Source organism: Ammospiza caudacuta, chromosome 11 (assembly GCF_027887145.1).
Source record: "Ammospiza caudacuta isolate bAmmCau1 chromosome 11, bAmmCau1.pri, whole genome shotgun sequence".
Classification (NCBI taxonomy): Eukaryota; Metazoa; Chordata; class Aves; order Passeriformes; family Passerellidae; genus Ammospiza; species Ammospiza caudacuta.
In genome coordinates, this window is record NC_080603.1 from 4,907,655 (window position 1) to 4,976,304 (window position 68,650).

At 40.5% G+C, this 68,650-nt stretch overlaps 1 protein-coding gene across 6 annotated transcripts; it reads right to left on the bottom strand.

Moving 5' to 3' along the window:
- Nucleotides 1-4,372: 4,372 nt before the first annotated feature.
- PER2 (period circadian regulator 2) lies at nucleotides 4,373-53,708 on the bottom strand. Of its 6 annotated transcripts, XM_058811840.1 has the most exons (27): nucleotides 53,302-53,365; nucleotides 44,573-44,628; nucleotides 43,660-43,723; nucleotides 41,538-41,698; nucleotides 38,615-38,744; nucleotides 33,416-33,905; nucleotides 32,556-32,624; nucleotides 29,341-29,495; nucleotides 28,702-28,823; nucleotides 26,982-27,183; nucleotides 25,434-25,485; nucleotides 24,003-24,145; nucleotides 23,735-23,813; nucleotides 19,335-19,441; nucleotides 18,548-18,701; nucleotides 18,263-18,371; nucleotides 17,661-17,792; nucleotides 16,413-16,509; nucleotides 15,722-15,878; nucleotides 15,512-15,639; nucleotides 13,877-14,050; nucleotides 13,358-13,618; nucleotides 11,773-12,614; nucleotides 10,080-10,266; nucleotides 9,397-9,589; nucleotides 7,697-7,847; nucleotides 4,373-6,820 (listed from the first exon to the last, which is right to left on the bottom strand). In XM_058811840.1, the coding sequence occupies exons 6-27, from the start codon at nucleotides 33,685-33,687 to the stop codon at nucleotides 6,671-6,673; spliced, it is 3,936 nt and encodes a 1,311-aa protein (XP_058667823.1). In that variant the 5' UTR covers nucleotides 33,688-33,905; nucleotides 38,615-38,744; nucleotides 41,538-41,698; nucleotides 43,660-43,723; nucleotides 44,573-44,628; nucleotides 53,302-53,365; the 3' UTR covers nucleotides 4,373-6,670. The 6 variants fall into 6 exon arrangements, with proteins under 6 accessions (XP_058667823.1, XP_058667822.1, XP_058667821.1 ...); XM_058811839.1 differs by lacking the exons at nucleotides 38,615-38,744; nucleotides 53,302-53,365 and adding an exon at nucleotides 53,611-53,708; XM_058811838.1 differs by lacking the exon at nucleotides 38,615-38,744.
- Between the last annotated feature and the right edge of the window lie 14,942 nt (nucleotides 53,709-68,650).

Here is a 68,650-nt window from a genome sequence, read left to right on the forward strand (position 1 = left end):
ATAAAGATAAGTGACCGCCCGGGGGCTCGCAGTGTGCCCATGGCTGGCTTGCTGTGCAGACCTCTGTCAGGCTGAAAGAAAATCTTTTAGATAAACAATTAATAAACACCGAGACCGAGACAAGATCAGAAGTCTCTCCTCGTCCTTTGAAGCGCCGGCTCTTCAAGGCCATCCCTGGGCCTTTCCAGGCCACCTAGACAGCACAGAAAACTTACAAGTGGCGTCCCTGAGCTATCTCAGGACATAAATCAGCAAAGAGAAACATGAAATCTACACTGCCTTAGGGATGCAGGGTTTGGGAAGAGGCAGAAAATCAGAAAATCAGAAATCAGGTCTGAGCAGAAGGCGCTGCCCACCTGCCCTCCCTGCCCCGAGCAGCTGGGACAAGGTCTGCCCTATTCACAGGCAGCTCTTAGAGCACAAAAAAGGAGGAGGCTTGTAAAGACAACTGCATATAGGCACTGGAAATAGCCCCCGATGGCCACATTCCTGCCATTGTCACTGCTGCCCGCGCTGGGACGCGCCAGATGCTTCTGAAATGCACAAATTGCAACAGCGGAGATGCTGGGTCTGGGAGCTCTGCACAGGCACAAGCTGGGGGCACAGGCAGAGCCACCCCAAACATCCTCCTGCAGCCAGAGCCATTCCTGGCTTTTCCATGCCCTGAAACAGACCTGAGTCTTTTTTCAACTCCATTATTTCCTGGAGTTGGTTTTTTGTTTGTTTTGGGGTTTTATTTTATTGTTTTTTGGAGTTTTGTTTGTTTGTTTGTTTTGATGATTTTTTTTTTTTTTTGTTGGGGGAGGGTTATTTTGGGTTTTTTGGGTTTTTTTGGCTTGGTTTTTTGGTTTTGTTTTCTTGCCTTTTTTTTTTCTTTTTGTGTTTTTTTTTTTTTTTGTTTGTTTGTTTTCTTTAAGTAAATTGAAAAAGTAAATTTAGCCTTAACAGGAAGAAAGAGAAACTGCACTAGAAGATAGCTATTACATTGAACAATGAAAACTACAAAATGGTTCACTTACATACCATTTGATACTGAAATACAGTGGTTGGTATAGTAAATGACATGTGTTCTCTCACTGCAAGAGAAAAATAACATGATTTTATGTCTTAAAATCGTGTATTGCTGCAGAAACAAACTCTGTATTTCAGGACTCCAGGAGAAACAGTAGCTCTGCTCAGCACAAAGTTGTTGCTCTGCAACCTAATGAACCATTTTCATCAGAAACCCCTGGTTTGCACTAAATTTAGAAACAAAGGTGAACCACAAAATAATAGTTTCCCAAAATATGTGAGGACAGATCTGCCAGTATTCAAAATTGAGTGTTGAAGGAGGTGGGAGAAGTTTATTAGCAGAGAATAAAGGAAGTGCTGAGCCCGGCGCATTTCCAGCCTGGGTTTGTGCGCGCTCCCAAAAACCTGCAAACACTCACGGGCTCCGAGAGGCATCAGGAGGAGCAGAAGTGACAGAGAGCACAAAGGGCAGAGGGCTCAGGTGAAATCCTCATGGAAATCCCGTGTGCCACCCCCAGCACTGGAACTGGAAGCGTTCAGATCTGCTCCTGCAAACCTGGCTGCGCACACCCACCCAGCCTCCTCCTGCTTCCTACAGCCGAGCAAATCCAACATTACAGCCAGAGAAGCACATTGCTGAATTCATCCAGCACCCTGTGCAAAAAGGCCACAGATTTCTAAGGGAGCAGCTGCTGGCAGCAGAGGGGAAAGCAGCAGACTTTGCCTTAGACAAGTAATAGTCAGGGTTTTTAAAAAAGAAGAACACAGCCAGTAAGTTCTTGGACAGAAGTAGAATTCAGTAAGTTCTTGGACAGAAGTAGAATTTTTGAAGCAGGCAGTGCAACAGCAACACGAGCAGTTTACTTTTAGACCACTGTAACAATTTAAAGAGAGCAATGAATTCACTCTATCCTGTTTTGCTACAGAGTGAGGAGTGAGAAGTACACCTTGACAAATCCTGGGATACCAGGAAATTTGAATCCACCCAAAACAAAGGAAAACAAATGAGGTGCAAAGCAGCAGATCCCTGTGGGGCTGAGGGTGCAGTGCTGCCCCAGCAAAGCTTTCGGGGCAGCTGCAGCAGGTGCTGCTCTCCAAACCCTCCTGCACCTCACAGACACAGCATTGTCCCCACCCTGCCCATCCCTGCACCTGCCCCGCACACGGGGCCTCTTTCACAGTGAAAAGCAATTTCTCTCCAAGGGAGAGGCACTATTTCCACACTGTGCATTATCCACTGAGGTTAAGCACTATTCATGTCAGCCGCAGAGCCAGAGCCCTGGGAAATGGTGCCACCACACACACGGCAGCCTGCTGCAGCTCACATTTTATCAGCAGACACCAACAGAAATACCCGTGATTCAGAGTTGCCTCAGTTTCTACCCAGTGTTATGTTACTTTTCCACTTGGACAGCCTGGAGAAGATTGGGGTTTGTTGTTTGTTTGGTATTTTGTTTCAGTGAAGCAGAGACTCAGCTGTTACACACCTCGTGTAGCACCCCTGAAAACAAAGGAGTTCCTGAGCTGTTGGTTACCTTGCTCAATACACTGAATAAATTTCTGAAGCTCCTAAGCACTTATGATCAGTTGAACAGTGGGATTTCTGGAAGTTACACCTACAAACCTTATCCTTCTTCAAGTCATCTGTTTGTTGCTTTGCCAGAAACATGACATTTGTTTCACCAGGCTCTTCTTTGGGTCAGAGGCTCCTCAATTCCTTGGGTTCTTTCCACCCTTCTTGGAGACAAAATAACCATCAAGGATCTCAGAAGAGACAGAAGGGACAGCATCTTTTTTTCACCTCTATATTCATGACAGCTGTTAAATGGACTAAAATTTGGTGCTTTCAGCATTCTGTTTCCCTTTTCCAAGCAGAGCTGATGTTTGCATTCACTGTCGTTGGGCCAACAGCTCTTCAGTATGAATTTCTCATTATCTTATTTGAAATTCAAGCCTCAGAGCTTTCACTTCACCTCAAACAATGTCATGGCAAACTCCACAGTGTACAGGAAGCTGAATAAAGACAAACGGGTGGAAATGCTGCCAAGGATAATCCCAGGACACCAGTGACATCTAGGGGCTGCTGAGGTGGGAAAACCCGGACCAAGGAAAAACCCAACAGCTCTGCAGAGCAAGCCTTGGCTCTGGGGGCTGGCAGAAGACACCAAGGAGGAGTCTGAGAATACCCGAAACCACGTTTAACTCATACTCTCATTACATTTACAACTGGAAAAAAAATTACCAAAAGCAGAAATGAGTGTGAACCATTACCTGGTGGTTTATCCCACCAGCAGCACCTCAGTGCTCCCAAGGTTCTTATTACCAGTTACCAGAGCTTGCCTCCCAGCAAGTTCTCACAATGCCAGCACCTCTGGAGTGGCACAGATGGGTGACACTGTGGTTCAGGTGGGTGACACTCAGATCTGGAGCTCTCTCAGAGCTCCACCAACCCATCTCTGCTCTCTGACCTGAGCAAGGAACGAGGGTGCTTTAGGACAGAAGTGTTTTCAGACAGACACAGAACTGCACACAAATTTAGGCTTAATTCAGAGGATTGCAAAGAGCCTTGGGTAATGTGTTCAAGAGGCATGTTTTAAAATGCAGCTCCTGGCAATTCAGGGCACAACACCACCACTGTACCCTTGGTGTGAAGGCAATTCCTGTGTGCTGAGCTGTTCTGTGGTACAAACACCCTGGCTGTGCAGCTTGCAGAAGGATCTGGGGCCTTTATGACCAAACTAGCTTGTTCCATTTAAAGAATTCCCCAAACCTCTCACAACACAGCCATGGAGAAGAAGAATTAATGAAGGTCTCAAACCTGAGTCCCTGCTGAGCAGGAGTCCCAGCCCTGAGCTCAGCACTGCTCACTCAGCGCTGAAGGGAACATGGACAGGGCAGCGCTGCAGCTTGGGAAGTTCAGCAGCCTTCAAAGAGAACCCCTCACACCTTGAGAGAAGACAGAAAATCACTGCACAGAGCAAATCCCAGGGGCATGACTGGAGTTCTCTGTGCCTGGAAAAGCTCAGGGGCTGCAGCTGACACTCAACAAAGCAAAAAGCACCAGAGGGGTCTTGTGGCAGATCTGAACAACACAGAGCCCAGCTGCACGTGCTCTTCCAGGACACTGGCACATGATCTCAGAACAACTCCTCAAGATAAAGATTCAATCTTCCATGTGACCACTAAACTCAGAAAAGGTGGCAGAAGTTTTACTCGAGGACAGGAAGGCAGAGCTAACATCACAGCAAGCTCTGCAGTCTGAAATACCATCACACACCATCAGTAAAGCACATATTCTGACTTCTTAGTTGGAGTAGAAGCCTCAAGGAACAAAAAGGCAACTAAAAATATATCTGTTTTATTTACCAGTTTTCTAAAAAGCAAAGTCATAAAAATTAGTCACAAGTGGCAAAACCAAAATATATTGCACAGTGTACAGAAAACATTGTTGACATGTTGACAAAATGTCATCACAAATAAATCATCTTACAACAGTTTGGAAAAATTACAGCTTCAGAATCTTATCTATAAATGGAGGCATGTAGATTTAAAGTTACAGGAAAATATTTTAATACCACCCTGTAAATGCAAACACTTTAAGGATGCAAGATTAAGTCCATAAGTAAGCACATCCACAAAATGCTCTAAATATACTTTTCTCTTCCTTTCACTAAGTTATGGTTACAAGATGGTCATTGAAAAAAAATAATAAAAGAAATGAGGACAAATAAAAAAGACGTGGGGAAAAAAGAAACCATGCTAAAGCAAAGAAGTTCAAAGTGGTTGAGAAGTCTTTGAAAATTATTTGTATAATGATGATGCACTCCTTTTATATAAAGCTTTCATTTTTCCCAAACCCTGGTCCATGTTTGTGTCTCCATGTAAAAATGAAATATATTTACTATGCTGGTATAGCTGCACTGTTCCATTGATGATTAAAACATTAATACAGCGGACGTGAACATCAACACTGGAAAATTTCTCATTCACTTTGTATTTACAAATATTTACGTTTGACCTTGCTGAGCTGTTAAAGACAGGCATCAGATCCTGCTGGGCAGTGTTTCACACTACATTTAAATACTTACTCATTCTTTAAAATTGTGATTCTGCTTGTTTCACAAGCTGACACACTTTGCTACCTGCAGAACCTGTCTCCAGTGCAAATTTTCCAATTAATAACTAATTACTTGAAACAAATTATTTCTTATGCTAAGCCAATACCAGTCACTTTTGCATGTTTTTGGTGCCAGATGTAACTTCACATCCTCCCTGTATAGAAAGAGAAGTATTTGTATAGAATGCAAATAACCTTACATTTCAGTGAATAGAAATGTTATCCTACTAAAAAAGGAAATGCTTCCCATGAAAAGTATTTTAAGACAAACATATTGAAGTTAATTGAATTAACTTTCGTCATTTTCCACCCCAAGACTTACAGCTGACATCTGGCAATGTAGCAACTAAACTGCTTTAAAGGACTAAATCAGTCCTTTAACTAACCAACACATTAACAGTTTTCTCTCATGTTCTCTTCCCACATCCAACAGACATAAAGAGCACAGGAACATAAAGAACACACATTCAAGTCAATACAATCTCAGAGGCATTAAAATGAAATTTTCGACAGCAAAGGATTCCAGCCACGCTAAATTTGAGATTCTGGAAATCAAATAGAGTCGGTCAACACTATTCTCAAAATCACTTCTTTTTTATAAGAACTATCTTCAAATGACAAGACACATCTAATTCTGTCTTGCCACATAGAAATTTGATGTTTGTTTAGCCACATTGGAAGAACTGATGGCCAACCTCCTGACAGAACAAGTAGCAGTCAGGTGAGAGTTACCCCAAGGTCTGTCTAACAGCCACTGGAGCATGGCCACTCATCCTCTGTGGTCTTAAGTTTTTTAAATCTTTAAGCATAAGGATTTCTTGAGTAAAAATTTCTCAGAAATTATGCTTCAAGGTAATAACAGTTCATAGTTTTGCAGTGTCCATTTACATAAAAGGCTACAAAGTTGTCTGCAGTCCTCTGTACTTAGACATCAACATAAACTTTAATACCAGACCATCATAGAAAATCAGCTCAACATTCCTCTTAGACAAAAGAAGTTCCTACATTCAAAACTAGAGGAGACAAACAAAGAGGATGGGATCAACTGCTATGAGAAGGGCAAGTGTGAATTGATTTCCTTGAAGGTTATTTCTTCTACTATGCTGGACCACTTCAAATATTAAGAACAACGCTAAAGAGCCACTAAGCAGAACTGCTCAACAACTGATAATGCTGAACCATCACCAAAAGGAGATTTTTCAAGAACCGTATGTACGTGAGGAGATTTGCAGCACTTCTTAACCCACTCTACAAAAACAGTAGGCATCAATGAAAGTTTCTATAGTTTATAAAGAAATACTTGAGGCATGTAAGTGCAAAATGAGTCTTTTAAAGAAAAGCTATACCATCTTCAACAATGTCCTTACTGGGAAGAGATTGCCACCATTTAAAAAGAGATTCATTCACAAATGACTCTTCTAGAGCAAGAAAAACACATTTGCTTTTTTGAACTGCATTCATCCAGCTGGATAAAAAGATTAAAACCTCTGTGGATCCTTCACTGTCGTTTTGAAGCAATTTTCAAAACAACAGGCTCAAAGGCTATGTTTGTTCTTCACTGACTTGATTCAGGGAAACCAAGTTGTTGTCTCCACTATCTTCAATCATTTCATTAAGGTCCATTTCATGGATTTCTTCATCATATGATGTATAAAAATTGCTCTGTATATTGTCCTCACAAAAAATACATTCCTAAAAAGAAAAAAGAATAGAAGCATTCATAAGTAAAACTAAAAAAGCTTTTCCAAGCACCAGTTCACCTGCATGCAATCCTTGATTCCAAGAGAACCTTTCCACCTGTGCTGTAGCTACCAGATGTATTTTACTCCACAACTTTTCCACACACCATGGTTTTATAAAGTGCAATAAATCAATGCAAGAACTTGAGAACACAACTGGAAGCAGCTGTGCCACAAGGTGGGTGCTGCAGTGACATTAGCACCTCCTCAATTAGGATTCCACTGCAATTCCTTCACAATGACTTTTGAAACACTCACGTGCAAACAGAGCCTCTCTGTTTGACAGCTTTCGTGCAAAAAAGGCCACAAATGATAGAAAGCTTAGGGAAAAGAAAATGCAAAAGGTATTTGTGCATGAATAAGCAAAATACACAGATAACAAATAAAACTGCATGGATGCTTTGTTCTGTTGGGGTTTTCTTTTCCCTTTCAAGCCATTAAAGTACTTAAAGGAATCATACTCCTGATTGAGAAGTCTGATAGAAAAAAGGATCAGTATACTGCCATTCATTCTGCACATAGAGATTTTTATGTAGTGAAGTTTCTGCTGTGTTGCTAAAGCATTTCAAACACAGACAAGGAAATTCAGAAAGAGGAAGGAAATTTCTTGTACTGTATTCACCAGTACTTTAATTTCCTCCAGCGGAAAGGAGATTTATGCTAAATTAAATCAAGCTAGAAACCACTGCATGGAAGTTTAAATTTCTTTTTTTCCCCTATGCATAATTGACCAAGCTTTCATAGCAACAGGAAAGGAAGAGTCTAACATAGGCAGCTAATAATTTAAGCACTATTATACATGCAAAAGTAATTAACCCACTAAACTTACAGAATTAGCAACAGTTTTTGGCAGTCCACCTTGCTGGATCCATGGATGAACTTCAATAAGCTCTCTTTTTTGTTCTTCTGTAAATTTTGGCTGTAGTTTCTGCATTTGCTTTAATTTCTGCTTATCTTCCTTTAAAACTGTTTCCAAATCCCTAAAATAAAACATATTTAGAAATTGAGCTTCATCAGTTTCTGGGCTTCATGCCTACGTGAGGTCACACAGTCAAATACTAACATTTTTAAAGACTATTTTTGTTCCAGAACGTTATGCTTAGAAATGTTATATGGGAAGAAAATGAAATGTGATAACTCCAGCTGCTCACTGCATTTGCAGACATCTCTGCTGCCTCACTGTCTTTTCAAATCCCATCAGTGGGAACAGTTTTCTTAGAGCAATTCAGACAGCAGCACCAGTGAAACCAGCACAGCTCCAGTTTCCCTCGGTGCTGCTGCAGGGCCAAGCCCCTCCAGTGGGAGGAGAGCCCAGAGCAGACCCTCAATGCACAGGAGATAAAGCAGAAGGGGTAAGATGTGTTAAAGAAGGTCACCAAGAATGAATAAACTTTAGGAAACAGCTCTGTTTCAGCAGCCAAAATTCCCTCTCCCTCCAAATGCCCTACCACCCATCCAAACCTACAAAAACCCATCCCACAGCAAATTTACAAGCTGTATCCCTCTATAAAAGAAAACCATAGAAAGCAAGCTCCAAGAAACCCAAAATGATTTCTTTTCTTTACAGGATAGCTAAGAGCAGGTTGGATTTACACTTCACTTCTTGGGCACCACGCTCTGACAATAAGCTTCACTCTTCTTACCAAATTTCCTGCTCTCTGGCAGGCTTTGCTGCTTTTATAGGCTACTGGAATTCCCACCTGTGGCTGGCAACACTTCAGACTATAAAAACTGAGAAATGTCAAAGTATTTTTAAAACTAGGAAAAAAAAACCCACTAAAGTTCTTACAATGTATTCTTTACTTTCCCCATCATGCCTGTGCTTCTGTATTTTGAAAGCTTGTTTACCTGCCCTTTCAAAGGCTTGTCTTTACTGAAACTTCTCAGAACACTTCACTGCTCCCAAGAAATATAAACAAGTAGGTTGAAAAAAGCAATCCAGACTTGTCACCCCTTCTTCCCCTATAACTGCCCTTTGCTACTGAAGTAGTGAGTTTTTTATTTTTTAAAATAAGTTTAATTGATGAGAAGCCTTGTGATTTTTACCTTCTACTTCCTTGTCCTAATTTATGGAGCAGAATGAACACATGAAGTTAACAACCCAGAAAAAAATCCATAAATCCAAGAGCAGCATTCCAGTGAATGTGGCACCTCAAGGACAAGAGCCAAGGACTGGAGATCTTCCAGCCAGACCATGTCCAGATCTCAGCACATTCACCAGGGGCTTCTGGGCAAGCAGGAACAAATCACTAACCATGGAACAGCTTCCAAAAAATACACACAGCTCATTTCAACTCAGGAAATTGACCTAAAAATACAGCTAAACCTAATTAAACAATTTCTCCTTCTGGAGAAGTTCTTGTGTGGTGTACAAAACACATAAAGGAAGCAAGAATTTTTCCTGGCACTGAGCTAAACATGAAAACCAGTTTATTTCTGCAGAGATAGAGATTCTTATACATCTTTCCTCCTGAACATTCTGCTTCCCCTGAACCCAGGATGTGTGAGGGGCTGTGCCAGTGGCATTACCTGGAGGGGATCTGGTAAGTCATCATCACTGTGTCATCTGTGTTGGCCATCAGCAGCCAGATGGGATCCTGGAGCACATACTTGATGAAGTGCTCACTTTCCTCCATTTCTGTCTTCATTTTGGTTTTATGGTGATTCTCTGAGGAATCAATGCTGCCAAAGTATTTGCTGGTGTGACTAGTTTCACTGCTACCTGTAAACAGAGATTTAACATTTCATTATAAATTGGCCAATACATGGATTATCTGAATGTTTTTTACTGTAGAGAAGATTAAAGAGAACTAAATGTGTAAATACAACCACTATTCTAGTTATTTTTTTAAACAAAGAGTATTTCCACCCTTGAGTAACTGCATTAATCTTCTAAAAACTCAAATTCTTAAATAAAATCTCTAGTAATTTTCAACAGAATAATCAGCTAACTTTAATTTAAGAAGGAGTATGGTCTTTTTATTATTCCTTTATACCTGCATATCTTAATGCCTGTTTTACACACACTTAGAAAAGGTTTTATTCTGTAAATCAAACACAATTGAAAAACATTTGTACAATGCAGTAAGAAAGAAATCAAGACTAAACCATGCAACAGGAGTGAAGATAAAGCTTTTCACTTGCTGTTCACAGTGTTTGCAATACCTCAAACTGCTCAGCAATGCCAGTTGGGCTGGGGCTGCCTGAGTTACCTGTTCTGCTCCCTGACATGCCACAGCCATTGGACCCAGAGCCCAGGGACTCAGCAGCTGCAGACACACCACTCCCTGAGGAGGCTGAGCCAGTGCCTGAGCAGGCATCCTCCTGCAGCAAAATGTCAAGCAGGACACTGGACATGGAGAGCTCATCGCTGTTTTGAGCATCCATTGGAGATTCAGCCTAGTGATAAGGAGAAAAAATAAAATTAAAAAGCCCAAACACCAAAAATCGAAGCTATTTATTACTAAATGTAATAGCTTTGTTACTTTAAATTAGTATATTCTCAGAAATTATGCTTCAAGGTAATAAACAGTTCATAGTTTTGCAGTGTCCATTTAAATAAAAGGTCACAAAGTTGTGAGCACTTCTCTATACTTACACATCACCATGTATTTTAACCCAAGACCATCTTACAAAATTAGCTCAACATTTCTCTTAGGAAAAAAAAATCCTACATTCAAAACTAGAGGAGACAAACAAAGAGGATGGGATCAACTGCTATGAGAAGGGCATATGAGACAGGCTTCATTTATTAATCCATTTATTACTAAATGTAATAGCTGTATTACTAACCACGTGAATGATTAGTAATAAATCCATTTCACTTCATATTCCAATGTTGACACGATTATTCAAAGACCAATAACATATGTGAAGGAATAATGAATGGAGTGACAGGCAGACGGGGGTCCTTCAGTGAGACCAATTGAATTTCTCTTCAAAAAATTAATAATAAAGTTTCATAAGAATGTAAGAAATGTATTTCCTGTTCACTTGCATTAATTTTTAACTGAATCAAAACTTGTCTGCAAAGTAGTTTCAATATTGAATATGAGCAATTAAAGCTGAGAGAACTTAGCAAAACATGTAATAATGGAAAGAACTGACTTTACCCTGAACACATTCCTGAATAATGGAAGGAGGCAGCCAAGAAAAATATAGGCTGCTGCTCCATCCCATCAGCATTTATAATGATATTCTTATGGTGCCTTTAGAAAGCACAAATAATAGTTTACATATTTCTACCATGGAAACCTTTACAGACATATCACTCCAGCTCAATTTGTTTGTTAGACTGATTTATCAAACTGAAATGAGCCACAAAATAAAAAGCCCCTTGAAGTTACCAAATAGCTCAGCACAGTTTCAGTGCAACAAACAAAACAAAAATGAAGTTACGGTCTGCAAGAAATGATGAATTCTTCATTTACTTTGGTTAGTTGTTTGTAAACACAGATGTGGTTTTAATTTAAATCAGCTTCTTTCAGACCACTTACAGATTGTTTTTCCCATGCACACAAATTCACTAGCACAAACATTTTTGCTAAAAATAAAGTGCTAGTTTATTTCAGTGGTTTTCAATGGGCTTATCCATATTCTTATTTTCTTCAATGAAATGGAACAAAACTCTTTCAGGGTACATTTCAAAGCTTCCTAGTGTAAGTTTAGAAGAATGATGAGGTAGATTTAATTTTTCAAGGTTGAGGATATTCTAATGTTTGGACTTAACGTTTTGTTCGGTTTGCTCAAGTTTGAATTTACCAACTACAACTGTGAATTTACCATAACAATTGTAATGCTCCAAGCATTATATAACTTCTGTCTATTATTACCAAGTTGCCCTGGAAGGGAAAGGACTGGAAATGATGCAGCAGAGGCAGGAGAAGGAGTGTGACCCAGACTCACAGGTAAGGATTCCTTCCCGCTGCCGTTGTCTGCTGTGCTGATGTTGCCCATGGCTCCCTCCTCAGCCAGAGCTCCGTGTAACCCTGCTGCAGCCCCGCTCTCTGCAGTCTTTGTGGTTTCCTCCAGCTGCAGGAGGTTCAGGGGAGAGCTGCACCTGGACTGGAAGAGTGGGGGTGAAGCCTGGTCCTGAGGAGGAGGCGACTGCGGAGTGCAGGAACGGGAGAGGTCCTGGCGGGGCTCAGGAGCCCTCTCGGGCTCTGCTGGGGGGTTGTACTGGAATGGCTGTGCTGGGAAAAACGCCTGCTGTGGGAAGGGGCTGCCTGTGGCAAAGGGGGGCTGTGCTGGGAACACTGGCTGCGAGGAGAAGGTGGCATGGCCAGGGAAGTTGGGCTGGCCGGGGTAAAGCGTTTGAGGTAAGTTATTGTTCATCTCCGGGTACATGTAGTTGGGGAGCACCAGAGCCACCACAGGGGTCATGAAGGGTGCAGAGAACTGGGATGGCCCCACAGGACAAGTGTTTGCAGAGTCTGGCAAGTGATTGAAACCAGAGAGTGACGTTTCAGGAGCCGGTGGCACCGTCCCTGCTGCTGGGAAAACGGGAAGGGAATAGGCAGGCATGACAGTGGGGAAGGACACTGCTGAGTAGCTGGCCTGGGACGTCTCTGATGGTGACCAGGCTGTGGCATTTAACCCTTGCAGGGGGAAGCGGTGGGGGAATTTAGCCCCAGAAGTTGTGCTGTCTGAGGATTCCTGCGGTTTGATGCGCTTGGATTTCCTGTTCTTCCCACTCTTCTTCCACGGCTGATCCGTTCCTGACGTGGCGTTTCTCTGTCCACGGCCACCTGCAAAAGGAGAAGGTGTAAGAAAGGTTGTAAGAATGCAGCTATACAGCAGCTTTATAACTATTTAAATTAAAAAATTAAGATAAAAATCTGAAAAAAATGCTTAGCAGTGTCTGATTTCTGTTCCAAGTCAAGTCACTACCCAAATGAGAACAAAGATCATATCAAGCACTTCTGAAAATGCCATCCAGAGCTCCCAGGCCTAATAAACAAAACAATCTCACCACTACTGCTAGTCTCTGCCATTTCCATCCTGCTGATCACAGTATTACCTTAAAGGCAACAATTATCAGATTGTCTCACCAATTACACAACAGTGGAATGGGGAAAACTGGGAAACAAAGGAGCTGAAAACAAAACAAAACCACAAATCTGAACAAAACACAGATGGCAAGACAGAAGGAAAAGAAAAGCAAGGGAATACAAGCACAGATACAGTAAAGCAAACATTCTAAAGAAGGTTTTTTTGTCCCCTGAGAGTAGATGCATGACAGTAATCGTATAGAGAACAGACAAAAATCAAAATATGAGTTACTAAAATGTCCATTGTGACACTAAAAGCAATATTCCACTTTAATCTTTGAGCAAGATTTGTCAGAACATTTTTCTGCCAGTTTTGAAAATAGCATGCAACTGTCACTGTACACACTGGCCCCACAAAACCACTAAAAATAGAAATGCTCTCCCAACAGGATTTATTTTCTATATAAATACAAGTTTTATGGTGAAAACTACTGCCATACCACGTTCAGCAGGCCGTCCTTTTGGCTTATCTTGTAAGTAGTAATTGCAGTGTGATTGAAAAATATTAAATCTCTTTATTTCTTTGAATTTGTTCAAGAAGCTCTGCTCCTCTTTTTGTGTATGCACTGCAAGCACTTCCTTTGTAAGTCCCAGTTTTTTAAATGGCTCCTTCTCTTGATTTATGTGTGCTGAGCTGGATGGAGGAGCAAGAAGTTGGCCATCTATGATTTCTGCTCCACTTGGACCATCTTCTATCATTTCTACAGGAACAGAAGGCAAAACACTCAAGATGAAGCAAAGAAAACCCTGGTTTATGCATTTTTAAGGTATTACAATTCTGTAATAATTTTGCTGCAAGTTTAAGATTACACATTCCATCCCTATTTATTCTATTTCCTAAGGCCACCTTGGCTAGAAGAAAATCTAAATCATGAGCAGACATCAGTTGTTCACATGTCTGAAATTTGAACTTGCTAGCACTTGTCATCTTGAAGAAAAAAATATTAGCAAAATCCTACCTAATTCAGGTTGTGTTTTTTTGTCTCCAACATGAACAATGGTGCTGCTGTAGCTGCACTGACTGGTGAGGGACACAACACTTTCAGGCTTGCCAGGTAAAGCCAAAGATGTTAAGTGAGCACCAACCACTGGGGGACCACTCGATTTACCAGATGCCTTCAACACAGCAGGATCTGTTAAAAGAAATAAAGCTGCAGCTTACTGAACATAAACAAGAGCAAATTCAAGTTACATGCTGCTAGGGCTGCAAAGCAGTAAAGGCCAAAGTGTGCTTGACAAGACAAAAAAGTGAACTTTTTACTTTATACATTCCAGGAATAGAATGACTGTGGAGCAACAAATACAATCCTCTAAGCCTATACATACAGCCAAACCAAACCTTTTCAATAAGGGATATTTTGCTCTTTCTCTGGTCTTTCATGGCACAATTTTGGAAGAAAATGTCTACCCTCTTTCAGCCTGAGTAAGTTGGGCTCCCACAGGGTTGTACACTGATTTCTTTCATTAGCTGGTTACTGTAAGAGCTTTGTTTTGAGCATGCAGCTACTTAAAATTCTCTCCCCTGAAAGCTACACGCAGTAATCCAGCAGAGGTCAGAGCAGTGCCTCACAAAACAGCATTAAAACATTCCTGCTCTCATAGGAATACTTCCATAACACATATTTAAGATCTAAAGTTTGCCTTTTTCCTGACTAGTGACTTCATCTGTCTCAGCAAAGAGCTGGTGACCCACCTCATCCCCTGCCCACCAGAACCACAGAGACTCCAAATTACAGCATTTCAATCCCTGCTGGAGGACTCTGCTCCTGGTCTACTGATACCTTCTAATTTGATTCTAAAAGCTGCATTAGAACTTCTTTTTGAAGCTCATCAAATAGCCAAGATCATTCCCACAACCAATTTTTGAGAAATTCCACTGGACACTATGCCTTCAGCCTCATATAATGACAAGGTAGAATGAGCCAATCTCTCATTTGCATGCAGTTCTTTACCAATCTCACAGTCCTTGGATTAACCAGTTACAAATCTTCACTCAGTTCCCCATCCAGACAAGGGACTATGTAAATACTACATCTAAGGCCTAAAAAATGAACTGAATGTTTCTGTCTGCAGCAGACTTTTCAGACAGCTTGCCTCAGTAATCCCCAGCTTTTTGTCTTAATGGATGAACACTGGGTTCTAGTATCTTACAAAACACAGAACACTCCAATTCTGCATTTGACCTTCTCTTGTTCCTCTTTTTTAAGCAGAAAACTAAGATGAGTATTTTTGTTGCAATTAATTAGCTGCTAGGTTCTTCATCTGATTGCTCTTACAAGTCCTAACTGTGAAATAAACTTCCTACATTTCATAATGATTCAAGTCCTGAACCTCAAGATCCTACTGTATTTTGCACAGTACACATTAAGTTTATTGCATCTACAATTCAGATATGCATATGATATGCATCAACTACTCAGTATTTTAATTGTAAGGAAGGTATTAATGCTAAAAGTTAAATCACCAACATCAAACCCTGAGAAAGAAGCTATGAGGTCATGCCTAAGATACACTTGTCATTATTCTGCAAAGAAGTAGCATCCAACTGCCTGCCAGCACAACTCAGCTATGAGAAAGCTGTGATGTAGAGTTACCTCCCAAAGGCTGGATAGAATTATCAGCTGCTTTTGGTTCATGAACTCCAGAACTCAGTGATGCAACACTAGTTGAAGGCTCACATTTTCTTTTTGCTGTACCAGGCACATTACAACTCTCCAAGTACCTAAAATACAAAGATTTAGCAATATTAGACATACTAGTCCTGTGTGCAGAGGTCAAGAGTAATTTACTCACAGGTTACTCACCTGATGACACTGTCCAAACAGCTGATCTGCTGATAGGAATACACAGGTTGTTCTTTCCAAGCCAACTCTTCAGTAGTCACATTTTTTGGAGCAACTGCTCCTGCAGTATCCTTTCCCCCTGCACCTTTCACCTGGCCACCAACAGTATTCTGTTTTTCTGTGGAAAGAGATACTGCTACTATGCAATTAAGACATTAAATCCTTACAAACTCCCCTAAAAGCAACAGCAGTAAAGGTTTTTCATTTCTACATGTTTGGCAGGTCACAAATTAACCACTGTAATGCATCAATAAATGAATATTAGGTAAACATTTTCCTGTCCTTATGGGTGCTTGGAGTTATAAAGTTTAATTAGATTGCATATGGATCCAAAGGGAATAGACACTATGGCTGTAAGAAAATATATACAATTAGGGTTGAAACACACTCAGGATGAGGACAACTCTAGTGCCCACTTAAATGATTTCAAGACAACAGCTTTAGGCCATGCCTTAACTGCGTTACACCACTATTGATTCAATACAGCCAAACACAGGATTTTCCTGGGCACAGTAGAGAGACACAGGACAATAAAATCTGAATTGATAAAATGCTGTCTTTATGCATTGAATAGAGCTCAACTATAAAAAAGTCCTGCTGCCATATTATCCAAGGTACCAGCACAGGAGACTAAGAACTGATCATATCTTACCTGCCAGAGACTCTTTCTTGTAGTCCAGTTTTGCTTTACTGTCAGTGAAAATATGCTGTCCTTTATTCTTGACCTTACGGGCATATTGACAAACCTCCTGAAAGAAGTTTGGGAAGAACAGTTATTTCCAAATTTTGACATAAAACATCATGCACAGTGATTCCTCAGTAGACTAAATCTAACCTCAGTTAATCTCTATCTTGCAATTACTTTGATCACAGGAGAAATATGTATATATACAATTTTATTGTGCAGCTGCAGAAATCTGGAGTTGGGAAGGGAAGAAATTTAAAGTATGTTTCCTGCAAACAATTACTCTGTGTTTCTTTTAATCTGCTTGAATAACTTGGACAGGAAAATATAAAATATCCATTACAAAGATGACTGCAGGAAAAAACTAAACCTATCACTTGGTAAAAAACCCTAGAAGTCAAACCAAGCACTGACAGGATGTTACAGAACTGAACTGTAACAGCCTTCACTGTCTGTGGAAATAGTGAAGGAATGCCAGGCATCCATTTCCCTGTTAAATAACAAATCCTGAGACTTCATCTGCTTACTCCACCAGTGTTTAAGAACTGAAAGCCAGGAAAGTGACCACCTTGGCAAGAGCAGGAGTCTGCAGAGTCTGATCACAGAAGCGCAAATCAGATTTGGGAGAATTAGCCTACAAGCAATACAACTTATCAAGGAAAATTTTTGGCTTTCAGAATTAAACGCGAAGTAAAGTTCTAAGCACAAACTAGAAAATTGTTTTATTCCATTCAATTTATTTCATTCTATATAAATGCTGTATTTTTGCAACATTAAAAGTGATCAGGGTTTAGCTATCCCTTAGTTCTGCAGGTATTGCTGCATTTAATCTTCTTACTTTCATTTGAGAAAACAGTAATTACAGACTTTCCCCTCCCAAAAGAAACTGCTTTCACATATCTGGCTGGTTTTCCAAGAAACACAGCATATAACATGTAACAGACATTAGATTAAGTGAACACACTGTACAGGTTTAAATTCTCTATTAAACTGACTTTCATGTCTATCACTGTTCTTCAGTACCCTGAGGCTTCATTTACATCAGAAATGCTTATTCCCTCAGACAAAAGGGTTTTTCTGTATTAAACAAAAAAAGAAAGATGGCATTTTCTTTATCCTTTCTCGTATTTCTAATTTGAAAACATTATTCTAAAAGGTAAAAATCCCCACTTTGTTTTGTGCCACATAGTTGAATGAGAAAAATCAGAAACCTACTGGTTTATCCTTATGAGTGTCTTCATTATTATTTCCTGTGCTGTCACTGGAGGATGCCACACTCATCAGGTGCTCATGTGAACCATTGCTACCCAGACTCCCATAGCCACTGGATCCACTGTTGTGTACAGGCTGTTAAAACAACATAAAAAAAAAAAAAATACATGTATGTATGTACTGTATACACACACCCACCTCAGGACACCAGTAATTCCATGTCAGGAAAAGCAATTTTATTTTATTTTATGCTGGGTTTTTTGTTGTTTGGGGTTTTTTTCTGTGGTTTTATTTTTTTGGTTTTTTTGGGGTTTTTTTGGGGTGGGGTTTTTTGGTGGGGTTTTTTGTTTTTTGGGATTTTTTTTTGGTCTTCTTTTGTTTGTTTGTCTGGAGGACTCCACAAGTACACGAAATTCTTAAGATATCAACTGGAGCTGTAACATACTTCAGTAAGTCTTGTGTGGTAATGATGAGTGCAAGGAATTCCCAGGATTGCAGCCAACAACTCCAGTAGATAGAAGCAGCTACAGCCAAGGTGACAGCAAGACAGAGGCTGTCCCAGCAGGATGTGAGCAGGGAAGGAAGGGGCAGAGCCCCTGCTGTACCTGCAGGAGCAGCCTGTAGATCTGCTCTGTGATCTCCTGGACACTGGGGTGCAGGATCCTGTCCTCTGTGTAGTTGGGAGCAGCAAAGACATCTTCATTTAAGGGACCCCTGCACAAACCAAACATACACCAGCTCATTGCAAATGCAAGTGTTTCAACCACAGAGACCACTTTCAATTTACCACCTCCATATCCTACTCAGAATTTAATGCTTATTCTGTTCCCTCATCTTAAGGATCTCTACGCAAACCTGAGTGAAGTAAAAACAAAAATATCCCGACTTACGTCCTAACTTTGTGTCTGCCAATAATAAATGAAACTTTTCGACTCCAAGGGTTGATGAAACTGGACCAGCTGGTGTCCATGGTGATATAATCTCCATTCCTAGTGCAAAACCTGATTGGTGAATAGTCAAAAGGCTGCCCTCCATACTGAAGAACTGCAATGAAGGAATCAAACAGAAATTTCAGATTAAAGTTTGCACAATTCCACGTAACAATTCAGGATTTTGCAATGAACTGTACATTCAATATACTTCCTCTTTATGGAGGAAGATGACACTTGAGGGAAGAAATACTGGGTACATTGATACATTTAGAAATTCTGAGCTACCAGAATAAGCAGATCTTCATAATTTACTGGACTATGGTCAAGAAAATCACCTTTAGAATACAACAAACTAAAGAAGGCTGAAGAAGTGGCTTTACAAACTCTTCTCCATGAAATAAGAAAGAGTAACATGTAAAATATGACAACTTCTATCACATCATTCTCATACTTTTCTTTATACTTTTTCATTCATTTCATACTTTTATGTATGAAATATTAATTTATAGTCCATTTGTTTACAATAGATATATATGCTTCTTAGAAAGTACAAAACTGAGTCATTTCTCATTTTCATGGATTTGCATTAAGAATCAAGTTGTGCAGTAAAAGATTCAGTATTTACTTCTGGAAAAAATCAAAGTCACAAAAAAGTTTCTCCGACTACTTGTTGAGGTGTTTGCAGTCATTATAATTAAATTCAAGAAAAAAATGTGTATTTCTGCCACAATAAGAGGGTACATACTTTTTTTGTGAATTGCTAGCATTAGGGGTCTGTCATTTGGGTGAAGATGCACCAAGACTGGCGTTCCTATTAAATCCTGAGGTAGATATCCCAACAGAGGTACTGCTCTGGAGAAAGAAAGACAAAGAAAACTTAATAAAAATCAAGCAGAATAAATGTACAGTTCATGTTTGAAATGTTTTAATTTTAAGCTTTCTTTGATGCTTTTCCTGTGAAGAGAATGAATAATTTTAAGTTTACATTTGGTGAAAAAGCAGTGCCAAGTTAACAACAGCCATACACTTAGGGCAAGGGAGGCTTTGTTTCTTTGTGGGGTGGTGGTTAGACCAAATCAAGGAGTCTGCTACAGCAGTTCTGTCTTTTCTCTGCTGCCTCACTTTAGAGGATAAATACTTACCCCAATTTTAAAAGAGCATTAATGAAGTCTAATCTTGTAAAACTCTCATGAAGGTAAATAGTAGCCCAATCCCTTGGCTGGGAGCCATGGCTAAGGATCACAGGATTACCACAGCTGAACTAGCACCAGGGGAGCTGACCAGCAAGACAACTTTCAAGACAACTTTCTCACAGGCAGGTGAAGAGTTCAGCTCAGAGGAGCTGCAAGGGAGCAGGCTTATTAACTAGAGAATTAAAAGCAATGGTTCTGAATTCCTGCACGTTATCCATGACCACTTCTAGTGACGTGAAAAACTAATTTATGCGACAGAACAATTTTTGTTGATCACTTCAAGCATTTGTATTAAGGATAAAGAGTGAAAGTTCCCAAATACGACTCTGAAGGTTAACCACTGAAAATGTGCTTTGGAAAAAAAATGTACTAAGTGAACACTACTCAGTGATGCTTAAGTTGCCAAATGGCAGCAAGTCCTCTTGTAAGCACAAAATGCTGTACATCTTCCCCAAAGGCCCAGGGGCAGGGAGATATGAGGTATCTGAACAGCTTTAATGAAGAACTCAGCCCCAGACAGGGGATCTGTGTCAGGCAGGAACTCAAAAGCATTATGCAGCAAATGCCTTCAACACTGCACTTCCAACAACCCACTGGAATTACATCAGTTCCCCAAAACATCAAACATCAAACAAGAGGCTGAGAGGGGAAAGTGGAGAGCAACTAACGCCTTATTATCAAAGCAATTAGTTTAATAATCAGTCTTAAAAGCCTGTAGATGAACTAAAGCAACAGAGCAGAAACTGGCATGGGACTCATAGCAAACCAGATCACTTTGACACATTGACATTTAGAAGTGCTGCCAAGTTCAAAGCACATGATAAAAGTTGTGCTGCTAGAGGACTTTAAAATCTCAGTCAACTCCAAACAACTTCAGCCAGGGCTTCATCAAATAACACCACAAGAAGGTTTTGTTCAGCACTGCTCCTGTTTGCCACTGCTTTATGGCAGTCAGGGATCTAGAATGTGAGACTGAGCTGGCCTTGCCTGCTCTGATGAAAAGGAAACTAAAAGACGATCCAGGACTTCCCACACTGCTGGAAAGAGGAGTTACAAAAATGGAGTTAAATTTTCTTGATGTTGCCAGACAATAAAATTACAGGCAATGGTCCCAGACTGGAGTCTGGAAAGCTGATGCTGCATGTTAGGAAAAGGTTTTTAACAGAGCAGTGCAACACAGGATGTTTCCCATACAGATTGTGTCATCTCTGTCTCTGAAAGTTTTCAGGCATTATTGAGACAAGGCCACAGCTGACCTTAGCCAGACTGGGCAAGGTTTCATTTCAAGCAAAAGGACAGAACTAAGACCTCCAGCAGTCCCTTCCAACCAGCCCTTCAGTGCTCACATAATGCTGTATTTGAGAATGACATCTTGGCATCATTATGCTTCCTCATAATGAATAACTCATAAAAATTCAGAGGTTTAGTTAATAAATTAATTTTATGAATGCAAATACACGTGTGGCATAAGAATGGCTGATGAGGAGATGCTGCCAAGTTTAGTTTGTGTTTCATAGAATGACATTTAAAGTATCAAAAAACATAAATAAGAAGTTTCTTTATATTATTATTGTAAGTTACACACGAAACTGCTTTAAATTAATTTACAAAGATCATTCCACTATGAACTTACACCCATTAAATGTGTGAAGTATCAAATATATTAAGGCAAATACATATAGGAATGATCCATTTAATTTAAAGAAAATATTTATTTTTACTTAACATACTCTGTGCAGAGATTGACCTGCAGAGTTCAGACAAATATGCATTTTTCCAACTCATCAACACGTACTGATTACAGAAATTAACTTTATGCAAGTCAAGCAATGGTTTCAGGGTTATGTTATGAACAACACTCAGTCAACAGCAGGTGCTAAGTTGCACATTTTCAAATATTAAGATTCTGCTTTCTTTAAGAATCTCTTGCTTTGTGTATTCCACCAAACCCTGGAGAGCTTAAGAGTAACAAACTGCATATGCATATCTTGGTAAACATTTATCAGGCTGCCAATGCTCTCAGGAGTTAAATAATTAAAAGTAAAGTCAACTACACAATCACAAGAACGGAAATAAATGACACAAAGTCCTAATTTCAATCAACCCTCACTGGAAGTGTTAGAAAACGGTATTTGAGAACAAGTGGTAACATCAAACTAGCAGGAAAGAAGCTTCCATAGGATTCACAAGGAAGGATTTACTGCTCCACTCAAGCCCAAGAATAAATAAGGGCAAGGCTCTCCACTCAGCAGTTTTGCCATTTCTGTTAAATGACTACTGGAGATCACTAAGCTGTGCATGCACAGAGGAACAGAAGCTCTGCACTGTGCCCTCAGCCTCTCTGTAAAGATAAACCCACTCTGCAGCTGCCTTGAAGCTTGGAAATGAAGGAGACAGAAAAATCCATGAAGAAGACAGAACTACAGTGGATTAAGTGCTTTTATCAACTGGAGCTGTTTAGAGGGACTGTATAAACCACAGCATGGAAAAACAGTGTGTCAGCATTTCACTGTCTGTCCTAGAGCAACTCAGCCACATCATCTGTATCTCTACAGGTAAAACTGTCTCAGAAGTCAAGCAGAGTTCTTTTCACCTTGACTCCATCTTAGTCAAACATCACAATAACCTCCTTTCTCCAATCCCTCTTTCTTCTGCTGCATTTAAGGATTTTGCCACGAATGAAATATTTTTTTAGAAACTAGATTTCCACTGAAAAAATACCACAGAATCTCAAGATTGTCAATTATGGTCCTACTCTGTCTGAAGACATCCCCCCATCTCAACCTCCAAAGAAAATTTTAGCGTTCTTAGACTGCTTAAAAACAAATAGGAGAATCTCAGCAGTCAGATATTACCACTGCAGCTTACTTGGGTTTTGCTAAGGAGAAAAAAAAAATCAAAACAAAGCGCCATATCCAGAGCAAATATCAGAAACCATCACAAAGAAAACATCAAGGAAAGTGGAAAAGGAAGGGGAAAGGCAGTATTTTCAACTCAGGAATAGGTGAATTCTCTTTTCAAGTCAAGTCCCCAGGGCTCAGGATTGTATTTAAGGTCTTTATCCATGATCTGGCCAAGGGAATGGAGAGCACACTCCATCAGTTTGCAGACAACAACAAACTGGGTGAGAGAATTGATTCTCCCAGGGAATAAGTGACAGGACAAGAGGAAACAGCCTCAGGGCAGGTTTAGATTGGCTATTAGGAAACATTTCTTCACGGAAAGGGTTGTCAAGGAACAGGCTGCCCAGAGGAGGGGTGCAGTCACCATCCCCAGAGGTATTTAAAAATGTGCAGATGAGGCATTTAGGGACAGGGCTTAGTGCTGGACTTGATGATCTTAGAGGTCTTTTGCAACCTAAACGATTCTATGAAAGCTTAGTTCCTAAATCTTTGTATATACATTAAGATCACAAGTGGCATTTTTGTTTTCTAATTTAGAATGTAAATACTTACTCTAACCAGCTTTTATGACTGCCAAAGCAATTTGAAGCCTTCAGCCAGTGTAATTTGAATCGTTTTTATACACATTTTTTTTTAGAAGATCTAATGTTGTATTCAAAAGCTGTACCTCTAGTTGTACCTGGGCCAGCAGAGAGCAATAGCAGCATATTTGCTGAATCAAACTTAAAAAACAAAAAAATCCACACTTAAATGTCTCATACAGGTAATAATTGGCAGCACAGGAATTCTTTTGAACATGGGTTCATTGACTGAATTTATGTCCAGAACTTCCCAAGAGGGAAGGAAAGTGGAAAAACAAGTTGTTAGCAGGCACTTAAATACCAGTGTAATGTGTTCTCATGCATAGTGAAAATGGGGGGATGTGCTTTTCTTAGGTTAAACACCCTTCAGTAGTTGCATAATTTTTAACCCCATACAGAAACCTTAAATCCTGCAAAGATATTGGATAGTTTGCTCATGAGCAAATTTAAAAAAAAATTTTAAGTTACCTTTCATCTACATCCTGAAACAAACAGGTCGGTGTGTGCGTAGTTGTAAAAATCCTTTTGTCAGGAGGAATTCTGGGTGCTGAAAGAAAAATAAAAGCATATTAGCAACTGGGGGTTTTGCATATATAGTACTTCAAGCTGCCAGTCCAAAATTCTGGCCAAGAGCAAAGAGGAAAGCAGCAAGGACAGAGAACAGAAAGAATTCTCTTTCATTTTAATAAAGCTTGAACACATCTTACTTTTAGGAAAGCAAGCACTCAAGGATTACCTTCATAACCAGAATGGACTTTTTCTGCAAGCAACACACAGCAGAGCTGGTCTTCTGCTATTTCTGGGTCTTGCACTTTGATCAGGTAGGGAGTCATCCGGAATGGGTGATAGCAAATCTCATTCTCCCGCTCCTTCCCCGCACTAATAATTAAAGAGAGTTAATTATTTCAACAGATTCATCTTACACTGAACACAATTTTAATTTATGCATTCTATTTCCCTCATGACACAAGAACTTCATGTTAGCTACTAAAATAGCACCCAGGGTCTTAGTTTATTTTTTTTTTTGTGGAAGAGAACCTAATTCTGATGGTATCCTTTGCATACCAACTTCCATAAAGATTCTGCAGCAGCATTACATGGGAGTCTGACAGAAAACCAGCTCACACAATACATTAAATTACTTTGTTCTCCTTCAGAGAGATGAGTTTACAGGGCTTTTTTATGAAGACTGCTATATCCCCTGAGTTAACACAAAGGTCATCTTTTAATCAATATTTATTCCAGTTTAGAAGCAGTGAAGACTCAATATCTAATAACAGATGTTTGCTTAACCAGAATGCAAACACAGTAATGAAAACAACAACCATTTACACAGTGAACAAAGAAGAATCAGTTGTAGTAAGTTTATAACAGCAGAGCTAAATAAAAGTAAAGCTTTTGAAACCAGTGTTTATTGGACAATAAATCTCCAGTAACACCAGCAGTACTTCTACAGCACATCCAGTGCAACACTCTGGAGCATTACCTCCAATTCATTTCAAGTATATTCATACCTCAATAATAAGTATTTTTTTACTCCAGAAGTAATTAAATAATTGGATCCACTATTTTTGCTTCAGAAATGCTGCCAGAGAGGCAGTAAGCATCAAGAAATCAAAGTGCACAAGAAAGACCATGAACTAAGTTGCCAGCTTTTCCTAAATAAATAAAAAACCCCCAAAACTAAAGAAGAGTGATTGGGGCAGGAAAAGAAGGAAGAAAAGCAAACCAAAGGATTGTGTCCTCTGTTAACCAGAGGCCAAAAGAGACAAGTCAAGTAACCCTGGGGTGTCTTCCTGGGGAAAGCTGATATAAATCTGAGCCATCGGTTTTTTAGAATGAAGGAGACTGAGGCAGGTGCTGAACAGTTCTATTTCCATGACCCAAAGGCTTTCCAGAGCAGGAGGAGATGCTGTACCACCTTCCTTTATGGCACAAAGGTCAATACTCACAGGGATTAACTCCCAAGATGGAACTTCCCGAAATCAATTCAGTTTTCTCTGTAGCTGCTACAGTTCATCAACTCAAGGATGTGCATATGTTTTGCTTTACAATCACATTATGAAAAGGCATGAAATGTTCAAACCATATGGTTCTTATAAAAGTCAAATACTTATGTAATGCTTGGTTTCATAACACAGCACTAAGCTTTACAATATTGTCTTACCTGATGCGACAGAAGAAAGATTTCTCTTCCATGCAATCCTGGGTGGAAGACTCTAGAAATATTAAACATATTTCATAACAAGTTACAAATTACTAGAAGATGATATTTAGTGTAAGAACTTTTTCTTAGATAATACATTTTTTTAAAGTTTAAGTTTTCCCTGAACTCTCCATATGTATTGGTTAAACAATGTACATCATAAGCAACTCAATCTGAACATCACTCAGATTCTGAGGCTGGCATGTGAATCACAGCTCTTTGTTTATCAAGTCTGTTTCTTAAACATATCTAAACAGCTCTCCAGTTTGAGCTGCTTACTCTTATCAATATTTACTTTATACCAATGACCAAAAATGTTTGGTTACCTAGGACCCAAAATCTGACCACCAAAAGCACTTCCTAGCACCCCTCTTCTCTCTTTTTCCTGAAGACTTCTTCTCATGTTTTTAGCTAATTTCCATCCTTTTCCAGAATAGCCACACTCTGATGCCCAAGGGAAGCTCTGGCATTTCAAAGGCCTCCAGTGCACAATATTTTGGATATTATATTGTTTGGCAACAACAAATACATGAGAGAGTGTGCACACTTCTACTTGCTGCATTTTTTAAATTTGAAGCTGTACACAAACATAATAAAGCTACAGAAAATGTATAAAACCTCCTGCCTAACTGAGTAATTAGGATTATATATAATTTACCACTGACCCTGTTTTGAGCCACAGGTTGCACTGGAGACCTCACAAGGTCCCTTTTGACCTGCTTTACGTTTGCATTGCTTAGCACATGTTTACTGCTGATTGTTTTTTCAGATTAAATATGGTTCACACCCTGGCTTTACTTCATAGATTTAGTATGCAACACATTGGAATTTCAAACATTTAGAGCAGACCTTGAATTTCAAGTATTTAGTTGAAACAGTTGGCAGATATTTCTCAATTACTAACAGCTGCAGGTACATGAGTAAAACAATCATACCACAAACAAATATCAAGTGCCCAGAGACATGTGATCCTTCACCATTAATTATCCTAATATAATTTTTCTAAGGCTAGAAGAAGAGAGCTGTGATTACACTTGGTGAGTGTCAGTGATGACGGCTGAAATACCTTTTTCTACACAATAATCAAGGTGCCCAGTATTCAAATCATAACTTTTTTAAAAGGAAAGAGACAGAGTATTGTCCCCTTTACACTCAAGGAAGAGAAAATGTGAAGAAAAATTGTTTTCATTTGATTGCTAGTACAAGTGGAAAGTAAATTCACCATTCAGCATGAATTCCTACTTTGTTTTCATTCATCATCTGGTTGAAAGGGGAATAAGAACTGGTAAATGATGACATTGAGAAGACTTTTAACCAAGAGACAAGTCTTGCTGATTTACAGAATAGATTTGTACACCTAGAGCTGTTCAGAGGTGTTCTAATAATGCCCCTGTGCTATACCCTCAGAAGTGATGGGGAAGGATGAAGGACATTCAAAATCAGTTCCAGTATTTGCATTTGTGTGCCTGCAAGAAGGTCAGAGGAGTATCTGCTGCTGAGCCCACTCACCAGCTCTATTGCAGATGTTCCATGATGGTAATCTGTATGGAGTGGTAGAAGTATAGAACACACTGACATCCTGAGGTGCCAAGAACTCCACAAATTTGGCATTTTTAAAATAGCCCCTCTTGCAGCGGAGAATAGAAGCAGCTTGATCAGAGATGTATAAAATTTTCCCAGTTATCAAAGAAACAGCTACAGCAAACATATCCTAAAAACAAAAATCTCAAATTATTTAGACTGTTTGAAAGATTCTTCAGTGCAGCATGTATTTCTGAGAAAAAGTTTTAAGATATAAAAACATTAGTAAGTTCAAAATGAGAATTAAGGAAATTTAATTTTATTACAGATATTGAACACAATCAATCTGCTCACTAAGTAGACACAGAATATTTTTCAATTATGCAGTAAGAATAATACACTACTATTTACTGAGTTACAAGCCCTAAATATCATTGCCTACAGTTCTGTGATGCAGAATGAATTTACAAATTAAGAATTAATGACCTTCCAGCTATATAACTTCACATTTTCCCTGTGCTTTTTACAGACATGATTTACATGTATGAAACTCAGGTGTTTTTGAAAGGCTGTTTGTGTTAGCTGGTCCATCCACAAAAAGTGAAAAAAGGGCTCTAAACCACTTGGTAAAAAATAATGACTACACAGGTGGGAAGAAGTCCCACACACTTGTATTGTTTCTCTTCCTGCCACAGAAGAGCTCCCTGCGTCACAACCCCGAGTGCTGCATTCACAAACACTGCACAGGATCTGAAGAGCTGCCAGCACAACACTGCTTTCACAAACAGATAATCATTAATTGAACAATGTCTATGATATTTGGCTAAATTTCTCAGTTGTACTCTGTGCTTCCTATTTATTTCACCTTGTGGGCAGTCTTTACTATTCACAGGTTCAACAAAACCCATCTACTTCAAGCTATGGAACATCCCCCACCATGCTCTTGTTTTAGAGAGTTCAGACTTCATATATTCAATGAGGTTGCAGCTCAAAAAATAGTATAAGGTAGCCTAATACATTTAGATGCCATTATTTTTTGAAGACTCCATAACTTATTGCTAAAATACTAGTAATATGGAAATAAATATAATTTAAAAAATCATTCAGGTTATCATTTCACTGCTAGAACTCCAGTGATGGTCCTAGCTGTTCTTGTCTCTATGAGAACACAGCCTCACTGGATCCCACAGAAAGCCTGTACCAGTTGCAAAGACCAGACAAATCTCACAGAAAAGGACACAGTGATTCCAATACTTTTGTCACTCTGAAGTCACACTAACATAAAACTGATGAAACATCAAATAGCCCCTAGTATAAGAATAAGCTGAAGTGATTCACTGTGTGCCTGGAGCAAAATTTGGAAAAATTTAACTCTCCAACTTTTGCAATTGCACTGAAATGAAACCTAATGATGTGTTTCACATGGACACAGAGATTTGTCACACCACCACCTCCAGGCACGAGGAACTATTCAGAGGATCAGGGAGGTCAAGCTTCTTATTTCCCACCTAACCAACAGAAACAAGTTTGTAAAATCTGAAAAGGTTCAGAGTTTCTTAACTCTGAATCCCCTCAGGGGCAAAAGGCACTTTCTTCAGCTTTGTGGCCTAGCTGCCAACCCTTCCCTTGTAAGAAGGAGGCATGCCTGAGAATTCCAGTTCCAGGAAACATTTTCAATCCACACTGAGACTCAGGGCACCATACTCACCGCATTTTTCATGATGTATTCTGAGGTTATAGTCTCCACTTCTTCCACTGTGTAAGATGATACATTGAGACCAGCAGGTTGGGATTCATTAATCATCAACAACTGGTAATACTCCTCATTGGCTACATGAGAACAACAAACAATTTATAATCAAGATTATCAATAAACACCCAGCCCAGAAGAAGTAAATGGCAAAAATATTTATTTGGCATAAATGCAGAAGTTGTGAAGTTGGCAGTTGGGAAATCTAGGCACTATTCCAAATATATCATTTTCCCTGGTAGAGCTTCCTAATCAGTAACTCAAACAAAAGTACACATCTTAATCTACCCATATATGAATGGTCACATACTGTAGTCTGACAGCTCAAACAGTATGAAACTGTAAATTGTTTTCAAATCAATTTTCTAACTCAACCAAACAGCAGTAAAACATCAAGCCTCTAGAGAGCTGCTTCAATTCCCAAAGGAACAAAAGTTAACAAAGCCAACAAAGAGGAACAACATGAAAATATCTGGTTAGGAAGGTTTTCAGTCATAGTACAGCTCTCTTTGTAGGGCTATGTTTATTTAAACTCCTATTTTTAAAGTTTCACTTTAGCCAGGTTGGCATTATCTAGGCAGTATCACACTTTATTACCTTTAACTTGTTTGATGCTTTTAAGGGCATATTTCAATGTCGTTAGGACACTGGATTTGCCTTTGACTCTCTTCTCAGAAGGAAGGTGAGCTTTCAGCTCCTGCAGTGTTTTCAGCAATTCCTTCTGTGTTTTGGCTTTAGTGGACTGCTCACTACTGTAAGATGAAAAACAAAAACCACAACATCACTTGAATGCTTGAAGTGACACAGCATCCTCAGAGAAGCCCAAACACACTCTGGCATTTATCACCAACATCAATTTCTATCACCAGCCTCATTAACTTTGCCAGTACTCACTCAGTGTCATGTTCCAGAACTTAAGGAAATTCTTATGTGACCATTTAAAATGAAAGATTTACCACCACCTGGAATGTAACTGTAAAATGGACTCTGTATGTGCAACAGTACATATGTCCAAGCACCACAAAATTTATTTTTTTTTCTTTGCCACAGTTCCCCTCCTCCCTTTGTAGTGGTATTTTCCTTAGCTCCTTTCAAAATCAAACTCAGAAATGTTCATGGACTCCAAAGAAGAGAAGCAGGAGGTCCATTCAACTCTTCACCTCCTGTTCCAGCAGGCTCTCTTAAGAAAAGTCCCTGAAAAGGGAATGGCAGTGGGAGAGCATCAAGTTAACAAAACAAATGGAGAAATCCTTTGAATCCATCTCATCTAAGCATGGCAACACATTAAATAAGATGAGGAAACTCTGACTAAATTTGTAAGGGAAAGAATCAGAGGAGGCTGGAGACAGAAGCTGCATTCACAGGTCTCAGGTGCATGTTCAGAAGAGCTGTCTCAGTGGAGAAGGACAAACTACAGAGACCATCATTGCCAATATCAGAAAGTTGTCACCCTCCTTTCCAGTTCCTGGGATCTCTCCCCATTATTGAGAGGTGCTGATACAGTCACAAAGGAAGAGAAAAGGAGGTGAAGGAAGTGAGGGAGAGGGTAGCAAAGATGGATGGCAGATGGGTAGGAAGGAGTTAAAATGATAAATCACCTTGCTTTCCACATTGGAGATTTTAAAAGCTGATCATTCACAATGATCAAGAGAATTGTAGAGCAGTTCTTAAATATCCTGAATTTTTTTTCCCTTCCAAAGGAAGGTCTTTTCTTAACACCTGATTGTCCTGGCTGGCAATCTGTAAGAAGTTACCCTGGGCACTGCTGTGGAAACAACAGTCCTGGCAACTGCACTGCCTGACTGAAGTGGCCAGAAAAGCTGCTTCAGCTGCCAAGTAATTTTCAAGAGGATTTGTGATCATTTTTCTGAGAAGTTTTAAGTGCTTGAAAAGGTAGATAAATCATCTGACAGGTGTTGGGTGTATTTCACCAAAAATGCTTGCAAAGTGACAAAGCTGTGCTAGAGAATACACATTGTTCTTGCTTCCATCACAGAGCACTGTGAGACACACAGCGTTCGTTTACTCACTGGTCATTTTGTACCAAGAAATAATGGCAAGGGATCAAACAAAAGACTGTAGCACTCCCTTGGGAAACATGATGTTCATGCTGTGTATTAAAATCATGTGTACAACGTGGCTTGACAGCTTGGACTGCTGCAATCTTAACAGGGCTTTGTTAAGAGAGTTTCATAGAAGAACCCTTCATGCTGGCAGTAGGGAAAAAGAGAGAGGAAAGATTATGAAATAACTGAGCATACTGCTGGTTGGTACTCTCAGAGTACAGGCTGCTTCATGAGAGTGTCAGATTCTTCTGCAAGGAAAAAAACCTTTCCAAATCAGCCTACAACAGCAGCAAATACAAAAGATGGACATTTTTGGAAAATAAGTTACACAACTCCAGAATGTTTTTCCAGAGAGCAGGAGCATCAGGCACAGCAGGCAGCCACAGGACAGAATAAGCAAGTTTATAAAGATAGGAGTTTTTAATTTTGCTTTTTGTGGACAGCAAATTGGAAAGGTACCTACAGATATTAAACTAGAGTTGTTGGTTGGCACTGATACTGAATGCAAACCCCAGTAGTCTGAATCAAAGATTAAGCCTACAAAGGTAAGGAGTTTGTCAGACTACTTTAGTCTTCTCCTTGAAGATCATTCTCTAGATATCTTCAGTCTTCCATTCCCAGATTATGCTCTGTAACCCTGATGGCTGGGGGGAACACACTACCATCTGGATTCTTAATTATTTCTGAGCAGAGAGCTATTAATAAAATTTAAAACTGAAACACCAAAAAAACTGTAGTAACTAAACCCTCCAAAATTTCACAGTGAAGAAAACTAAATCAATGGGAAACAAAGATTAAGAAATGCCTTTGGTTCACTCTTTCACACTAAGCAACATAAAGTCTGGATCACAACTTCCAGTTGAAAATACAGAATGAAACAAAATCTCCAGGTGCATGCAAGGCAGACACAGAAAATATGGTGAACACACACCAAATGGTGAATGGGAATAATTTAAATTTGCCACTTTTCTAGGAATTGCATCAGGTAGAAACACATTCAAGTAGGCAGGTCTTAGATATGGGTCTTAACATCAACATGATCTAGCTAGATATCTCTGATCTGCTGAAGACCAGGCTTTGATCTCTTAATCTGACTTAAAAGTTGACTTAAAAGAAGTCAACTTAGTTGACTTAGTCAACAAGTTGACTTAAAAAAACTTGACTTAAAACAAGTGCAGCACAGTACTCTGAAGAGTCTAAATATGAGCCTTCAAGGCTATCAGGGACAAAAGCAGAGTTCATACAGAGGGATTAATGTGAAGCATTTGTCCTTACACCCTGGGGCCTTGAATCCCAGCAAATGGAACACAGGAGAGGCAGGTGATACAGCTGCTGGACACCAGGGATAACCCAGCTCAATGGTGGATTATGATGTTAACACACCACCAAGTCCAGACTAAATTCTGAAGAGCAAAAAAAAATTCAAAGCTACAAAACCTCAGCATTATTCAAAGGGACCTACAAAAAAACCAAAATTACAGACTTAAGCTACCAAATCAAAACAAAGTAACACAACTTCAAAGGTTACTACAAAACTCACATGGAACAGCAACATAAAGCTCTAATTTAATCAAGTGGTTAATATATATTGAGATGCTACTGATTATGGACAGGAAGAAATCAAAGACAGGATTTCTTGTGTAGTCATCCAGGTTGAGGCAAAACAAAACAAAAAAACCAAAATACAACATTATTTAGTTTTCAGCATTTAGCATATTACTGAGAAACAGATGCCCATTAATTTACCTGCATCCACTGCTGGACTGATTGTGTTCAGAGTTTGCAATCATCAGACTGAATGCATTTGAGCTTGAACTGGAATAAGCAAAAGAGAAAAAGATTAATATTTGAAAACCTAACAACAAACTTTTGCTCATTGTAGTTTATTTTACTATTAATGACTGGTTACCTCAAAACAAACAAACAAACAAACAAACAAAAAACAAAACAAAAAAAACCCAAAAAAAAACCAAAAAACAAAACAAAACACAAAAAAAAAACACACCAAAAACCCCCACAAAAGAAATCACTCCAACACAAAAACCCCAAAATCCCAACCCCAAATTTTAAAAGCTTCTGCATGGTGTAACAAATGGGCACTAAAGTTGTAAATATTTATCTAAGCAGCACAGAACAGCTTGAGTGGGAAAGGAGCCATAAGGATCACTGAGTCCCAACACCCTGGTCTCACAGGACTACTAGAGAGATGGTTCTTAACACAGCTTTGCTCTGTCCAGGAAATTACTACTGAAAAGATTAAAATAGCACGGTTGCACTCTCACACATAAGAATTAACTCACAGGTTTTGACATACAATTACAGAAGTTGGTTTACAAGAAAATAAATAAAATAAGGCAAGTTAAACACTCAGTGATGAGAAGAAAGATGCAAATTATGCTGGCAGTGCAAACACCAACAGCAGAGACCTTTTCTTTAAGATTTATACTACATAATTTACACCACATGAGAGTACAACTTAAGCAGCACACTCAGCTCCCTGCTGAAGAGGCTTTATACCTTAGTTATTATTCAGAAATATTGATTCAAATGTAAAAAGTCTTTAGGGGCAAAAATAAAAGTGAAATGTATTTGATAAGAGCTACTACCTTTTATGACAGTCTGAAGATTCCATGAGCATTGCTGAATCCTTCCCATTTTCATCAGATTCATGACCATGAGAATCATGCCCACTTGAATAGTTTTCATTTGTGTCATTCCCACTGGAGTCATTCCCACTGGAGTCATTGCCACTGGAGCCACTGCTCATTTCAATATCCTCCTGAAGAACTTCATGAGAGTGTTCAGGCTTTGCTTGAATTTCTGAGTCTTCAGCAATCATCTGGCTGTGGTCAGTGGGAAGTCCAGGATAGTCACTCATCTTGAGCTGCTCTTTTAAGGAGAAGGATGGAGAAAGGTTTCCACTGAAGCCAGGCTGCTGCTCAGGGTTCTGCTCCTCAGTGCTAGAGGAGAACCCCCAGAATTTGACAGAGTCCGTGGGACACTCATCAGAAACACTGCCAAGACCAAGAGCAAATCAAGCCATATTCAGAATTTTCCCTCTGTATAAACTCTTTTTGGAAGTACAGATGCACAAATCTGAGGAGGAAGGGAAGGAAGAAAAAAAAATTATTTTCTTGTTTGCCTTGCTGACAAACTGGAATTTGCACTGACTGAAGAAAGTAAAAAATGACATGCATGGTTAATATATTCAGTATTTGCATGGTGAAATGTTTCATTTAAATTGAAAAAAATCTCACAATGTTTTATCACAAAAAAAGGTATTTATTTTTTAGTAAAAACCCACACATAAGAAGGAAAGTTGAATGGAAACATGGAAAAACTCCTGAAAAGATCACATATTCCCTTGTTTTCTATTTTCTTACTTAACACTTGTCAGTATTGCTGCCTAGAATTTGGATTATAGCTATTATGATTTTCAGTTTGCATTGATAAAGGAAAAAAACTCTATTCAGACATCAGAGCATTGCTTGTTTGGTTTGGAGGTAATTTGTGTTGGTCTTTTGTTTTATATGGGGGTTTGTTTTTTATAAATCAGTTGGGAAGGAACACTACTGTACTCTTCATTTCTTTCTTTAGACAAAAGCCATGTAGGTGAGCAGACAGAACATGCAGGAGGAACAGGGAAACTAAACACACAAACACACCTCATCACCACCACCAAAAATTCTAAGGCATGAATAACCCTGAGAAGAATTTTATCTGCTAATTATCACTAATTTGGGAGGGTATGATAAAAATTGCTTGGAAAAGGAAGGTTAAAACAAAAACCACCCCATATCCCTGCTTTTAAACCAAATTCTGAGGCACCAGGCTCAACAATCAGAGTGTATACAGAGGGGAATCAAGGGCAGACCAATATTGAAGTATCATCAAAGAGAAGTACTGGAGAGCAGTTCAACTTTATGTTTTAAAAAGATCATATTTAATATGACTCACATCCTCATCCATTTCAGCAACTCAGAGACAACAAGAGTGTAAAACTATGAACTAAGATTCTTTGTTGAGAATTTCTGTTGTTTTCATGACAACAGAACCATGTATGTTCCTTCCCCTTTGTTCCTTTAAAATATTCACCATTACAATTATTAACTAATAAAACTTTGACAGGAATGACAGTGAATAAAAAAATTAACAACCAAGTTTTGTTAATATTAATTACAGCAGTTTTGTCTTAAACACAAATAAATAAATATTTAGGTATTTAAGAAAAGACTGCAATGGGAAACACTCACAACAGTAATTTAAAACACACCATGATTCAACTCCCTCCAAAGCAACACCACATGGAAGCTATTTGCTTACCCTTCTAATTGATGTTTTTCCAGACATTTTACATTTATTTTGCATTTTCCAGAAAACACTACTTAGTCTCCTCATTTGGTCAAAATAACATGCAAGATATCTGCTTTCATTTAAAAGTATAGTTTAAGGACATTCACTTAAGCTATCAGTAATTGTATAAAGATATAAATAATTTTCTTTCCTTACAAGTTTATTCACAAGTGAATTATAGGTGAATAATTATAGGTGTGTATAATTCACAAGTGAATTATATTATTATAATTCACTTGAAAATTATATAATATATAACATATAATATATATTTAATATATTATATGTTAAATATATAACATGTATTATATAAAATATATATTATATATAAAATATACAATATGTATAATATATGATATATATAAAATACATATAATAGATTCTATATTATATAGATTATATCTATTTTATACTATATATACAAGATATATTATATATTTTTCTAATTGAATTATATTATCATTCACTTGGAAAATTATATATATATATTAATATAATATAATATAATATAATATAATATAATATAATATAATATTATATAATATTATATAATATTATATAATATTATATAATATTATATTTTTTCTAAGTGAATTATATTATCATAATTGACTTAGAAAAATGCCTTTTAGTAGAGTAAAAATATACTTTTTCCTTTTCAGGTATTCCTTCAGGTATTTTAATGCAGATAAACCAGACCTCCTGTGATGCTGCCATATCCAGGCACTAAATTACCCCTCAGGAGCTCTGACAGTTTTTTCCTGGACTAAGGTTAACCACTTCTGTCTTGGGAATTACATAACCAGAGCACGATAAAAGAGTATTTGCTGTGAGCTGGAACTGCAGGATTATGTCACAATGGCACATTCTCTGGTGGCCAATGATTAACCGGGTCAGATGGTTCATCTCTGATCTAATCTCAGTGCCACAAGGAGCTGACACTTGCCCTGCCCTCTGGGGACACTGAGTGAAGCTCTGTGTCCAGCAGTGCCACAGCTGAGCTCAGCCAGCCTGGCTGGGTGTGACAGGGACCAAACCCAGCCCTGAGAGCCAGCATGGAACAGGAATTCCTGCATGAACAAACCTCCCCTCCTAGTACTGCTCTAGAAATGTGTCAGATTAAGCTCTTTTGTGACCCAGAGATGGGGCAACTGAGAGGCATTTTAAACACTTTCATTCCAGTTTCAGTCTCATGGGAAGGGCGAGACAATACAGATGTTATGCCATCACAAGCAGAAATCAACTATTTCCTAATTACAATACACTACAAGCTTTTCTTGGCCTATCAGCTTTAGCCACAACCATGCTGGCATAAGAGATACAGATGTCCCAGTACCTTTTTTTGGACAAAGTAAGTCCAAAAAAGGACCCACGTTAACAGAGGATTAACCCTTAAAAGTAACAGCCTGTTGCATATTCATACACATAAGGCTTATGGCCTTAAAGCCAATAATCTAATACTACTTCTTGTGAGTCCTACTACCATGCATCTTTGATAGTTCTATTTGTGAAAAACGCGTATTTTATGATTGGCTTTTTGCAAATATTAAAATTAATATTGTATGTGTTATGTTAGAAAGTTATGCTGTATTAATTTTCTTAAGTAGCGTGTTAAACATAGGTTATAACATAATGTTAAAATAGACACTATGCTATGTAAGAGAGTTTTTTAAAGAAAGGACTCGCAGTGAGATAGCAGCCACAGGACACTTGAATCTTTCAGAGAAAGAGAATTTATTGCTTTATTATCAGAAGAAACGAACTTCTTTCTGCCTTGCTCAGCCCTGAAGACGCCGTTAGGATTCAGAGGAAGAAGCTGACACTGCCCAGACAGAATCCTGTGTTTGAATGGAATTTATGCATCATGGATGAGGTGTATGAATATGCAACAGGCTGTTGCTTTTAAGGGTTAATCCTCTGTTAACATGGGTCTTTTTTGGGCAAAATAAATATATTATTTATTTTAAATATACAGACTGGGACTGTCTCTGAGATCCATAACTCTTTGTTTTTATTGTCTCATATTGTCCTAATCCAAAATGTTCAAATTTTTATTACTCTGATTATATTACTATTTTTATAACCATTTTATTACTATTAAACTTTTAAAAATTTAGAAACAAGTGATTAGTGTTTTTCACATATTTCTGTAAAGTATTTAGTCCTATTTGTAAGGCTGTCTTGTAGGATTCTGTACAAATTCATTTCACACATAAATGTGTTGATCCATTTGCACCCAGGGGATGCTCTTCCCACTGCTGTGTAAACCAGAGCATGTCTGCTTAAATAACTGCAGCCACTCCCCAAAGCCATTTCCCAGTGTCATTTATCCTGTTATTTCTCAGAGGACACTCAGACTGTAAAGCCTGATGGAGAGTTCCATGAGGGAAGGAAATTAACCCCATCACAGTTCAAATGAAGCTTTAAGAAAAAAATGCACTCACAACATCACCTTAAAGGAGGCCTGAGGTGCACAAATGTAAGGCAAGATGTACAATTTCTCATCCTATAGTCTGTACCCAACTTTGGAGTTTCTTCCTGTTTCCCTGACAAAATGCTACTTAGAAAGAGTTTTAGATACATGAGAAAAAAATATTGCCATAATCAAAACACCACTGTATCTGTTAGGAAATTATGTTTTCTTTAGAGATAGGGGAAAAGAGCTCTCACAAAACAAAAAACTAAAAAAAAATCCAACTTTGGGCTGCTATATTTACTCCTATAAAGAAAACTATGTAAATCACTACTGATAGGTTTATAAGCCTGAACTACCAAAGACAGAGTATCAGAATAGCCCTAAATTCTCTGAAGGTAATTAGCCCAATATAGCAGTAATGCAGTAAAATTGTGCAGTTTACAAGAACAACAATGAATGTAAATATTTTGAGTTTTAGCCTTTAGGCACAAGAAACCTCTTCTCCTGAATTCTGATGCCAGAGAGGATTACATGTGCTGTAGTATTTCCAGCCATGAGAATTGTTCACAAACACTTTTTTGACACAATCTTTCCTTGAAAAATTATTTTCCCAAAGTATTTTCTGTGATCTTTGGAAGTCTAAGAGGCAATGAAAATAGTGCCATAGCCAGCATGTAGTCTTACAGTTTGAAATTCTGAGTTGTTAAACCACTGGTGAATAATTTTTTCCACCTCCAAATATCATCTATTGTCTCATCTCCTCCCTTCTTTCTATGACACCCAGGCTAGATTCTGCCAGTTATTTGTAGGAAACTTCAGCAGTGTTTCCTTAGGTGGGAGAGAATTGTTCCCAAAAGAAATAAATAAAATAAATCTGTATGCTATCCAATAACTTTTGAGGAATTTCCTGTAATTCCTGAAACAAGAGTTGGTCGATTCAATGACAGTCAAGCTTGTAGGGTTTAAAAAACATTTTTATTTTAAGCAATGAGTACAAATTAAGAGAGTCACCAATATAAAAGAAATAGATACTGACCCTTAGGAGACACTATGTGAATTTTTTTCCTCTTGATACCTGGCAGAAATTTGTGTCAAGAAGCAATTCAGTTGTGTTACTTCTGGTTCTAACTAACAACGTGCCAGAATTTCTGCAGCTTTGTCCACATCTAATAATGACCACAATTTGGATCACAACGACGAACAAACCAGAAAAAAAAAAAAAGAGTATTTGAGTAATGGAGAAAACACAAGTTTGTCATCTTTAAAGGTATGTTTCAAAAAGAACTGGCTCAGCATGAGCTGGAATGGTTTTCCTAGCCAAGACTGGAAGATTAACGTCACTGAAAGTCAGTCTTGCACAAAATTTCTTCAGTTTCAAAATCTCAAAGGCCTCAGCGCCAGAGGCACATACCAGAGTAAGGAATACAGGAAGAGTAAAGAGGAAGGAACAAGAAAAATATTATGATAAACTTGCAAGAGCTTCTGCAGAAAGGGAAGCCTTTTTAAAACAAGACTACCTCTTTGGGAGAACGTTGGTGCTTTTAAACTTTATAATGTGATGTTAATATATGCTCTAACTTTGGAGACATTGTCTTAGAAGAGATAGGAGTAACTGTGAAAAAAGCTCAGGCTGGCAATAAGCCTCCAGCATGCTCTGCAATTTAGATAACAAGAGATGCAGCTGGCCAGACTTCACTGTGAGCACAGAAAGGCCTTTAAGTGGAACATCTGCATGCAGACACCAGCACTGTGTGAACACTTCAGGAGCACAGACGGTCAGACAGCACACAGGGAGATTAATTATCTTTGAAACTAATCTCAGGGAAAATGACAGAATAAATTGCACATATTCATCCCACTCATATGCTTGAATAAATGCCCAATCACTAACCAAACAACACTGGAAGGCAAAAGCTTGCATGCTTTCCCAGTGTGAGGTTCTCTCTTGTGAACAGTTTGAGGAAGGTAATTACATCCCATACCAAGTTCAGTAAGCATCTCAACATGGAAACACAAAGAGCTCTTTTAGGGTTGGTATCAAAAGAAGCCAGGTTTTTATTTTCTGCTCCACCTTCTAAACTTTTAAGGGATGTCTATTTTGACTCTGTAAATAAAAACTTATATAAAATTAAACTGGCACCAGCTAAGCTTAATTTTACAGCAACTGGCTCACAAAAACCCATTCTATTGCCTCTGGTAAAGACTAGAGCGCTCTAAGATCCTGATGCAGTGTGTGAAAGGTACCACAATTCCACTGAGCACTAAATGCAGGCATTGATTTGCCAGGTTAGATATGCAGCAAAGGTCTTCTGGTTATTCATTACCTACAGTTGCTCCTTTATTCTGCAGTAAGACAAAAGAAATAGCCTGAACTTGAACATGGCCAAAAAACCACACCAAAATACGTATGGATAAATGCTGGAAGAAGTAATTGAGCTGGTTTTTGAAAAACACCCTTAAGAAGGGTTGTAGAACACCAAGGAGGCAGATTTCTTCTCTAACAGCAACTTTAAACCCAAAAAATCTTGTTTCAGCAGAGATGTGGTTATATTCAGAGAACATTTTTCCAGATTTCCTTTCACACAAAAACTATCATATTTAGTACTGGTATATAAAGGAAACTAACAATCCAGAGTCAAAATTATCCAATTCAAGAACTGAGTAAGAGGCAAACCTCTCATGATTTGAGTCTAAATTCACAACTACTATCAACTTATTCCAAATATTCCCAAAAAAGCAAGAACCACACTACATTTTATGCCTATAGACATGTAAATATTCAGGTAGTCTTAACTGTACTAGAACCTACGGGAGACATTCCTCATGATCAGGATTAAATTTTACTGAAGATCTTGCCAACAACAAGGGCTTCCAAATGTCTTCTGGATTTTTGCTTTGCAAAATGATAAAAGTTTTCTTATTTAGATGACAAATAACTAGCAAGGGTTTAGCCAGATCATGCAATTCTAGATATGATTGAAAATTAACATCTGCAATGAATGCATTCTCTCTGTGCAATTAGACAATAATTAAATGCTTGTGAGTCGAAAAACGTTAAGAGAAAATGTTGGCAAACAAGCAATAATCCAAGAAGTGACTTGTTCAACTGTGCAACTTCAACATTGAGAGCTTTGTGTTTTCCTGGCAAGAACAGTGAACAGAATACTTTCACTAGGACTTTTCTAGGAAGGGGGGAAAGAAAAGATGGCAATATTCTCAGATTATAGGAAACAATGAGAAAGATGCTCAGTAATTTCTTGCAAGATTTTTTTCATTAAAAAAAAGAAAGGGAACTGTTTTAGTAGACTACTTAATTTACTCCAAGTAATCATGAAAAAGTTTTGCTCTTTTTTTAAACAAGCAATGAGATGTCAATGTCAATAAAATTATCAACGTCTACTATATCACAAAGGCTCCCATAAAATCTGAATTTCACAATATTCATTTCACAGCTTTTTGATCAGGATTCACCTTTCAGCTCAAGAAAATCCTGAACACAAGACTGTTATTTGTCTTATAAGGGTCATCTTCATTAACCACTGCTTTCAGGTGCCACTTTACAAAGGGAACTGATCAGGACACAGCCTTGTTCCAGAACCATCCCAGTGCCACCCTGAATTTATAGCAGCACCTACACAGGAAGGTAAGTCAGCATCAGATCAGGGCCCTGGCACCCACAGTGAGGATGTTTCCAACCAGATTGTTTCCTTGCTGAAGAAACTCAAACCTAAATTTAAGAATAAGTATGGTTTAAGGCTAAAAAATGTTTTAGCTTCAAGTAAAGTAACTCCCCATTTATACCCAAAATACTGCTCTGAATGAGTACATATATTTGACTGAAACCCCAGTTTAAAGATAACAAAGACAGAACAATATATTTTCTGCATAAGCTCTAGAGGAGCAGGAGGGGAAGCATCTTTCTACTAGCATGAATGATAATAATTATGTGTGTTTCTTACCTGTTTTTTCTATGAAAAGGTGCCAAAAGTGTATATCAAGCTCCCTCCCAGCTAGCATCAAAAGCATGAGGTGCCTAGGTCCAGAGTCTCCCACATGCATTTAATTCTTGTCTCATCCTCTTCTACTGGAAATCTTTGACCATTACAGAGTCCGGACACCTCTATAACTATAAAATATAAAAGAAATACCTGGGCCCCCCAACAGTGTCCTCTTCAAACAGATACCAGAGAGATGCTCACAGCTATGTCACTCCTATGCAGATAAATGTTGGTTAAACATGAAACTGTCATACAGCAGAGGAAGAAGACACAAATTTACATTTTAAACACTTTTGCTCTGAAATAAGAGTTTTAAAGTAATACTATGTTCTGCATTATAAAATAACCCTTAGGATTCACAATCAGAGTGGTATCACACTGTGTACAGTCTGCATGGGCTGCCACAGCCACTGGGAACACAGGGCTGGCTGCCCCAGCTGGGCACAGAGCCTGATGTGCTCTGGTCAGCAGGAGCTTCAATGCTCATCAAGTTTGCTGCAATATCATTTTATGGCTCTCTGTCACAGTAGGATTGGTAAGAGCATTAAAGATTTTTCCAGGCAGTTATCAAATTTCAGTTCACACAAGGATTGAGACCAAAAGAACCTTCTGGAGGTTCCTTGTCCACTTCCCTGTTCAGGCAGAGTCACCCAGGAGAGGCTGCTGAGGAGCATCAAGAGATGGCTTTTGGCTATCTCCAAAAATGGATATTCCATAGTCTCTCTGGGAAATCTGTTCAGTGCTCACTCCCTCACACAGTAAAAAAAAATTGTTTCTTTATGGTCAGAAGTGTGTACTAACAAACCCCATTAACATTATGATTCTTCCTAATAAAAAGTTTCTCAAGAGAAACACTTGGAATTCAGATGAAAAACAAAAAAACGAAAGTTCTTCTAAGAAATCTAAGAAACTAAATCTGCTGGTGCATGCCACTGCCATGTGGGACAAATAGATGGCAGAATAAAAATCAGAAGTTTAGAAGACCAACATTTGTGTGGCAGACAATTACATCATTCTAAGTGCTTCATCTGAATACGCAGAAGAAATGTTTGGAACAGTGTTCAAATCCCAAGCTAAGCAGTCTGGAAGGCAGCCCATGCTAGCAAGCCTTAATTTAACATGCTGCAAACTCTTACAACTGTTGGAAGTACACTTGTGTTGGCCAGACTAAAGGAAGAATTTATTCACAACACTCAGTCCTGTGTGACGTTGTGAAGCCAGTACAAGTTCTAAAATACTCAAATTATCATAGAAATCTGTATGCACTGCTTCTTGAAATGTTTTGCTTCTGTTTTTATCATAAACTGATAGTACAGGATTTAAATTATAGGCTTTATCTCTGACCAGAAGAAGCATTAGAAATTGCTGTAGCCAGAACTACTTGCAGATTTCACAGTTTTTAGCCTGAACATTGAAAATGTGGAATGTCTTTCAGCACCAGTTAAATCCTTGTTTAAAGGATTTAACTGGTTAAAGACAGCTCTTGCAATTCCTTTACACTAACTCAACTCCCTGTAAAATTTCTATTAAAAAAAGTTTAAAAAGTTTTCGAAAGTCAAAGTTTGAGGATATACTCACAGTGGCAGCATGTACCATTTTAATTGTGTATCATATTGGTTTCATGTACTTAACAATTTAAGAAGACATTAAAACATCAAGAAAAATAGTCCTTGTACACTACTAAAAATTCTTATGATAAGCCTTTCTGCAATTTAATGGAAAGTAAGACAAATCTACACCAACAGGATTTTTATCAGAAACAAAATGCCTGGTTTGAATGACTTGTCTTTAAACAGTCTGAACAGAATTAGAGGCAGCCAATTTTATCTGTTTTCTGTTATTTTTCAGAGGAAATGTACAGGTGATTGAGTATGCCCAAGTCCCAAAACACTAAAAGACTTTATCTACAGATGGCATCTCCAGTAAAGTGTTTTCCACAGAAGGAAATCGAATTTGTTCAGTTCCCAAGGAAGACAGAACTTGTGGCATTTCCTCATTTCCTTCCACACTGACATATCTCTATTCTAAGCACAGAAGACTTCAGATACTAGAAAGGAGTGAAAACCCTGCTGTAGGAACACACCTGTGATATGGGAGGCAAACCAAGCTGAACCAGCTTCACTTTCTGCAGACAACTGAAGTCACACCTGCAGCATTGAAAAGAGTCAGCTGTTAGAACCCACTCAGATCACATTTTCCAACCATAGAAAAACAGGATTGTTTGGGTTTTTTCCTCAATCATTTAGACTGACAGACATTGTAGTGTTAATGCTCAAGATCTCAGTTACAATCCCATCTGTACTGCAATATTTCAGTACTATCCACATCATCTGTCTTTCCTGTCTAGGGCCAGTACTGTGGCATCATCAGATCACATTTAATGAAAGCACATTATAAATTTTGTTCACATCACAGATTACATTCCTCCACCATACTCCTCTAATTATGTTTCCTTTTTTGGTTCCAATAACAATCAACTTTTCTTTATTTTCAAAGCAGAGCACAGCTAACCAAAAAATACCATTGGAAACCACGATTTGCTTTTTTAAATTCAAGTTTAGGAGCATAATATTTTCCCTTTTCTGCCTGAGCTATCATCCTGATTTTCTAAGTAACAGTAGAAGTTTTCTGGACCCCAAAATTTTCCTCATCATTGAAAGTTCCTTACCACCTGCAAGAGCAATCAAAAAAACGGAAGCTATTAATAAACACCTGCACAAACAATGCAGATGCAGCACTTGACACTGACGCTACACTAAATTCCAGTTTCATAAAGATTTAGAGAAGCCACAGCATTTCCATGCGCTTCATGATTTGTGCAACAGGTCTTTGGAAATGTAAAGCCCTGAAGATCCCTGTTTTTGGGCATTCTGACACAACATTTTAAAGGAAGTACACAAAAGAGCAATAACAAAACCACAGAGACACCTCCCACCCTCCCAAGTTCAAAACTGATATCACAAATTACTTTCTTGGGTACAGCATCAAACACTCACCTCAATGAATGTACTAATCATGGTCTTTCCAATCTCAAAGTGTCATCAATATGCTCCTATTAAAAAAAGAAAAAAAGACCATCAGGTTTTGTTAGCAAGATAATTTTCTTTAAAAGATAAGTCAAATTCATTTCATAATGCAACAGAAGTCAAATCATGCAAAATATGTCTTCCACGAGTGAAGAACAATTATAAAGACTACAAATACAAGATGAGAGGAAATGCAACCAAATTTTACTGATAAAAGAATTTATTATTGTAACCTAACTTCTAAATTGGTTCCTTGAGCAATGCCCAGAAAAATTACCCACTGAAGTCTGTTCCCTTTATAAATGTAAGAAACCACCCCAAATTCTCATTTCTGCCAGAGCAGAAATAAAGCTCCTTTTACCCTCTCAGGTAAGTATTCCTTGTGCTGTTAAACCCACCATCTGTGCTCAAGACTCCATAGTGAATCTGATCATCCCTGAGAACAAACAGAAACTGTCTCTCAAATGTGTTCTTTCACCTTGAATAACAGACTTGGCCCGGAGCCAGGTTTAATTGCCAACAAGTTGGGTATTTGCTATTAAAAAAAAAAGCAGCCTGTGCTGAGACATCTTCCACAGACACTAAACACCATCTCCTTCACATGCCCCATGCCGATTTCTAGACATCCTTCCTTCCAGCTTCCTGTCTTAAAAAAGGTGCCTTCTTAAAGGTATGTAAAATTATTTGTATACAGTGTGAATTTTGAAAAACACCTTATTTCCTTTGTAACCAGAAAATGCCACTGTCTTCCCAAGTAGAACTGGAGAGACAATTAAGCACAACATCAATAATCAGAACTCTAAATTAGCATGTCAATTCTTGCTCCTTTTGAAAAAAATGAGAAAGATTATACATTTGAGACTGCCAAGTGTTGTCACAGAAAAGAGAAAAACAATGTCCCACCAGTCATATATTTCACCTTTATTCTAGCTGAAACTAGATTTAAGAGTATTTCAATTCAAAAGTATCTCAAACATGAACTTTAGTATTTGCTGACATCCCCATTAAGCAGTATATTTGCATATCTACTACTCCTCTCTAAGAAAAAGACACACTTTTACTACTTCTACTGTAATTCCAGGCTAATGCTGCCCTTCAGACATTGCTGTGGTCCACAGCCTGTTCAAAATTTCAGCCAGAATCAAAGTCCCCTTCTGGAAGATGCTGTGCCAAAGAAATTCTTGTCCCCATCACAGCAATAATCCACTCTAAAAAGTGCAGCAACCTGACAAACACCATGTACTTGTCCTAGGAGTTGGATGTGTTAGTACTGAAATGAGAGCTCAAGTCACAGGAGAACCATGGCAGAGCTGTAACTGGAATCAAGTAAGTGCTTTTATACACTGAAGATCTTTGTACAATTAAAGAAACTAAGCAGAAACTGAAAAGTACATGTAATAAGGTCAAGCACAAAAACTGTACTAAGATACAAAAGCTGCAAGGAATAAGGAGGATAGGAAGTGAAACCAAGAAAAAAGACAAGTACTAGACATCCTCACCACTTCATCTTGTCTCCCTAAAGCTTCAATTACAATCAATTGCAGGTGTTATTTAACAGTGAATTGCCTCTGTTTCAGGACAGGATGTTAGAAAGGCAATGGAGCTTTGGTTCTACTTTTTAAAAGTCCATTCTGCTTTAAAAAATGCCATCTATACGAGGAAATCTCTGACCATCTCTAAACTATTCTACCTATAAGAAAAATCAAGTGTTAAGAATTACCATGGTATGCTCAAAAACAGGTGGAAGCAAAACTAAAGTCTTTCCCAGACATTTTGGCATACAGATGAAGTTTCTTTCCCACCACCAAATCCTGTCAGGATCAACACTGGTACTGCTTGCACAGAACTTCTGCAGCCTGCTCACACCACCTGCAGAATCTCCTCATCCTCCTGCCCCAAGAAATGCTTTCTGTGTATTTCAGTAAACCACATGTTGAGTCACTACCCCTACAGCATCCTCAATAAAATGTTCCTTCCTACTGGGAGAAAAATAAGGAAATTATGGAAAATTAAGAAAATTAAGGAAAAATGAAAACCATATTCCATGCTTATATATGTTGAGGAAGGTAAATTTAGCCTTGCCTCTGATTGTGTTCTACAAGCAAAGTTGCCTACCAAAAAACATCAGAGAACTTATAAGGCTCCTCTAGGACTACCACACACTACTTCAGCAGCAGATCCCCAGCAGCTGAGAACATCTGTATGAAAAACTTCTTGACTTTACAAAAGCTTTCATACACACAAATGCTCCTAACCTCCCTTTCATATGTGGATAAGCAAGAAAACACAGAACACAGCTGGGCAGCTCACTGAAACTCAGTGAATTGCTGCTGTCCCTCAGGAACCCCTCACAGGGGACAGGACCAAGTCAAAGGACTCCCTACTGGTGCAATCCCTTTGCAAATGTGAGAAATGAAACCCTGGAGATGAGAGTTCTTTTTCAGAGTAGTAATTGCTAGCTGATGTTAATGAAGTTGATAGGGTCTTAATTTGAAGTGTTGGTCTGTTGTTAAATATTGAATGTTAGAGTTCTAGGACTTGCCTTTAGTTGCCACTATTAAGTGTGACTATTTTACCTTGTATTTGTATCTCTCCCCGTCATACTCTGTATTTGCAACCCTTTCCATCGGGAACCACTTGCCCTGCTCCCAGGAGGACTTGCACCCAGACTGCATTTAAATGAGAGGCTGTGGGAACTCCATGAACCCTCTCAAAACAACAAAGCAGCACATAAACTACGATTTTAACCCAGCAGAACCACACTACATCATCCACCCTTGACCAGAGCCAGATTCCGTCCTGCCACCATCATTTTAATAGTGCTCAGCTTGGAGGATCCCCCTAAGCTACAAGCCAACATTGTCTTCCTAAGGACTCTGGTGAGGAGGGAAGCCCCAGCTCTGCCCAGGGACAAAGCTGCACTGCTCCTCCTCCTCCTCAGCGTCATCCTGTGGGCAACCCCTTGAGTTCCCACCAGAGCTGTCTTTAATAAAAGCCTTCTGAAAGGAGCTGGTGTCCTGGCCCTGTTTATCACAGCTACAGCCATTCAAAGACCCCATCTGCACTGGAAAGGACCTCCAGAATACAAAACAGAGGTCCAGAGCCTGCCCGTGTCCTGTTGGAACTCAGTGCATCCCTCTGGGTGTCCAGAGCTGCCAGGACCCTGCCAGGGGGCTCAGAGACCCTGGCACACAGCCCAGAACACCTGTGGGTTTGATTATGACCCGTGGAGCAAATTACCAGCTTTGTATGAGGACCTGAAAGCCACAGAAGTTTAAGCAGTGTAATAATAAAATTATCACTAGGTGAAAAGGTAGATTTTGGGGATTTTAGAATGGGGACAAGATGGCAGAACTTGGACGTGTCCAGCCTTTCTTCTTCTTCTTCACCTCCATCTTCTGCTGTGATGTTGGCACTCTGGGATTGGTTTAGAGTAGAAGTGCACTGTCTAACACAGGTGATAGGTATAGGGAATTAGATGTAAATATGTTATACGTAGTTTGTAGTATAAAGAGATAACACCGCCCCGGGGGCAGGCAGAGTGCCTCTGTCTGTCCTGCTGAGGCTGGACAGGAGAAAATTTTTATAGATAAGATACAATAAACAACTCTGAGAGCGAGAACTGAAGAGCTGTGAGTCATTCTCCGAAGGTGCGGGCTGGAGCAGAGACTGTTCACGTGTCTCGGGGCTGCAGTAACCCGCAAGCTCCCGAGAGTGTCCCGGCAGCAGGGTGCGAGCGGGCTGCCCAGGCGCTTTAGAGCAGCGCAGCCGGCGTGGCCACCAGGCATGCGGGGTCCCATGCGCTCGCTGCTGCCTACTACACACACAGCGGGCTCCGAGGCACTGCACGCATCTCCACTCGCTCTACAGACGCTGCAATCTCACCCTTCTCCTTCTGGTCTTCTCTGCCACAATATTTCACAAAAGCAGCCCGGGGCTGCAAGAAATCACAGCAAGAGATAGGAAACCTATCACCCTCTGAACTGTGGTTTTGATTCTACCTTCTCTTTTCCCATGTCCTTTAATAATACTTGTGAAAAGCGCATATTATATGGCTCTACACAGATATTTACCGTATTGTGAAAAACGCCAATCACTTGTTTTTAAAATTCTAAAAGTTTAATAGTAATAAAATGGTTATAAAAATAGTAATACAATTAGAGTAATAATAATTTGGACAAATTGAATTAGGACAATGAGACAACAAATACAAAGTTACAGACAGTCTGGGTACCTTTTTCTGGGCAGCAAGAGCCCGAAAAAGGACCCACTTTAACAGAGGATTAACCCTTAAAAACAAGAACCTGTTGCATATTCATACACCTCATATACGATGCATAAATTCCATTCAAACACAGGATTCTGTCTGGTCATCGTCAACTTCTTCCTTCTAATCCTAACAGTGCCTTTGAGGTGGGAAGAAGTTTGTTTCTTCTGATAATGGAGCAATAAATTCTCTTTCTCTGAAGGATTCAGGTGTCCTGTGGCTGCTATCTCACTGCGAGTCCTTTCTTTAAAGAAAAGTCTCCTACATAGCATAGTTTCTATTTTAACATTTTTTGTAACTTAAAACTATATTTAACACACTTAAGAGAATTAATACAGCATTACTTTCTAACACAACACATATCATATTCATTTCAATATTTGCAAAAAGCCAATTATAAAATACATGCATTTTTCGCACATATTTTGATGTATTAATTAGTAGTCTGTATTAACGTTTTAATAATATGATAACTGCAGTCTTGTAATTAAAAGATAACTTTTGTAGGTAAAATAAGAACTATGTTAGTGAGATTTTCTAAAGAAAGGAGTGAGGCACTCACACCAGATAGCAGCCCCAGGACATCTAAATCTTTCAGACAAAAAGAATTTATTGCCTCTTATCAGAAGAAACAAACTTCTTCCCACCTCAAAGGCACTGTTAGGGTTAGAAGGAAGAAGATGATGATGACCAGACAGAATCCTGTATTTAAATGAAATTTATGCATCATGTATGAGGTGTATGAATATGCAACAGGCTGTTGTTTTTAAGGGTTAATCTTTGTTAACAGGTGTCAAAAAAAAAGTACCCAGACATCCGTAACTCTGTCTTTATTGTCTCATATTGTCCTAATTCAATTTGTCCAAATTATGATTACTCTAATTGTACTACTATTTTTATAACCATTTTTTTACCATCAAACTTTTAAAATTTTAATAACAAGTGATTGGCATTTTTCACAATACCTCACAGAGAGACGTCTCAAAAGAAACACCCCTATCCCCTCACAAACAAAGCTCTGAGCGTCAGAAGGCAGACCTCTACAAGCAAAGGCAATGCAGCTTTGGTTCTACTTTTAAAAAGTCAGTTCTACTTTAAAAAAGCCTGCCTTGCTAACCAACAATATTCCAGTCTGACCCCCCAGCAGGGGTTAAGTTTAAGGCCACCGTTCAAGCAAGAAAGCAGACAGACACTTCTTAGGGCACAAAACAGCACCAGCATTACTTTCAAGACCAACACTTTCTGCATTCAACTTCATCCATAATCAAAAGAACAAGTAAAAGCTCTTTAGAGTAATACAACAGTATCACAAAGAATAATGGGGATATTAATTGACTCCCTTGCTGTTCAGTGCTTGACAAGCTAAGTTAACACAATGAATATTTAAGCAGTTTAAAACTCGCACTACAGGGATATAACTGAATGTGGAATGCAGTAAGACAAACCAGTTAAAGATCCCAATAATCCACTATCCTTATAGAGGAATTCTAGGCCATGCAATCAAAACTGGAGACAAAAATTCCTTTTCAGAAACACCTGATCACCTGGTAATTATGATGTGGTAATGTTATGAGTATAATACAGTGTCTACAGGACACTCATGCCAGCTATTACACAAGGCCTCGCTAAGAACATGACGTTCCTTTTAACATAGGCCAACCATAGCAACCCTATGGAAAACACTACAGTTGATCTAGACTAGTGATAATTTACTTGTTCTACTGGCTACCAGTAATCTTCTTGCTTTTAAACCACAACAAATACACCTCATCCCATGGTAACTTGCTCATTTCCTTATTCTTTGAGGGGCGAAAAAAAGATTTTTTTTTTTTTAATGCACTAAAGCATATTCTAATACTGTAAAGATGTTAGAGAAATAAGGGTGTGGCAAGAACCCAGGAAAAAAGAAAACTGTTTATCAGTCTGTATCTAAGCCAAACACTTCCTGGTCATAATAAACGTCTGAAGTAGAAGAAGAATCCAGAACTCTACTGCCAGTCACTTTCCCCACTTCATTCTATATTCATACTTTGAGACTAAACTCCATCGACATCTCAGTTTAATAGAAAAGCTTATTAATGTAAGAGCATACTGTTCAGGGAGAGGCTCAAGTAAGTTTATCAAGTAAACTGTGTTGTTACATACTTTAATCTTATGACTAGAAGAAGAAAAAGCAGACAAGGTACTATGCCAAGAGTATGCTGCCTCTTTAATGCCTCTCCGTGGAAATCCAAAATAAGTAACAGTAAATTGTAAAAATAAAAATTACTTGGATTTTCACCAACAGAATTTGTTTGCTAAAAGGAATATAGGAAGTCTATAACAAGTCCCACCAATGGACCAATAAAGAAAAATTCCAGCAAACCCATGCATTCTTTGAATTATAAATGAAACCAAAAAAACTTGCCAAATCTGAAAAAGTGCACAAAAGCCAAAAACCCTCTTTCCATGCCTTTGCCTTCTGAACTACATCAAGCCAAACCACTTCTTCATGGGACAGACCATCCTCTTTCACTGCGGTGTTTGACATTTACGACACCCAACTACCTTGAAATACACACTTGAAATGTCCAAAACCTGAAAGTTTTGGTAGACTTTTTTCTTCCACTCCAGGCCAAAGGCCATCTCTTTTGCTCTATGTGTTACTAGTGAGGTGAGCAACCTGCAGAGTCCAGAATCAGGACTGCACAGCTCAGGACAGTGTCGTCACCACAAGACTAACATCCAGCTCTGCATGGAGCAAGGACACAGTCCAGTCCTACAGTGAAACTTCCTCACTTTGCAGAAACAACGCAAGTTTCAGAGACAAAGGCAAAACAGAAAGATCACAAAAGCACTTAAACATGCACAAGCACAAGCAAGAAGGAACTTGATGTTATAGTGCAACAATGTGGGCACTCTCCCTAACATCAATCAAACTGTGGCTGAAACAATACTGGCAACTTGTAAGGTTTTCTCACTATACTAGTCAGGTTTTTTACTCTACTTCTGACTTGACAGATACTCTTACCACTAGAATCATTAGAGTATTTCCACTTCTTTCCCTTTACTCATGAAAGCTATTCAATCTCAGACGTCCAAGACAATAAATCTCAAAGTCTGGCATTTGGAAAAGAAAGACATGAGCTTAAAAGGAAGATGGAAAAAGACTTCTTATCAGGGCATATGGTGACAGGATGAAAGGCAGTGGTTTGAAACTGCAAGAGGGTAGATTGGACATATGGATGAAACAATTGGACTTAAGGATCTCAGAGGTCTTTTCCTACTTAATGGTTCTGTTTCTTTGATCCGAATCAATGCACTGTCTCAGCCAAGTTACTTTTTCACTGGACTACACTTACAAAGCACTGTAGTTTCTCAAGTACCTGATACCTCACATCGACCTCCTGGGAGGCCTTTTAAGCTCCTATGGCACACAGGGAAATGCTGTCCCATTATGAAAAGGCTTACCCTATTGCGAAAAGTCAAATGTAAAGCGTCAGCTTGACTGTTACCATGCTGCTCACCTATTTGCATGAAACTGTACTTACATAAAGCGTTTTGTAATCATGCATGTAACACTATGCACCTAATGTGAACAGCAGCACGACCACACCGTCTCAAGGCACAGACTGTCCTTACAGCTACGGGCACCGCAAAAAACAAATGGACAGCACCTGTTGCCTACTCTACCTGTAGCTCGCACATCTCAGCGGCGCTGAGATTGATACTCGCTGCCACACGGTTCCTCCCGTGGAGCAGCCCGCCCGCCCGGTGAGGCCCAGCTCGGTCCCCTCTCGGTGCCCCGGGACACGCGTGCTCTCCGCCGGTTCCCCCACTCCGCACCCCGGGCACAGCCGTGGCCGCAGCCCGCGGCCGGCAGAGCGGAGCCCCGCCGGGGGACCGAGTCCGGCCCCGCTGCCGCCTTCCCCGCTCCGGGCCGGGGCCACCGCCCCCTGCGCGCCCCTGCCCGGCCCCAGCGGCCGCCCCTCGGAGAGCCCAGCTGCCGTCCCGGCCCTGTGGGGCGGCTGTACCCCCACTCCCGGGCGCTCTCCCGGTCCAAGGCGGGCGGGGGCCGTGCCGCACTGAGCCCCGCACCCCGCCCCGGGAGCGACTCACAGCCGGCCGCCGCTTCCCTCGCCGCGGTTTCACGGGCAGCGGGGGGGGCGTGTCACAGCCGCCTTTCCGAGGGAGCCCCGCGCGCCCCCGCCGCGGCGGGCCGGGGCCGGCAGCGGGACGGACCCCGCGGCACAAGAGGGACCCGAGCGCGCATCGTCCCGGCAACGGGAGAGCCCCGGCGCGAGGGTTACGTAACCTCGGCCCGGCGGACGGGGGAGGCGGGAGAGCCCCTGTGCCCCCCGCGGCCGCCGCTCGCCGCCCCCTCCCGTCGCTCCCCGAGGGTCCCCCAGCCCCTTCGGGTCGCGGGGAGCGCGCCCGGCGGGCCCCCACTCACCGCGCGCGGCGCGTCCCGCCGGCCCCGCGCCTCCCGGCTCGGGCTTCATACGGGCAGAAACGTGACCGGCCGCCGCGCGCCCGCCCCGCCCGCGCTCCCATTGGCCGCGGCCGCGTGACGCCTGCGAGACGCGCGGGCGGGGGCGGGGCGCGCGCCGCTGCCATTGGCCGCGCGGGCCGCCGCTCACTTTACATAAGCCTCACGTGTGGCACCATGTTTCCACCGACAGCCGCGGCCGCCTCCCGAGCCTGCCTCGCCGCCGGCCCGCCCCTCCCCTCCCCCGCGCCGCCGCCACCGAGGCGCACTCACCGCCGGCCCCCGCGCCGCCTCCCGCCGAAGCCGCGGTAGCTCCGCTCGCCTCCCCTCGCGCCCACCGCCACCGCCGCTACGGGACCGCCGGGCCGGGGAGGATGGATTGGGGGGCAGCGGTCACGTGACGGCCCCGGGGAGAGCGGCTCCGCCCCCGCCCGCTCGGAGCCGCGCGTGACGTGTCGTGCGCGCGCGCGCGCGGGCGGGCAGCGACCGTTGGCGGCCGGGGCGCGCGCGCCGGGCCTGGCCCGGGCCCCTCAGCGCAGCTCGGGCCGGCCCGAGCGCCCCACCAGGGCCCCCTGAGCGCTCACGGACACCGGCCGGGCCCGCTCAGGCCCCGCCGCGGCCCCCGGGTCACCCTGCCGCTGCCGCTCGGTCCGCTTACATAAGGCAGCGGCGCCCGGATCCCATTTCCTGGTGCTGCCGCCCGCGCTGGGTGCACGCCCTGAAGTTTCGAAAGTGCCCCCGCGGATTGTTCAGGAGGCGCCGGGTCACAAAGCAAAGGGCAGCGCAGGAGAGCGCAGGGCTGCAGCTTTCTCCCGCACCGGCCCGCAGCATCAGCGTGAATATAACTACAGCAGTGATTTAACTAAGAATTTCCGAGCTCTCAAACGTACTGTTCTTGGCAACAGCATTTCCACATGGTAACACGTCACTATGCGATTGCTTTCAGTTCTGTTTAAAGAAGTTTTTCATATGTATTAAAATAATATTTCCCCCTTGTGTTCAAGCAAAATATTCAGAGACCATTGACACTTCCCATCTCACAGTAAGGAAGAATTTAATGAGTTCTTGTACATTGGTCACACAGATTTTTGCTCAGGCCCCTGCACCAATCCATCCTACACTGGTGAGAGAACCCCATGAACCATTGCTGAACACTTCAGCCTGCTCTAGCCTCCACATCTTCCAAGGCTAGGCAGAGCAGTAGCTGAGAAATTAATGTTAGTGTGTTAGTGTTAATGTTAGTGTGTGTGTATTCTGAGCTTCCTGTGTCTCCACTGTGGTAGATGGCTTTGCAAAGAGGAACAGAATGTGCCAAAGCCACGTTCAGGCTGACAGCATTTTACACTCACTGCATGCAGGCAGTTGCTCCATAGGATGAAACACAGGACAGCCATCAGGGCTTCCACTGTTTATCTGCAAAATGAGGTTAATGCCGCTTCCCTCCCTCAGTGCGGTGTTAAGGATAAGTCCATTAGGTACACAGATATTTATGCTCTGACTGTTACAGAAACAGCCTGCGAGTAAAGGACTGGGGAGTATTTAACTGCTGGGCAGCAGAGGGGGTGGGCAGCGGAAGCATTAGGACCAGATTCTGCAACTGGATTTGTTGCAATGCACAAGTCAGCTTACCAGGATACCATTCTTAGGTTGCACTCCTCTGAGGAGTCTAATTTTAAGATTAATCCTAATTAGGTAGCCTTTTTGTAGTTTGGTCAACCTGTTGTTGGTAGGCCTTCACATCCAGAATTTTACTGTCTTTTTGCAAGTTCTCTGCTTTAGGGTTAAAGGGATGTAGAATAATATTCTTGGTTTCCATGGCATGTTGTTTTTCATGTTATGTGCCAAAAATACCTGTCCCTGACTGTGTGCTAAGGGCTGTGGTCTGTTACCACAGACTCCAACTAAGGCACTTCAACCACAGCAAAACCTTGAGATCCACACTGTCCCCCACCCCATGAGAAGGATGGCAAAGCATGGCACTAGAGCTAAATGAGTTCCCAGGACATGCCAGTCCTGGCAGAAGAGTAACCCCCATCACCACAAACAGCCAGTACCTTTCCCACCCTGGTAACTACCAGAGCCATTACTTGAGTTCTGCTTGTTTTAAAGGGATACTAATCAATTGTTTCAGTCAAGCTTATGGGAATAATTTAAAAGTTTTATTCATACCATTTTTTAGTCATTACAGCTTTATATTTCATGTACCAAAAACCAGGGTAAGCTATGTTAGTCAAAATGTGATTATGCACCCTGAACAAGTTCAGTCCAAATTCTGCAACTTCCAGAAAACTGGCACAAGAGAAATCATGTGTGTAGATACAAATTATTCCAGACACCTCCAATTTGAAATAACAAGAGTGGAGGCACATGGCTTCTAAAGGAGTGAATATTGCTATTGACTCATCTACTAAGGAACAAAGCAAAATAAAATTATTGCAAAATTTTATGGGTGCTACATGTTTGTTTTGAAGGTCACTTTGTCTGGTAGGCAGTAGTAAAATACATATATGCACACACAAATGGTTCTCCAGAATATAAGAAAAGCATTAAAATGGTCAGGGTTTTTTCCCCAGCTTTGTTTATTTTGTGTGAGTGTGTGTGTTCAGTTGTAACTCTTGGAGCATGGCAGAACAAATCACTACTATGTCCAGCGAGCCCTTTGTGTGCCTCGCACACCCGGTCCCCCCGGTGGTGCTGCCCCAGGGCGGCGCTGCCCGGCGGGCTGGGCACAGCTCAGGCTCTGCCCAGGGCTGGGCACAGCTCCAGACACTGCCCAGGGCTGGGCACAGCTCAGGCTCTGCCCAGGGCTGGGGCACAGCTCAGGCTCTGCCCAGGGCTGGGCACAGCTCGGACACTGCCCAGGGCTGGGCACAGCTCGGACACTGCCCAGGGCTGGGGCACAGCTCAGGCTCTGCCCAGGGCTGGGGCACAGCTCCGGACACTGCCCAGGGCTGGGCACAGCTCCAGACACAGCTCCGGACACTGCCCAGGGCTGGGCACAGCTCGGACACTGCCCAGGGCTGGGCACAGCTCAGACACTGCCCAGGGCTGGGGCACAGCTCAGGCTCTGCCCAGGGCTGGGCACAGCTCCGGACACAGCTCCGGACACTGCCCAGGGCTGGGCACAGCTCGGACACTGCCCAGGGCTGGGCACAGCTCCGGACACAGCTCCGGACACTGCCCAGGCTCTGCCCGGCTCCCTCGTGCGGCCCCGCCGGGAAAATGCTGCTCCTGTGGGACTCCCTATGGATCCCGCTCATTCTCACACTTCTATCAGTAGATTTTTAGCCACACACACAAATGCCGAGCTTTTTCTCAGCATTCATAAAAAGTAGAATGTTTGCTTAACTGAACCAATTCAGTCAGTTCTGATAATCAGCAACGTATTGACAGTATCTACATTTTTAAAGGGGAAAAAATCCAATGTCTTTCAATGTGGAAAATTAATAATTTGAGACCACTAGGAAAACTACCTGAGGAAGCTAGGTAGCTTCCTATTTGCTAAGGAAATAAGTCTCCTCTTTTTGAATATCTATGCTTCCCTATCCACTTGTAGAGGTCTCCTGTTTTAAGATACTCCACAACATTGACGGAACTGTATATTATTAAAAAAACCAATCAATACTTTACAGCTGGAGCCCACGTCTAATTCTTCATTTCCTAGGTCTAATTACTCACCATTTACAGTGACGCTGACAGTCATTGATTCTTGCAAAGATCCGGAAAGGCTTTTTTTGCTAATGAGCAAAAGTCGTCACTCTTACTCTCCATACAGACAAAAGGGGGAGGAAAGGAAAAAACCCACTATGCCCATTACCAGTAAATATATGGACAGGTTTTTCTAAAAGAATTGGAGGATGTAGGAACAAACTGTAACAAATAGAAAGCAATAACATACATGCTTTGATTAAAATGCAGAGGAATGTAAGAAACCCGATAAAGAACTTCAACTCAAGCAGCAAGTTCCTGAAATATGCTGCCATTCAAAAGTCCTTTACACAAGTGTCTTGTTGTTGCCAGAGAGAAAACCTTTGCTGACAACTTCTGGGGAATGTAGGTTTTCATTCTGTCCCTATTCTTATTAAATTCAGTTTCTGTTGGCAAATGCAGTGTAATTTGATGTTCCAAGTATCTTGAAAAGTGGCACATGAAGGAGCCCTGAATTGTTCTTTTAGAAGGATACAAATGGAAGGGGTGTATGTCCCCACTGTACCTCTATGTGCTCATCCCCAAGCTCACGAGCATGATTTTAGAAGCAGACAGCTCAGAGCATTCCAGGTCTGAGATCCTGCTGTTTAGTGTGTATTAGCAACTCATTTTCTGCAGTCAGCCTCACAGAAGGCTGAATGAAGAGAGCTGGAAATTGAATTCACAGTGCTGAAAAGGGGTTTAGAGCTTCCTGCATAACTCACAGAGTGATAGTTTGTGATTTCACGGCCTGCCTCGGGTGATCAAAGTCCTTACACATCCACCAAAAGGAACAGTCCCACCACCTCCACTGAGTTAAAAAGCAGTGATTATGCAACTGTGCTGTTAGTTAGGTTAGGAAACCAACTTGACTGAAAATATCCCATGAAAGAAGTTTTTGGTTGGATTACATCACAGCTGTGGGAGCACAAAAGCCAAACCAAAACAGGATCAAAGAACATATTTTGAGCTGGAGCGAGGATCCAAGACCAAGAGGAACATCAAATTACAGAGTTAGGCACTTAAAATGAAATTTGCATGTCATTAGATTAGCATAAGAGAGCTAATAAGAGATGCCAAGCAGAAAAGTGCATCCTTATTCTTGCCTACTGTGTTGGATTTATGCATCCTCTTCTGCCCTGATAGAAAGTGATCACATCTTGGGCTTCACCATTCAAAATCATCCAGACATTTATGCCAAAGACAGCTTTCACAGCATTTCTGAGCTGATCTAACATTTCACTTCCATCAAGGGGTTGGCACCACTGCCACCAAGTACTCATGGCTATGTGGTCTTGCTGCTTCCTTGGCCCCTCAGTGAGCCAGTTCAATTTGTTAATCTCTCAGAAAGCTCCCTGGGTTTGTTTCCTGCCTGTAAGCTACTGAGAAAGTACATTCCCAAGTGCAGGTATGCCATGGACAAGGCATTGAAAAGCTCTTTTAAAGGCAATGAGACTGCAGAAAATATTTCCACAGCTTTTGATACCTGAGGTGCCCTCCTTTCTGGATTAAATGTGCCCATATTTAGCAGGTGTTCTTGAGAGACCCAAATTCTTCAACACACACCTGAGCATCCAGGTCTAGGACATGGTGCTGGACCTGTACCACAGTGTATTCCAACCCTTGCCTCCCCACTGGTTCCTAATGCACACTCTGCATTGAAATCAATGAAATCAGGTCTGCATTTGCTGACCAGAGTCAGTTTACTGCCCTCCATCACGTTTGTGATCTCTTTTTGGCCTCACAGCTGCAGAGGGAAATGTTACCAGTCTTTTACAGGAACATAGAGACAAACCTTGCTTCACAAACAGAATAAGGGTAGAGAGACAACATCTGGGTACTGACTTCCCCACCAGTGAGCATTTATGCAATTTTTATTAAATAATCATTACATAATGTGTTGGATTAGGTTTTGGCATGGGATTGGAGCTGGACTTGCTCACAGGTAAACTGACAATCACCGTGCCAGGGAGTTGTGCTGCTGCTCTCAGATTCTGGGAATTGAGGCACCCTCCCTCCTTACTTTGTTTTCATTTTAAACAAATATGATAACATTAAAAGATCATAACAGAAACATTTGTAAGAAACTGGATGCTAAGTGGCAAACTAGCTGGAAGTGTTGCAGCACAGTGACTGCCCTCCCTGCCACAGTCCCAGGCCTGACTCCAGCCAGACTCTCAGCCACTCCTTCTACAACAGTGCTAATTATAGACCGGTGATTTGTGCTTGTTGAGGAAGGAAGAGCCAAATTTCAAATGGGAAAGAGTGTCTTTCGGTATAATTCTGGAGAGTGTCTCTTAATTAAAACCACTTCATTTTCAGATTGGATTTCCCATTACTCCTCTGTGTCAATTAATTTTCCGGCTTTCGTTCACACTTGAGCTGTTTTGAGCTGCTCGTTGCTGCTGCTGAAGTCAGAGGAAGTTTGGGTTTGTTTTCAGGATTTTTGTGTTCAGTGACTGCTTGAGTTTGCTTCAGGAAGAAAACCTGATGTACCTGGTCACACTGCTGAAAACAAAGCAGGGATTTTAATAATCAGGCATTGCAAAAGTCCCTTGTACTGAGTCAATTTGAGAGACTTCAGTAAACAAAGTTTTACAGATGCTATCAATAAATAGTTTCTGATAAGTGATCAGGAATTGTTTTGGTTTAATTCTAATAAATTAGAAGGAAAACAGAAAGGACAGCTGACTTTGCACACTGTCATTGAAACACAGAACCAGGGAGCAAAGGATTGATACAAAGTGTGTTTGAATAAATCCCTTTGATATAAACAGCTTTGGCAATTGCTCAAGAGAGTAACTAAACCAAAGGGGGCAGAAATCTTTCCCATCTTTGTGGATTATCTGGTATTTAATTGGTATGAGCTTAACTACAGTCCTTTACTAAGTGCAGCTCTGGGGACAAAATCCTCAACCATCTCGTTTCCTGAGTGTAAAATTTCTTGAGAATGATGTGCCTGGAATATCCTTGGGATTTCTTCCTATCTGTCAGTAGACAATAAATTTAAAATTACTATTTGAATGGGGAGAACCAAACAAGCAGACAAAACAATCACATGAGCCTTTACACAGAAACCAACTAAAATATAGTACTCATTACCACAATGAGAGTATATTCTATACACTTACAACATGTCATACTTCATTAGCAGTAGAACAACTCTGGAATTCAATGCTTTTGTTGTGTAACTTCACAATAAAAAAAAATGAAAGTAGTTTAAGTCAGTGACTAGAAAAAAATAAAAACCCAAACCAAACTAAACCAAACCCTTACATTTCTTAAAGGAGAATGGTTAAAGGACATTTTAAAAAAGGCAAGAATTAATAATCCTAAGTAATATTAATTATTTGTTGTTCCTTAGAGGAAAGTGCTACATGAAAGCAAAGGAACTATATTTGAGAAAAATGGAGTAGCCAGAACAAAACAGAAAGATGAAAGAAATCTTACCTTGCCAAAAAAGCCCAATTGTGACATATGCCTTCCATACACATTTATAAAAATGCTGCTCACGGTTTCTTTGTGTCAAAAAAGCCCAATTGTGACATATGCCTTCCATACACATTTATAAAAATGCTGCTCACGGTTTCTTTGTGTCTGGATGAAGAACTAAGTGAGCATTGGGGTGTCTTTCTTTCCAGTGGGTCTAAAAAACTTATCCAGCCACCTTTCATTCCTTTTATTGATATGGGTAATTTACAATTATCATTTTGTTTCCCCAGCCCTGCTCTCCTACTGTGCATTACTCAACAGCTGTGGTTGGTAATAATGCTGATAGCTTTTGCTGTCTTCATTTAACACTGAAGAAAGCAGTGCTTGGTTGGGAGACTGATTCCTCTCATGCAGGGACAGCATTCTTGGGCTTTGTAAAGTGAGCACAGTGCAAGGAAGACTTGGGGCAGCCTCAGAGCACATCTGCATTGTAGTGGCAGCCTGAGAGGGCAGACCCAAGTCAGCTTTGAAGCAGTGGCACTCCCTGGACAGGTACAGAGCTGAGTGGATGCAAAGCCCACCAAGGACCCAAGGAGTGCTGGATCATGGAGCCTGTGGTGCCAGAGCCCTGCTCCTGCTGGGAGCTCACAGCATGGACATATTCCATCCACTTACATATTACACCACTATGGAGTAGCCATAACAAAACAGAAAGATGAAAGAAATCTTACCTTGCCAAAAAAGCCTAGTTGTGAGTTATGCCTTCCATACACTTCCATACAATTTATAAAAATGCTGCTCTATCTATGGACCTATTTATACAAAATATGCTTGAAAATTGCCCTGGGCCCATCCAAGCACAGCCACTGCTGCTGAGGTGAGTGCATTCCCTTGTTTCCCATTTGGGATGCCACAGCAGTCCTGTACTATCAGTACCATGTTTCTCTATCTGTGGACATATGGTTACTCCACAGTGCTGCTGCTGCCACCCTAACTCTTGGTGCCTTGAAGTGTTTCCTCAGGTGCTCCCCCACTCATGGCACTGCTAGAATGAGGTGCATTTTCCTCTGCAGAAAGACTTTGCACCTTCACTGTGTTGGTTTCCCTATAGCCCCATCTGGGATTCCCTATCAAGGGTTACCTAACTCACCTTAGAGGAGGGTTAAAAGCAAACAGGTGTTTTGATTAAACTTCACAGCTTGTATTTAAATACTGGGCTAATCTACTTCAGCTGTGGCTGGAATATCCTTGGGATTTCTTCCAACTCTCACAACTCCCCTCGACTCCTTATTCTAGCCCTACTCTCCACTATTCTCGTCATGTTCTAATGATGACGTGACATTGTGCGAGAAAGCACGTCCCAAGGTCACCATAGGCAGAGAGGATGCTGTCCTACTCTTCAAGGCACTTCAGAAAGCAAACTGAAAAAGGGAATTTTTAAAATGACAGATGAATTTTTTAAATGAAAGATTTTGGACTTCACTGGAACCTAATAACCAGTGAATCAACTTTTCTTGTCGTACACTGACTTACTACTGAGAAAACATCTCCTCAAGTTCTTAAATGCAATTAAAGCTCATTATGTCCCATAAACTTGGTCATTAAAACTTGGATTCAGGTCCCTCAGAAGGGCAAATCAGTGTAGATGACCAGAGATGTGGCACTTCCCACATCATGAGGTCCTTACACCACACCTTGAATTGTGAGATTGAGAATCTTGCAATTCACACTGAGTTAATGTCAAATGTCAGTTACAGCAGCCAAATCTATCTGAATGAAGTTTTTCCCAGCTACATGTTGGATGACAGTACAATAAATTTTATAAGAAGACTATTAAGAAAATATACTTGAAAATTGCCCTGGGCCCATCCAAACATAGCCACTGCTCCTGAGGTGGCTGCATTCCCTTGCTTCCCATTTGGGAAGCCACAGCAATCCTGTGCTATCAGTCCACTACAATCAAAGTGAAACAACAGAAGAAGAACTAGTATGAGGACTTGTGTATTCCACATTCAAAAATTATGCTACTATTTGCATACTTTAATAGCTTCATCTGAAACAAAGCCTTAGTTCCCCTTATATAATTAAGATTTTTTTTCTCTGTTGTTAATGGCCCTGGTCAAGATTTTATAATGCCAAAAACATTTTACAAATAAAGCTCTAATTTTCAAAGTTTACCCTGATATATTGTAATTTCTATTGTCTACTTTGTCAAAAACTTTTATCAAAGTGGTAACTGATTTACTGCAAGGTGGAAAGGCAAAAGCATACCAGGAATTAATTTCTTAGCTCATTGTTAAGAAAACAAAGTGTGGAAGTTGAACACTGTTGTATGTGAAGCTACACAACCAAGCTTTGATGGTCGAATTAGACACAAATCTCTTTATTTTCAGAATCCTGTTCTCATCTCAACACCATCATAGTCATAATCATGGATGATGGTCTCCGCAGCACACCAGCATTTAGTATTTTTAAAGCTTTTCGGTTTTAGATCCAGGACACAGAGCCATCCATTGCTGTTGTAAGTATTGGCATGTCCATCTCTGCTGTGGAGGTGATTGCAGTGTGAGGGCTGGGACACCACCAGAGAAGAGAGAAGAGAGAATTGCTGTGGAGCTCTGGTTTCAAACGTGCTCCTGCAGCACAGGAAGGGGTGTGTGAGAACACTGTGCAGAGCTCCCTGGAGAACTCTCTGTTCTCCCCTCAGTTCTACTTTACTGACTTTGGAGAAACCAGTTATTAAAAAGGAAGGTAGGGAATGTTCTTAAGTGAGTCATGTTTGTTGTGTGACTGTCAGACTGCATCCACAACTGGTCGAGTAGCTCCATTCAGCTGTGAGCTCATTCCCATGCAGCACATGACACAGGGAGCCTTTGTACAGCTGCAGGCAACATGCTGCACGTTGGCTCCTGCCTTTGGAGGTTGTGAAAAATGCATGTATTTCATGATTGGCTTTTCACAAATATTAAAAGTAATGTGTTGTGTTAGAAAGTAATGCTGTATTAATTCTCTTAAGTAGTGTGTTAAATATAGTTTTAGATTATAACAAAATGTTAAAATAGAAACTATGCAATGTAGGATACTTTTTTAAAAGAAAGGACCTGCAGTGAGATAGCAGCCACAGGACACCTGGATCTTTCAGAGTAAAAAATTTATTGCTCTCTTGTAAGAAGAAAATAATTTCTTCCTGCCTCTAAGGTGCTGTCAGGATTCAGAGGAAGAAGCTGATACTGACCAGACAGAATCCTGTGTTTGAATGGAATTTATGCATCATGTATGAGGTGTATGAATATGCAACAGGCTGTTGTTTTTAAGGGTTAATCCTCTGTTAACGTGGGTCCTTTTTCAGGCTCGTGTTGCCCAGAAAAAGGTACCTGGACTGTCTGTGACTCTTTGTCTCTGTTGTCTCATATTGTCCTAATTCAAATTGTCCAAATTATTATTACTCTATTTGTATTACTATTTTATAACCATTTTAGTACTATTAAACTTTTAAAAATTTAAAAAACAAGTGTTTGGCGTTTTTCACAGAGGTGCTGATGGAAGGATCAACAGGCACTTCATGTCAATGCAGAGTTTTCTGATGCTTGCAAGAGCACAGGACAAGCCCAAAACACACAAGAAACTCACAGCCTTTCATTTGAAGACCAAGGTCCATTTATATTTTATACTTGTTTATAAACAAGAGTTGACAACATGATCAGTCAGCTTGAGTGATGCCAAAACAGAGAATGTCAGATTGTGCTGTGGGCTGCAAAGAGAAAACAATCAGGAATAGAAGGTGCTGGTTGGAGTGGATTGAATTTTGACTCTGTGGGAATCTACAAAATTAGAGGGCTTTGAGAAAGCTGCAAAAGGCACAGGACTGTGATTAGAGCTAAGCAGCAGCTATGAGATTGGTCAGCAGAAAAATTATTTAAACTATAGAAAAGCACAGACAAATATAACAATGATCTGTATATTAACACTTGTCTAGAATAACTCTCTAAGCTACAGAAAAGTTTATCTAGCAAGATATTAGGAAGTTTTAAGCTTAATAATGGAGCTCTGAGCATTGTGTTTTAAGGCTTACAAGCAGGTATTGTATTGGAAATAAGCAAGCATTGTTTAACCAAAGGTACCTGTGCTTATAGTGCTTGGATAGAACTCCTGTCAATGTGCTTTTGCTTTGTGTGATTGGTCAAAAAACTTTTAAAGTAAGTTGTAACATTAAGTTCTGTGTCTGCTGCCTGGGATGTGAGCTGCTGGCATCTTCCCATTGTCATAACCATGGAATGAGAGTGATGCTGGAAAATCAAACAGCTCAAGGCATGTTCCCAGCAGTCCTGTCTCCCGTTTGTGATTTGTACACAGACCCCAGCCGGCGTCGGACTCCTCCCTCATGTCTGGGCCAAATAGGAGCAGACAGGTTTTATGCTGACAAGGTCCTTTTTAATGATTATGTGCCTTTTGCTTCCTCTCTGTTCCAGGCTCACACACCATGATGTGTTCTACAAGGCTGGAGAAGTGTTCAGCTGCACTTAACTGGGTATTAATGATCTACCCAAAGGCCATTTTTAATCAAGCCCAGACACAGGGATACCTTGTCTTAATGGCATCAGAAGACACTTCATTACCCCTACATGAGAGCTGATAAATCTCCATATAGGCAAGGGAAGCCCATAATGGGCCCAGCACCACCACTTACACAGCCAGGCTTGGCTTTCTCACCCCATACAGTTTCAAATTCCAGGCTCAGCTGCAGAAGATGTGGGCTGGCTCTGTCTGTGCTAAAGACAGGCCTTGAGGATACTTGAGCTTACAGCTGTCCAAAGATGCCTTTTCTCCTTAACAAAGACTGTGTTTTTTCTACCTAGCTGCCAACCCTAGGCATCCTGAAAGAAGACTATTTTCAACAGGCATTCAAAGAGAACAGAGATGCCTGAGTAGCCAAGAAATGCCCAGCTAATGAGTGCACTAGGCAGGTTTTCGTCGCAGACATCTTTTTATGAAAAATCCTTTCCTTAGGAGTTTTTCTCCTGAGAAGCTGAAAGGCCTCAGGAACAAAATGCAAACAATGGTTATCTGCTGCTGTGGAATGCAACAGGTGCATCTGTGATTGGTCTCGTGTGGTTGTTTCTAATTAATGGCCAATCACAGTCAGCTAGCTTAGACTCTCTGTCCAAGCCACAAAACCTTTGTTATCATTCTTTCCTTTCTATTCTTAGCTTAGCTAGCCTTCTGATGAAACCTTTTCTTCTATTATTTTTTAATTTTAATGTAATATATATCATAAAATAATAAATAAAGCCTTCTGAAACATGGAGTCAGATCCTCATCTCTTCCCTCATCCTCAAACCCCTGTGAACACCACCACACTAAACTGTAGAGATAAGAAAAAGAGATTAAAAGACTCAGCAGGTGTAACAGGATGATCAAGATGACTGCCATGGAGGCTGAAGGGTAAAGGCAGCTGTGAGAAATTCTATGGTGGTAGTAAGATATTTCAGGTTTTTCCAATGCAGATACCAGAACATTTGGCAAACCTTTACTCGGGGCACAAAGCTGAGAACTGCAATGGTCAGAAGAGATGGAACTGGCAAATGTGCATGGAGGGACTGTCAGGATGCTCCAGGAGGACATGGGCAGTTGAACTGAAGGAAAACAGCAAACAGAAGAGTAAGAACTATACATTGTGCCCAGATAGGAGGCAGAACAATAAAAAGAGGTTTTGAGCCAGCTCAGATCGAGCTTTCTAGAGGACTGAAGCATGCCAAGAGTGTCTGTGGTTATGAAATGATGGCTGATAAGCAGGTAAAAGGATAGCAAAACGAATTCAGACACTTCCTGGTGATAACATGATTGAACTTTGCCACTGAAACTTGTAGGTGTCTTCAGAGTCAGACATTAAAAGGACATTAAAAGTATTCTTTGCCAGGGCAATGTGTGCATTGGAATTACTGGTTTATATTTCAATCACTATTAACCCCAGTGTTCCTTAGGGCATGACAGTTTCAGATGCTTCCTTTCTGCATCCTATCCAAAATTGAGCTGACTTACTGGACAGTCTGATCTGAGAGAAGCGATTCCTTCTTGTCTGTTTGACTCAGACTAGTGAGAATTTTTGGTTTTCTCTCTTTCTTGGATCATTAGAGAGGAAGTTTAACAAAACCTGGATTGGTGCAGGGCTGTGTGGTTCTGGCAACAGCCCTGATCTAGGCAGCTCTTGCAGTGCACAGTCTAAGTGGATTATTACAGATTATATCACAGGAGCATGCACTGGAGGGTACTGGGGAGCCCTTCCAGCTCCTGCTGTAACTGGGCTTTGGATCAGGTATTTTCTAGGTTCAACCAGGGAAGGTGTAAACAGCTTGATGCTGTATTGTACATTTTCTGGTAAAAAGAACAACCTGCCAGTCATTAGGTAAGTATTATAAGTCAAATTATCCAATCCACTGAGTACATTCTACAGAGTAAATCTGCATTATGGCCAACAGGATGTAGAAACACCAGGCCTTGCTTGCCTTTGTAAAGCAGTCAGCCAGCAGCTGTTAAATCCTAATTACACTGATCAGATGATAAGGGAGGAGACAAGGGTGTTATTTCTGCAGAACAATTCCAAAAACTGCCCCTTAAAAGTGTAACAGCTCAGTGCCAGGAAATTCCCCTAGTAAAATGTACTGGTTATGGTTACCACAGCCTGCAAGAGCTCTTGATGATAGCTGCCCAACCACAGGCAGTGTTGCAAGGTTTTGTTCCTCTAGATTAGAAACTCCTGGGAAAGCAAAAAAAACTGCCTCAGCTCTACAGTATTTACCATTTTCTTGCCTTCTTTCTTATGGAACTTGAGCAGTTTACCAACATTTCTTCTCAGATTGCAGTTTTGACCATCTTTAGTCATGTGAGACTTTTTTTTTGAAAAAATTTAAAACTGTCAGGAACACTTAGAAGTACTTATTCATTCACTTACCTTCAGATTATTCAGCTTACACAGCAAAGTATGCAGGCAGTCACTTCAGGAATTGTTTTGTCTTTGAACCGTCTTGTATTGACTTTCCAAAGCATGTGCAAGTCCCAAGAGCTCATCACCCCACCCAATTTAATAATCCCTAGGAATCAGTTCTTCTTTCTGCTCCCCAAACTGCCATGACTTATGCAAATCTCTCTGACCAGAATGACAGATTTTTCCTATAATCTTACTGATTCTTCCATATCCATCTAAATCTCTCCATCATTTTAAACATAACTTCATTTTCACTTGGTTTTATCATTTGCTAGAATTCTGTGTAAGCTCAAAAGTCAGAAATTGGGATTTTTTTTTTCCAATAAAGCTGAGCTAATTACACAACCTTGCTGTTAGAGAGCTAGTGGAGCATCAGCCCATTGTACTGCCTTAATAAGCCTCACTTTGGCTTTGATGTGTTTCCTGTGTCCTTTAATATTGTGTCCACATGCATCAGTCAACATAATTCACTTTCTCTCTTCATCCTTATTTGCTGTTTCACACAGACCAGAATGTGCAGTGTATGAAATCAGCGATTGCTTTGTCTCCTTTTAGACTCAGAAGTGTCCCCAGCTGATTGCCAGGTGCACTGAGCTACCAAGGACAAATCTATAGTTTTGCTAATAAAGAACCTTCATTTGAAAAGGCATCTTGACATTACCTGGGGTTGGGGTGGGGAGAGACAATAATGTGCCTTTTATGTGTTCTGAGATCATTTGCAACAAAATTAGAGAAGGTATTGAACGAGGCCCCCAGTGCATTGAAGGTGTGGAGCTACCTGGGAGTTATTGTGATGCTTATGCAATTTAACATTTAGTGTAGGCTCTAGGAAGGGGAGAAAAGCAGCTTCCAACCCTTGTCCCTTCAAAGGGCTTAATTGCTCATTAGGAATAACCATGGCAACAGTTGCCATGCCCCATTAATCCATCACACAAGTGGCCAGCACCAGCTGCTTCAAGTCAAGGCAGCAGAGGACCCTGCAAGAGCCTCTGTTCCCCTCGCTGAAAATCCTTCTTTTTTTAACCAAAATCTGTCCAATGTACACAAAATTGGTGAACTATCAGTGTTTCATAGCACTGAGTTCACCATGCCCTGTTAAAATGAATCCCATGTTACCATTGAGAAAATTAAGAATATGGTCAAATGCACTAAAAACATTTTCTCATCTCCTCCTATTCACCATTTGTTAATGTTTGTATATTTTTGTACAGG

Excerpts from the sequence above, each read along its gene's own strand:
- PER2 (XM_058811839.1), bottom strand. The coding sequence starts at position 33,687 with ATGAGTGACTATCCTGGACTTCCCACTGACCACAGCCAGATGATTGCT. Across the intron at positions 32,625-33,415 it reads TCTTCAGACTGTCATAAAAG|TTCAAGCTCAAATGCATTCA; the intron begins GTAGTAGCTCTT and ends TGCTTATTCCAG. Across the intron at positions 7,848-9,396 it reads ACTTACCAGATCCCCTCCAG|GGATTTGGAAACAGTTTTAA; the intron begins GTAATGCCACTG and ends GTTTTATTTTAG.